The following is a 72,089-nucleotide window of genomic DNA, read 5'->3' on the forward strand; positions in this document are numbered from 1 at the left end:
TCTCTACATACGTCACAAGTCACATGGTGTGGAGGACCCTTAAAAAAATCTTTGCATTTTCATTATGTAATCAGTAATCATTCGAGTCGTACCCAGGGGCACTGAAAATCACAAATCTAGAAAAAGCACCTTTCCTCATAATAACTATTTACATAGTTTATCGACTTAATACCAAGGAGCAGAGATTTTAATGAATTATTGCATTTTCACTATATAAACATTAGAGTCCCGCCCTAACACCAGAACCCCTGGCCCCAGGGGCCTTGAAATTCAAAACTTGGGAAAAAGCACCATTTCTCATCATAACTATATACATAGTTTATCGACATAATACCCAGGAGCAGAGGAGGATATTTTCAAAGAATTATAATAATTGCATTTTTATTATACATATGTATACTCATTAATTGTATTTTCTCTACATTCACATGACTCTACAGCGCAAGATGAGAATACAGTATTTCTCGTCCGTTTAACCATGTTAACTGCTGTCCATGTTTTAAACAATTGCCAAATTTCAGAGCAACTATTTGAAATCTAGCTTCAAAAGAGATCTGTTTTACTGCTAGATTAGAATTTGTAGTTTTAAACTGTAAAATTAATGTAAGAATTTTCTTGCATCAGTAACAATAAGATAAACATAGCTTGATAATAAGACCTTTTGTCATCATTTCCAATGGCAAATGCGTCGTTTTCGCAACATTTTGAAAAATCGAGACCAGTATGATAAGGAAATCAGGTACTTTTTTCAAATACCCAAAGATTTTTAGAATCATAATAGTTGTTTTACTCTGCAGGGACCTAAATAGGCCCCTGGTTTCCATTTCTAGATACATGTAATTTCCCCTTTAAAACATCTTTGAAAACTTAGATAATTTTTAATGTGCGTGTGCACTTGGCATGAGATATCAAATATATCTCAAGTTAATTTTGTCATATTTTGATGTTACTATTATTCATAGATAAACCTGACCTTAAGAAAAACCACGTATGCTGTAAAGTAACTAGGTAATGTTACATTCCCCCACCCCACCCAAGCAAAAGGGTTAGGGATTCTAGTAAGGGGGTCTTTGATTTTAAAGTGGAAATGCATTATCGAAAATATTCTTCTTTGCTCCTCGTTATTGAACAAACAAGAGGCCGAAGGGCCTTGAATCGCTCCTCTGATAATTATTGTCTGAAATATAAAGATATAGCCATGAGATTTCAAAAATAGGTTACAGTGACCTACTTTTTGGTAAACATACTCTGGGACCCCAAAATGCCTCAAATGACAAAGTTTGATTATCTAAAGACTCTTATTTGAAATCTTCAAACAATGCCTTGAAATTCCAAAAGTAGGTCACCGTGACAACCTTTTTATTTGACATATTCTGAGGACCCAAGATGCATCAACTGAACAGAGTTTCTTAACATAGTAGAAGTACCTGAAATATTTTGAAATTTCCTAAAATTTCAAAAGTAGGTCACTGTGACCTAAATTTCAGTTGACCTTCTCTGAAGATCCAATGTACATCAACTGACAAAGTTAGATGATTCTTAGCCAGTTAAGACTGAAGATATTTAAACATAGCTATAAAATACCACAAGTAGGTCACTGTGAACTACTTTTTCTTCGACATTCTCCGAGGACTTAAGATACATCAATTGACAAAGACTATAAATTCTAAGCCAAGGAGGTCCTAAAAAATAATTGAATATAGCCATTTAATTTCAAAAGTAGGTCACCGTGACCTACATTTTGGTCTACATTCTCCGAAAACCCTATATGCATAAAATGTCAAAGTTTGATGTTTCTTTACCAATAAGTACCTGAGAGATACTTAAATATAGCCATAAAATATTAAAAGTAGGTCAACGTGACCTACTTTTTGGTCGACATTCTCTGAATTTTTATGCTTCGTGGCTCTTGTTCTGACAAAGTTTGATGATTCTAAACCATTAAGTACTTTTAACATTTACATAAAGCTATAAAATATCAAAAGTAGGCCACTGTAATCTACTTTTTGATCGAAGTTCTCTGAAAACCTAAGATGCATCGACTGACAAAGTTTGATGATTCTAAGCCAAGAAGTATCTGAGATACATAAAAATAGCCATAAACTTTCAAAATTATGTCACTGTGACCTACTTTTTGATCAACATTCTCCGAAAACCCAATTAAGTTGCATCAACTGACAAAGTTTGATGATCATAGGTCTAAAAGTATTCAAAATATGCCATTTCAACAATTTGAAAATATATGCTTGCAAAATTTTAAAAGTAATTCACTGTGACCTACTTTTCAATAAAAATGTTTTAAGGCCCCAAAATGAATCAGCTTACAAGGTTTGAGAATTCTAAACCTCTCAGTATCTGAAATACTGCAAACAGGGTTATATTCGCCCTTTTACACTTTCTAACAATTTTTCCGTTTTAAATTCGCCCAGTAACAACAAGTCTGTTTAAGAAATTATATTGTGTTCTTTGTATTCGCCCCGTATTAAATTCGCTCACTTGTGAGAAGGGCGAAAGGGGCGAAAATAAATCGGGGGCAAAAATGTCCTTGTATACAGTAATTGCCTTAACTCTTTAACCCCCAGAGACGCATTTGGACGCACTTTCACCATCACAGATATTAAACTGTTGGCCTTTTGCAAATAATTGGGATACAACAAAACAATTGATATTTTCTTAAACTGGAGAAGAAACTGAACATTTTTGCTACACAAAGTTTTTCTATGTGATGTTAAGAAATTACCGTAAACTTGAAGTGAATATTGCATAACTTACCAGGGAGTTGATAAAATTACGCATAAATGACTGATTTTGTGCTATCTTCTGTTGCCTTTATCTTAATTACAACACAAAATAAAATAAAAATAAATGCCATAACCCGAAAGCAAGGAACTTTCCCTACATTTTTATGATGGACAATAAAATGTACGTGCATCCGTTACAGAGATATTCGTTGTTGAATATTGGATATTTTACGAGTAAAACACACAAAATGCACTATGACGACATGATCTGTGGTATAAACATAAACAAAAATTCCATATATAGCTTTTGGAGAAATATATACAAGTACGTGTAGAAATAGTCATTGGTTCAGCACCCCGATTGCGCGCATTGTTTCAGAAATCCTTGTCAAATTTGTGTCATTCCTACATGAACTTAGGAACAATTAATCAAATAATTAAATTAACAAATACAAGCATATTAATCTTTCCTTTCATCAACATTTTAAGTTTTTTTGTTAGTTCTAAAACATGTATTTTAAAATAACGTACATTGAAAAGAGAACTGGTTTCTATGAAGGCGACAGGGTATATACTAGTATCGCAGTTAGCCTTTATTTTTTTAATGATCACTGCTGGTAAAGTGCGAATCGAGAAATTCTTGGTTTCGGACACCAGCTACTATTGGTTTACATCAATGAGGCAGTTTATATCAACTAAACGATCAGAAATGATATGATATTGATTAAGACGTAATTATTAATGTTCAGTATGATTTTATGCAGTAGAATTGCTTTTTAGTTGAATACATGTAAGGAGCAATCCAGTAACTGCTTCAGATTACACCCGTTCAATGTATTTCACTGGATCTATTCATATTTTCTTTTTACATGTTAAACACGATTAACACTGCGTTATTTGTGTTAAAAGTGATATGAATATGTATTGTATCAATCATTTATGATTTCACATGCCTTTAATGTTTCACAAGATTAAAACTTTTGATGCAATATAAAGTTTTCTGATATACAGCGCGAGTATGGTTGCTGTATGTGCGACTTTCGGCACCTGTAATTGCTACGTTTGGCTTCTGTTCTGTTTCATAAGGCGCGACGTTTTACTGCTGTATCACTGTTTTCCTAGTAAAGCATCTAAAGACTTTATTTTCGAACGTTAGATAGTGCAACGTCCTTGAATACGTCCCAAAAATATATACCTCCAGTCCTTGACTAGTTGTTTCATAAATACATTGTAAAGCTTCTTTCAAATATTTAATGTCTATTGCATATATCCCCCCCCCCCTACATAAATTGTTCGATTATGTGATTAAAGTTAAAGGATAAAAAATGCAGAATTCACTCTGTTTAGTATATATTGGATATCATTCTTTAAAAAATAATCTTTTTCACTAAAATATGTTATATGTCCATTAAAGCTCTATCCCATAGTTCAATTTTAATAATTTCACTTTCATCTTGTAAGTAATCTTCAATTGACTACTTATGTTTTAAGGGTTACTAACTTTCAATGTAGAAGAAACGAAAAAAAAGACCTTGGACCCCCCGCCCCCCTCCGGAATAAGAGATATATATATATATAAGTATTTGAAGGAAATAGACTTTGAAACAAGAAAGTGTGTTATATCTTTTTTATTCACCTCCTGAATAATTTTTTAACCTTTCACTTGGAAACATGGCATGGACAGGCATTAAGTATATCCGATATTCAACTTGTATGGAATATTTTAATATTTCAACAAAATATTCTCATATTTGAATGATATAAATAGACCTATCTATTTATTAAACAAGCAGACCCGTGAATTTTTTTAAATGTATATGGAAGAAGAATGAGAGCCGCAGGTGATTGACAAGCCAACAAAAATAAACAGCCCAGGCTCGGAAGAACAAATCTACAGAACTGTAGTGTTATGGTTTTATGTTTTAATCCTTGACTATCAAGACCAATAAAACCATAACGCTACCTACAGTTCTGCAGCTAGGAAGAACAGTCTATTTCTTGGTGTGTGGGAGACCTTTCCTCAAATATTCCATTTTCCCCAACGGCTGGATTTGCCAGAGTTCAACCTTACGGTTAGCTGCAGAACTGTAGCTCTCTCCAAAAAATATATTGACAGACGGGCGAGCTGCAGTGCCACCAACTGGAATAAAAGTGTATGTTTATTGTGCATAAAAATACACTGTTTCTCGGTTTCAAACTGTCATATTCTCAACCTATTTCTAATTGGATGTTCCAAATACAAGTAAATTCCTTTACAATATCCACTTACTATTTCCACAACTGTTGTAAATAGCCCTGCTTGACATAAAATTGAGACCATCGAATTTCGCATTTTTACTTCCATTTTTAAAGAAAAATTTCAATAGCAGTTTGCGATTCGTGAACAAGTCAACTACAAGAGTTGTTGCTAGAGGTCTTAGGATTATGTTTTTTAGCTTTTGTGAAGTTGAGATAAGAATCTGGAGGAATTAATTTAGCACCAAGCACAGCTTTTGTGCGTAATAATTTTTTTAAACAGATTTTTGTATGAGTGGCATTTTGGTCGTCTATCTCATTTTTTTCAGACCAGCGAGCTACAGGAAGGCAGCTACTTTACGATTACTAAAAAGGCGGGGGGGGGGGGGGGGGCAAGCATATCTGCATAAAAAAATCATGAACATGAATTAAAAGAAAATCAAAAGACTATTTTCAGAAAAAAGTACATCTCAGCTTGCATACTACGGACCTGAGATGTTACTGGAAAAATTTAGACTATATGCAACTCAACTCTAAAGATACTCAAATCTTGTTTTAAATAAACATATACTGCAAGGAAAATATTTCCATTATGCATTCGTATGTTGCTTTAAAAAGCCTGTTCGCTTTATCACAACATTCGTATATGTATACCTGGTGCAGTTTTGGATTATTTGGTGTCATCGTCTTACTCATTCACACCATATCACTCTATTTAAAAGTAACAAAATAATTGAACCAAAAACACAATATCCGTAAAAAGAATTGATGGAACACTATGTATTGATTCAATCAATAGTCAAAAATTACTATAAACTATAAAAGCAATTATTCTTTTTATGTAAATTTGAATAATTTCATATTATTCACGTTAAGTAACGAACCAACAGTCTCAGAGACGTAAACCAGTTGTCGCATTTACACAAATCAAAAGTCGTCTGTGTCAAAATTTAACAGAAACCAGTTGTAGCACCTATAAAATGAATTTGCTAGTTATTGGCAAATCCCATGGAAATATATCATTTAAAGCACATTGTTTGTGTCCATGGCATAGAAAAACGTTGGATTAAAGTTAAATTTATCAAGTTAACTGTCCAATTAGTCCTGTAGTACTTTATGTACTTTGCAAATGCGAGTGCGTGAAAAACACGATGTAAACAGTCATTTACAAGTAATATTTCGATATGAGCCCTTTTCGGGTATAAAAGCAATCCAATCGCTTAACTATTTCATGAATTTGCTTTCTAGAAAGTGATTTTTATTGTGTTTTATGAAAAAATATGTATTAAACTAGATAATTCACAGGTGCCAATAGTAGCTGGTGTCCGAAACCAAGATTTTCTCGATTCGCACTTTACCAGCAGTGATGATCGTATGTCGCAATGAAAATATATCACAAACATCCATAATTATAAAGAAATCACGGGAATAATAGCAGGTTTTATTTTTTTCTTGTTGATGAAGAATATATTTTTATTTACCCATACAAATTACATGGAATTGAGGCGATAATAAATATCGGGAAACTTTCGTTTGAATCATTTCTCTTTCTGTTACCAAAGTTGTTATGTACACAGAGATGAACAAAGCTTGAACGTCCAGACACATGTAAGATCATTCAGACATTTCCACTGCGACTTTGAATAAAACAAATAAGAAAAAAATGCATTTTCAACCACACACACACCCAGAGAGAGAGAGAGAGAGAGAGAGAGAGAGAGAGAGAGAGAGAGAGAGAGAGAGAGAGAGAGAGAGAGAGAGAGATATCACTGAAACTCGTCTGTGTAAACCATAATGAGATGGATAAGGTACCAACTCTAATAATTAAATGTATTCCCATTATATTTCAGGTTCTATTTCACAGTAAAATGTAAAGCGTTCTTATGGAACGCCGTCACTGCCTTATAGCAAAACACTACTATTGCATTGTGTCAACCTTCCATTACATTATGTCAACTCTTTATGACATTAACCTACACTACTATTGCATTGTGTCAACCTTCCATTACATTATTTCAACTCTTTATGACATTAACCCACACTACTATTGCATTGTGTTAACTTTTCTTTACATTATGTCAACTCTTAATGACATTTACCCACACTACTGTTGCATTGTGTTAACTTTCCTTTAAATTATGTCAATCTTTATGACATTTACACATACTACAATTATATTTTGTCAACTTGCATTTCGTTATGTTTACTTTTCATGACATCTTATGAATGTGAAAAGCTCATGTCATACTGTGCGCACTCTTCTACATTATGTCGATTCACTTATTACGTTATGCGAACACGGGTATCCTCGGCCTTTATAAGAGCACAACGTATTTTCCGCGTTCCGCAAGCACTAAATTAAAATGGGGGAGAGAAAACTGTCGTAGAAGAAATTCTCAGCGATTTGGGAATTCCATCTTTAAATGAAAACTTTAAGCGACAAATGGTTGACAATCTTGAAACGTGCAAGGTCTTAACACTGCGACTGTGAATTAAAGTCACGTCGAAATTCAATGGTGTTTACTTTAATCTGATAATTAAATAAATCAAATATTATGAGTCGTGCAGCAATTTTTTTGTCTTTATTTTGAATTGGTTATTTTTTTTTATAAAAGTCTTAAACTTTGTAGGACATTGCATTAGTTTCACATTAAGTTTAGCTGAATTAAGTTGAAAACTTTATTCTATAAAACTATAAAGCCTGAGAGCTTCTCCGCTTTTCGCCCTTTGTCTCCAACCATATACCGTCCCCCTTCCTTGTTCAAGATTACCATATCCGCCACTGATATGTGCCCATGCATGCTTACTAAGGCATTTCAATTGATTTAGATGTGCGACTGGTAGATTTTTTGTAATAGAATTCTGGCCCTGGAATGGTTAAAAAAAAATACTGATTCCAGTGACGTAGCATCTTTTTTTGAAAGAGGGGGTCAGCCAGAAAAAAAATATTTACCCGAAAAAACTTGACAAGCCAAGAAATAAATTGTCCAAGCCCGAAAATCCTATTTCAGGGAGAGTGATTCAACTTCGACCAGTCCTATATTTTTCCAGATATTCTACATTACCCTTAGTGGACTATACTTCAGCAAAAAGTGGGGGTGGGGGCTGTACAGTTTCAATGAGCATTAGATTTTCTATAGTAAAGTTATGTCTGGGAAAAGAGGGGGTTTGATATTATTTGCCTGTAATTCGTCCTAATCAATCAGCTCCCCCCTTCTTACCAGTCATTAAAACACGGTCGCCAACATTCATTATATACTATATATACTATCTATACAGCTTTGAGATAATGTAAATGTATTTTAACATCAGGTAATGAACTTTGGGAATCAACATGATAAAGAGTTAACACAATATAAAGATATTTTTAAATCACATAAGAAAGAGTTGACATAACGTAATTATATATCCACATCACGGAATGGAGTTTTGACATAATGTAATAAAGTGTTGATATAATATATATAGGATCTCACATGATTTGTAGTTGGATATGATTTTTATCCAATGAGTTGTGTGATTTTTATCCCCGAGCCTTGGCGAGGGGATAAAAACACACAACGAGTTGGATAAAAATCATATCTTACTACAAATCATGTGAGATTCTTTTTATCCTATGTTTTTTACACCACAAATAATGTTTAACACTGTTTTTATATAGGACTCCACTTCATTTTGCTTCATCACTCTAACGCAAAACACATTGTGACGTCACAACTGTGTGATACGAAAACGATATCACATGAGCTATATCCACGGGATAAAGGGTTAAACATGGGATAAAAAGATATGTTCACATTATGTTATACACTTTTTACACCACGTAATAAAGCACTGACATAAAGGTAAGATGTGTTCACCTAACATCATGATGCTCTCGCCGTAAAATAAAGATAAATCCATATCACGTTATATGCTTTGATATAATAGAAATATACACTCTCAAAAAGGAATAGGCTTTTGACTTCATGTAATAATAAGTTTAATTATAAAACACAACTTACTTCACATAATGCAGTTTTTACCTCGCATATTAAAGAAATGAAATGATGTCAAGAAACATTCATTTCACGTGATAAAGTTTAAATACAATGTAAACACATTATCACTCCACATAATGAATTTTTTACTTCAAGTTATGAAGTGCTGACATAATGAAAGGATGTATTTACTTCATGTAATGCAGCATTGACATGTTGTTAAGATATATTTACATCATCTCATAAAAAATGGACATAACGTAAAGATATGTTCACATCTCGTAATGATAAATTGACATAATAAATGCATAGTTGTATGCTATAAGGCAGTGATGGCGTTCCATACGTTCTTGTAATCTTTGCTTCTCTATCTATTATAAATATATTTATTCACGTACATAATGTACTTGCATGCAAGTGTGTTTTATATGTCACATATGCGTTTGTCGTGAAAGTTTAAGTACTGTAATTTATACGTAATTATCTCAAGTCCCTAGTCCACCTTTTGCCTCTAGAGTGGAAGTTGATCTTATTCTTACATTTAGGCCATGGTTAGATAGTTTTACACTAGAAAAAGCGAAGTGTGTGTCAACTGAGCAATACTTTTGAAGTGCATGTATTTTACCGTATAGGTAAGCATAAATACGTGCGTCCCTAAAAAAATCAGTGAAATAAGCCTGCGTTGATCTTATTCCTACCTCCTGAATAAAAGATAATAGCAGTTTAACAGATAAATGTACCCTTGGGCAGAAATTTTCCATGATCAAGAGCATGACCCTAAAGAACTAAAACAGATGCAAACACGTATTGGGGGGGGGGGGGAGAAAACTCTTTTAGTGTTTATGAAACTCTTTTAGTGTTTATTTGGTAAGTTTAGACTTGTGGTCCAAATTTAAAATCATGCGTACAATACTAAGATTTAATTTCTTTTAAAAAATAACTTTCAGATATTTACCACAGAATTAATGTTTTGATAATTTCCTTTTATTTACTGCACACAGTTGGGGTTTTTTTTTGGCTAGTGTAGTATTTAGATCCAGTTATTCAAGCGTTTGATTTAGTACAAAATTTGACTAAGGGGTGTTCCGTCGATACATGATCAATACAACGGCCTCACGGTGTGACCAGTCCTAAGGAAATGCTTACTCCTCCTATAAGCACCCGATCCCATCTCTGGATTTCCGAGGGTTCTGTGGGTTTTTTTTCCTGGTCACAAATTTGTTTTGTATACTTGTAATTTGTATTGCATTTTAGATTTTTTTAGGTCAATAACTGCTCGTTGTCTTCACCTCTTTCGTTTCACTTGACAAGTAGAAAGTTCATAAGTCGTAAACACTCGTGATAATGAATGTGCTGTAAGTCGTTACAATTAATCACGATGCAAAAAAATTACACTTTGCTATACCTACGCATATTCGTTTCCAAGTGCAACATTTTTTGGTAAATTTCACATTATGGTATAGTCATTTTTTCAAATTCCCTGGGGATGGGGGGTGGGGGGTGTAAGTTTACAGTCTAAATGACATTACATCTTTGTCTATAACATACTTCTAGAAACTATTATTTATCTAAATAATTTTTTTAGTCCACGCAGAGTTAAAAACAAGTCTTTATCAAACTTTATCAAATCCAAAAAAAAAAAAATCCCTCATAGAATAGTCTTTTACAGATTAGTCAGGATTACAGTATGCACATTGAGGATGCTTAGAAAGTTGATTATACTGTTACAAAAAATAAATGAAACCGAGCGGGTATGTAGATTATTTGCCAAGATGATCGCGGGAAAATAGTAAAATGTGCTATTGAATATCAAAGTCGCCTTTTTGTTTTTTTTTTAAACGCTGTGTAAATAAGTTGATGAAAGTTTAATCAGTGGTATCCGGAAAATATGACTAACAAGATGTGTTTGTGAAACACTATGCGCCCAGCGGCAACAAAATTCGAAAAAAAAATTATTTTTAGCATATAGGTACATGTAACAGTCAAGGTCATAAGGTCATTGAACTTGGCGTCATTTGAATGAACTTGATTAGTGAGGTATGCATACCAAATATTAAGTCTCTATATCTCATTGTATAAAAGTTATGGTGATGGTTCAAAAAAAGCTAAATTGAGCATATACGTCACAGTAAAGGTCACCAGTTCATTGACCTTTGTGTCATTTGAAAGAGCTTTATTAGTGGAGTACGCATACCAAATATAAAGTCTCTATTACCATGGTTCAAAAGTTATGGCGAAGGTTAAAGTTTGCAGAGATATTTTTAGCATATAGGTCACAGTCAAGGTCACCAGGTCATTCACCGTAGTGTCATTTGAAAGTTTCATTACTGGAGTATGCATACCAGATATGAAATCTCTATATTTCATGGTTCAAAGTTATGGTTAAAGTTTGAAGACAAAAAGCTATTTTTAGCATATAGGTCACAGTCAAGGTCAGAAGGTCATTCCCCATAGTGTCATTTGAAAGAGCTTAATTAGTAGAGCATGCAAATCATTTATGAAGAATCTATCTTTCATAGTTCCAAAGTTATGGCGAACATGCGCGGAGCTCGGGGGGGGGGGGGGAGGGTCGGGGGGGTCAGGACCCCCCCCGGAATTTACAATGGTTAAGAAATGTATATACTAAAACAAGAACAAAGTTACTATGGACCCCCAGGTAAACACGAATATTTGTGAAATGGGTATGAAAAGTGAAAGATTTGAGGTAATAGAAGACACCACTACCCCCCACCCCCCACCCCCAACACACACACACGAAATAGGTTTTTGACGTTAGGGCGAGTTTAGGTTTTTTTTTTTTTTTTTTTTTGCTTGTGAAGAAATTTCTGGGATTGGATTTTTTTTATGATAGTTTTCCTCGTTTTGTTGAAATCGTAACAATCCTTAAGATGTTCCCTTCTCAAAATTCCAATTTTTGTTACCATGGCAACACTTTTCATTGAAATAAAAGTACTAAAATAAAGAATTGTATATGTAAGTGTTCTCTCTATGTGTACCAAATTTTCAAATTTAATTGAAATCGATCAAAATCTGTAAGAGGGAAAGTGCAATTAGGCAGCTGTACCACAAGGCCTTACCATGCTTACGGATGACGGACATTATGTAATTGTCAAACCCTCTCTTTCAAATAAAATTGACCAGTATAACTTAAAACTAATTGATGATATGCTTTGTTATAATAGTATCACTAAATCTTCTGTTATGGAAGTGTTATTTGTAAATTTGTTTGTAATTCTGGGAAGTAAAAAGGAGAAATACACATATTTTGGCAAATATGGGTCTTATTCGTTGCCATGGCAACCGCGATGTCATTTTACTCTACATAATTAAATACTTTAGGATCTTACCTTTCAGAAAATATATAGGCTGCTTTCTGTAAAAGTGTCTAGAAAATGTTTAAATTTCTAATCGAAATTTTTTAGTTAATTTTGCAGTTAAAACGCAAAATCTCTGGTAGTTAAAGGGTTAAATGTTTTATAAGAGACAAGTCATCAAATTTAACAAGAGGTCCATGGGTCACCTGAGCACATGGGCTAACTAACACAAATCAGATCAGTATTGAAAAGTTTACTTGTTAGGGGAGAGGGGATTTGAATTTTTTATTACTTGAGAATGTCACTATATCAATAAAGCATACACGTATAATTTCACCATACTTGAGAAGAAGAGTTTTAAAGATTTTTCCGGTATATTTCTACGTAAAGATTTGATTGCCCATTATGGCCCTACCTCACCCCAGGGGTCATGATATGAACAAACTTGAATTAAGTCTAACTGAGGATGATTCCAAATTTTTATCCCCAATCATAGCTTTGCTGATCTTGAGAGGACAATTTTTCCAAAATATTCGTATGTAAAACATTGATCAGCCATTATGGCCCCGCCCTACCCCAGGGGTCATGATTTGAACAAACTTGATTCTACACTACCTGAGGAAGCTTGTACATGAGTATTCCTATGTAAACTTTTGATCAGCGATTGTGGCCCCGCTCTACTCCTAGGGGTCTAGGGGATTTGAAAAAACACTACCTGAGGATGCTTCCACACGAGTTTCATTTTTCCTGGCCCAGTGGTTCTGGAGAAAAAGATGTTTAGATTTTTCCCATGTAATCCTATGTTAAACTTTGGTCAGCCATTGTGGCCCCGCCCTACCTCCAGGGGTCATGATTTGAACAAATTTGAATCTACACTACCTGAGGGTGCTTCCACATGAATTTCATCTTTCCTGGTTTAATGGTTCTGGAGAATTTTCCTATATATTCCCATGTAAACTTTTGATCAGCCATTGTGGCCCCGTCCTACCCCCAGGGGTAAAATATAAATGTTTTTATTAAGTGTAAATTTAGGTCAACTTTGAAGTAAGCTTGAGACCACGCCCTTTGCCCGAGGGTAATTCCCCGTGCAAATATTTATCTTCAACATATACTGATCCTTGTGTGTAGGTTTGGTGAAAATCTGCCCGGTGGTTCTGGAGGAGATTTTTTAGCAACCAGTACTTTTGGTTTCATTTTCCTGATTATCTCCCCTTGTTTAAGAGTCCCAACCCTAGTTTTAGTACAAATAGTAGCCCTTGGGCCAAGGATACTCAAATGAGTACATACAAATACAATACAATGATTGGCCAAGGGGTTCTTGAGTTATGGCCCATTTTCTAAAAAGTTAACGCACACAGCACAAATGGCCATAGCATTAGCTCTTTGAGCCTTTGGCTCAGAAGAGCTAAAAATATTAACTTCAAATCTGTGTCCATGCACCTTTAAAGATCAAGAGCGGCCATTGTGAGAGACAAACAAGTCGGTTTAAAAATAGTATTGACTTGCTTTGTTTTTATTCTGCAATGTGATTGTGATAATGAGTGCAAGTAAACGGCCAGGAACCCATCGTGTCCGTAGACAGTATTGCTGACAGAAACCTTCAAGTTCAGCATTGAAATAGATTTGTTCTCATTGATATACAGGTGTGTTCTTGGCAGTGTAGAACTAACTTTAAGGAATGTTACTGGGTACTTATCATTTCACTGATATTGATCAATTTTTTTTTTCTTGCTTTTAGGTTTTAAGTCTATTCTATACTTCAATTTTATACGTCATTAAGTCCTCTAAATTGCATGTATGTATTATATATACTTGGGTGACTGTTAAGGCCCTCTTTTATCTCACCTGGTGGAAAGACTCAAACGTGGATCAAAGACTTGGGAGGAGTAAGCATTCACTGTTGACCTGGCAAATTCAGAAAGTCAGTGTATTCTGTAGTTAAACTTAGCTTCAAAACAAGCAAATTCAAAGAATTGTGACCCCCCGCTTTCGATGTCTTTATGGGTGAGATACCATTTTTATGGCATATTTTGTCAAATATGAACGCCCTAGCATATGTCATTTAGAAATTATTACCGGTGTTAATTTCTTGGAAAAATAAGGTCAATCGTGAAGGTCAAGGGGCCAAAAGTCAAAGCATAGCAACTATCTTGACACATTTAATGCACATGTCAAAAAATATGAAAACTCTAGCTCTTCTCAACCAAAACTTATAAAAAACAAGATGTGTTTGTGAAACACTGATGCCTCCATATGGCACATAGTGAAGATTATTTATATTTGTGCAGTATGAAAGCCCTAGCACCACCAGTTCAAAAATTATGGCCAGGAATAAGTTTTTAAAAGGTAAGTCAAACTCCAATGTCAAAATTGTTAGTTTCTTGAGAAAGGTATTGTTAAAAGTATTACATATGTGAGGTATGAGTGTCCCAGCCCTAACCGTTCAAGAGTTCTGGCCAAGGTTTTTAAAAAGTAGGTAAAACTCCAAGGCCAAAGTTCTTGAAATCCAATGAAAAGTCTTTTCACAAGGATAATATTTGTGAAGTATGAAAGCCCTAGCCCTTACCATTCAAAACTTAAGGTCAAGGTTAATTTTTTCATATGTACGAAAATCTCCAAGGTCAAAAGGTCAATGTTGTTGGTATCTTATAAAAGGTCTTGCCTTAAGTTTTGGGGGTATATAGTTTTTGTCACGTCCGTCCGTTCGTCTGTCTGTTTGTTTGTCTTTTTGTCCGTCAAAAATAATAGCCTTGCCCATAACTTTTGATTGAGTGGAGCTATGACTTTCATATTTCACATGTGTATTCCTTGTGACAAGCCCTTACTTTGGATACCAACATAATTTAATTTGCATGTAAGAAAAGTTTAATCTCCACTTTGTTGCCATACGTGGGTATCAGTGTTTCACAAACACATTAAGTTTATATATAACATACACCAGTCACTTGTTAAATACTTGTATTCATTTGTCTTCTCTCCAAATCCACAATGTACAGGTGTCAAGACAATTAAACAAGAGGCATCAGGGCCTTGTTTAGGTCTTCTGATAAATTGTAAAATCTATCACCTCTTTTTGAACCCTCTCAGCATTCTGTAAATTTAGATAATGCTTTGAGATTCCAAAAGTTATCATGACCTACAATTTGGTTGAAACACGAAGAACCACGGATAATCTACTGACATATATGATTATTCATATAGCCATGAGATTCCAAATACTAGTGAAGATTACAGTGACCTACTTTTTTGGTATACAAACTTTAAGACCCCAAAATGCCTCAAATGTCAAAGTTTGATGATTTTAAGACTCTGAATATTTGAAATATTTAAATATTGCCTTGAAATTCCAAAAGGACATGTAGGCCAATGTGACCTACATGCACTTTTAAGTTGACACATACTGAGGACCCAAGATGCATCAATTGACAAAGCTCGATGATTCTCAATCAATTAGTACACGATATACATGTATTTCAATATTGCCCAAAATTTTTAAAAGTACGTCACAGTGAATTTCTTTTCAGTTGACCTTCACTGAGGTCCCAAGATGAACAACTGACAAAGTTTGATTATTCCAAGCCAATTAGGACCGGGGATATTTATAAACAGCCATAAAACTTCAAAAGTACTTCACCGTGACCTAATTTTTGGTTGCCATTCTTCAAGGTCCTAAGATGCATCATTTACAAATATTATAGATTTTTAAAAGCTAAATAAGTCCTGATATATTCAAATATAGCCATGAAATTTCCAAAGAAGGCTTATATAGGCTACATGTACGCCTGCTGCTCAATCCATTCCTGTACATGTATTTATAACATAATAAAATATGTTCAAATCATATTTCAAAAGAATGTCACCATGACCCAATTTTATGGTTGACATTCTCTGAGGACCTGAGATGCATTAATTGACAAAGTTTGATGATTCTAAGCCAATAAATATCTGGGAATTTTTAAAATAGCCTTAAAATTTCAAAAGTAGTATGCATCCTTAGGTGTATCATCCATGCAGGTTTGATCATTACATGGCTCTTAGTAAACTTGGAAATTAAACCTGCACCAAAAACATTAACCTGTTAACTCATCCGGAAAATGCAGGTCAGATTCGGGATCCGAAGCAAACATGGAAGTGTGCATCCTTAGATGCATCATCCATGTAAGTTTGGTCAACATAGGGCTTATAGTTACTTGGAAATGAGACCTACACTAAAAACTGCACAAAAAAATGTTAACATGCTCCAAAAAAATTAACCTGGTCATTCCTTTGCTGAAATTGCAGCATCTGAAACCTTGACTGGTACATTGAAACACACTAGAAGCAACTTCCATGAATGTCTAATCAATATAGGGCATAGATGTACTTAAAAAGAAAACTGCTCCAAAAACCTTAACCTTAACCTGGGACACCGACAATATCACATAAGCTCTCCTAACTTCGTTGAGGTGAGCTAAAAATGAATAGCCTTTACCCAAGAATACTTTGCTGCAAGTTTAGTTGAATCTGGCCCAGTGGTTCTTGAGAAAAGACGAAAATGTGACAAGTTTACATCGACAACAACAACATGGACAGACAACAGACAAATTTGGATCAGAAAAGCTCACTTGATCCTTTGGCTCAGGTGAATTAACAAGAGGCCCATGGGCCACATCGCTCATCTGAGAAGCTTTGACCATTCCGTTCTTTACCAGATTTCCCTCTTGTAATACATATTGTGACCCCACCCTATCCCATCATAGTTTAGACAATTTGAAATCTACACTACCATAGGATGCTTTGATTCCCCATTGCAAAACTTTGATTCCCCATTGTGGCCCCGCCCTACCTCAGGGGTCATGATTTGAACAATTTAGAATCTACACTACCCCAGGATGCTTCCACATAAGTTTGAGCTTTTCTGGCCCTGTTGTTCTTGAGAAGAAGATTTTCAAAGATTTTTCCTTTATATTTCTATGTAAAACTTTGATTCCCCATTGTGGCCACACCCAACACCAGGGGGGTCATGATTTGAACAATTTACAATCTACACTACCCCACGATGCTTCTGCATAAGTTTCAGCTTTTCTGGCTGGTGGTTCTTGAGGAGATTTTTTAATGACCCCACACTATTTTTGGTTTTTCTTGATTATCTCCCCTTATGAGGGGACTTGGCCCTCCATTTTTAAAAAGCTAATTCCCCTTCACCCAAGGATGCTTTGTACCAAGTTTGTAAAAATTGGCCCAGTGGTTCTTGACAAGAAGTCAAAAATGTTAAAAGTTAACAGACGTACAGACAGCTAGACGGACGGATGGACGACAGACAAAATGTGATCAGAAAAGCTCGAGCCTTCCGCTCAGGTGAGCTAACAAGAGGCCCATGGGCCTTATAGGTCACCTGAGCATTATGCAACAACATTCCAGTGATTGAATTTGATTCATAATTTAAGCCAGATGCTATGGCATTCACAATTTTGAAAGAGGCACCATTAATCCTCATAATTATACACTTCGCAGTTGCTTAGTTTGGATACTTAATACACATAAGCAGGGTTGAGGAACAAAAAATACATTTCAACTAATCAGTAATATTCAGCTATAATCAGTAGTGCCCCTACCGCACATGAACCCCTGACCCTTAGGCCTAGATCCACACATTGCACAATTTTTGAAAAGGCATCCTTGCTTTTCAAAAATATTTGATTAATACCAAGGAGCAGATTTCAAACCATTCTTTTTTAGTATATAAGTACAGCCCTCCCCCCTATGGTTCCCCTGACCCTGGGGCCTTGAAATTCACAATTCTTCAGGACCTTGCTCATCATAACTATATAGGTAGTTCATCTGCTAAATACCCAGAAGCAGAGAAGAAAATTTTCAAAGATTTAATGTATTTTCACTATACAATCAATAGAGCCCCGTCTTAACACCAGAACCCCTGACCCTGGGGCCGTAATTCACAATTTTGGTAAAGGCACTCTTGCTCATCATAAATTTGCACTTTGTTAGTTTATTTAATACCTAGGGGCAGAGAAGAAGATTTTCAAAGAATTCATATATTTTCACTATATAATCAATAGAGCCCCACCCTAACTCCAGAACCCCTGACCCTGGGGCCATAAAATTCACAATTTTGGTAGAGGCACACTTGCTTATCAAAACTATGCACTAAGTTAGTTTATTTAATGCCCAGGAGCAAAGAAGATTTTCAAAGAAATAATGCATTTTCACTATATACTTTTTTAGCCCCGCCCTAGCACTAGAACCCCTGAGCCCAGGGCCATGAATTTCACAATTTTGGTAGAGGACTCAATGTTGATTACAATCATGCAAACAGTTTGACTGCTTGATGTCCAGGAGTAAAGATGAAGATTTTTAAAGATTGCATTAATTTTAGTGGTTTTGGCCCCACTCCTAAGGCCCCAGGGGGGCGGGGACCATAAAATTCAAATTTTTGTTCCCCTTCACCCATAGATGCTGTATACCAAATTTGGTTGAAATTGGTTCTGGGATTTTAGAGAAGAAGCTGAAAACGTTCAAATGTTAACACACGACGGACAAAATTGGAGAGCAATAGGTCACCTGAGTTTACTCTGGTGACCTAAAAATCTATCTGGTGAAAAAATAGTTCTTGATTGTTTTTCTCTTTTTAATGATGAAATGTATCTTTCCTCCACAGTTTTTATTGATATTCACAGTATTTACAATAAAAATCACAAATTTTTGTGGGATCAAATTTTCGAAGCTTGAGAAAGAAATATTGGCTTGAGGGTATTTTCTTTCATGGTTTGAGAAGTGTTAAGTAGTAATGAAAATGGAATTTGACATTTCCTGGTGGTCTTGAATTCAAGGGCCTTTCCATGCTTTGAAAACGATAAAAATAAAACCCCCATGAAAATAAGTGATTTCACAGGTATTTTATTATTTTAAAAAATAACTTTCTCTTGGTCAAACATTTTCTACTCTAAAATGCTTTGAAGTAATGTCAGAGTGTTTTTTATATGACTGATATATAAGGTTAGAAAATAATGCCCTAAATATGGGTTGGATACCTTAAGGCCCCAAAATGCATCAACTTACAAGTTTTAATGATTCTTAACCTCTCAGTATCTGTATTTTTTATTTATTTTAATCTGTATCAGTATTTCTTTTTTAAAAAAGATAAGCCATAAATTCAAAAAGTAGGTCAAGGTGACCAACTTTAATGTTGAGGTTGTCTGAGGACCTAAGATGCATCAAATGACAAAGTTTGATGATCATGTCTTAAAGTGTTTAAGATGTGCTTCCAAATAAATTTGAAAATGAGTGTCTGCAAAATTCAAAATGTAGGTCACCATGACCTACTTTTGAGTCAACATGATGGGATGTCCTTAGATGCATCAATTTACAAGATTTGATGATTCTTGTTCTTACAGTAATCAAAATATCAACATTTTGATAAAGTGTATTTTTTTGTGAACTCTAGTGACCTTGAAACCACAACCTTTGACCAAGGGTGATGCCTTGAACACTTTTTAATCTTCAACATATCCCCATACTTGTATGTATTGGTTTGGTGATAATCTGCCCAGTGGTTCCTGAGAAGGTTTTTTAACAACCAGTACCTTTGGTATTTTCTACCTGCAAAACAGGAGCACTTTGACAAAGGATACCCTGTGACAAATTTGACAATGATTAGCCAAGGGGTTCTTGAGTTATGGCCCATATTCTAAAAAGTTTATGCCCACTGCACAAATGGCCATAATAAGCATTAGCTCTTTCAACCTTTGGCTTAGAAGAGCTAATGAACCTACATTTATTTCAAAATCAAATTGCAATAAAATTTCATTTTCTAATAAGTTACATTGTTTGCAGTAAAATTTGATATAAAATAACCTGATTATTTGATCATATATCTATATACACCGTACAATCCCTTTTAACCCCCTCTAACTTTATAAGCCCCCTCCCCTCACCCTAGAATCATATTGAAAATCCGCCATAATTTGAACAAGAGGCCCATGGGCCACATCACTCATTTGAGCATTTTTGCTGAACAAAGGCACAAATAAGTTAAGTATTAAAAAACCAGAAGTCTCTGTCGAGACTGAAGCTCTACTGGTTTGTACTTATAGCAAAGGAAGAGAAAACTACTTAAAGCTGAACACTTCTCATAAATAGGCACTGTCAGGCGGGTATATATACCGTTTGATTTCGTTACACCCGACTGCACACTCGAAACTTGTGGCCGACATGTAGTACTCCTTTCATGGTCTTATATTTTTTGCGTTTATTCCTTGTTTTTATGTGCATTTTCTGTTTGTAAATAATATGTAATGACCAATATTTTTCTTGATACTTTTGTAATGTTTTGGAAAAAATACGTTCAATTTGATAATTTCATCGTGACCGAGTAGCACGGCTGTGTAATATGTACGTCTACACTCGTCGGATCTCTACAGCAAAATACATGAACTGAATAGCAATCTGCTCCTTATATATGGGTTGTAGGGAGAGCGTTGAAGAACGGGAAATATGGCGGACTATGCCTTTTTACGAGTAGTGTTCAGCTTTAAGCAGTTGGGAATTGAAACTTTACAACAGCAAAATAGAATAATGATTCTTGATAAAGTCTCTTTATGTTCTTAGTGTAGTCTACTTGTGTGCCAAGTTTTATTGAAATCAGACCAAAACTGTAGGAGGAGTAGCATTTTGAAACAATTTTATAGACATTTTTATTTTTACTAACCACGGCAACACCATTCATGAAAATCAAAAACCAATAAACACAATTATGGATCTTAGTGTAGTCTACTTGTGTGCCAAGTTATATTGAAATCAGACGAAAACTGTAGGAGGAGTAGCATTTTGAAACAATTTTACAGAAATTTCTATTTTAAGTAACCAAGACAACACCGTTCAAGGAAATCAAAAACCGATAAAACTAATTATGTATCTTAATGCAGTCTACTTGTGTGCCAAGTTATTTTGAAATCAGACCAAAACTGTAGGAGGAGTAGCATTTTGAAACCATTTTAATGAAGTTTCTATTTTTAGTAACCACGACAACACCGTTCAAGGAAATCAAAAACCAATATATAGAATTATGTATCTTGTTGTAGTCTACTTGTGTGCCAAGTTATATTGAAATCAGACCAAAACTGTAGGAGGAGTAGCATTTTGAAATAATTTCACAGAAATTTCTATTTTTAGTAACCACGACGATACCGTTCATAAAAATCAAAAACCGATACACAGAATTATGTATCTTGGTGTAGTCTACTTGTGTGCCAAGTTGTATTGAAATCAGACCAAAACTGTAGGATGAGTAGCATTTTGAAATAATTTCACAGATATTTATATTTTTAGTAACCACGGCAACACCGTTTATCGAAATCAAAACCATAAATAGAATTATGTATCTTAGTGTAGTCTACTTGTGTGCCAAGTTATATTGAAATTAGACCAAAACTGTAGGAGAAGTAGCATTTTGAAAAATTGTTTACAGACAGACAGACAGCTAGACGGATGGATGCCGGACGAATTACTACCGCATAAGCTCTTCTGGTCTCTGACCAGTAGAGCTAATAAGGCTTGAATTTTAAATCAATTGTGAATACTTCCATATCAATAACTATGGCTTCACTGTTCTTGAAGTTTTTCCTATATTCCTTTGTAAAAATTTCCTTCACATTGTGGCCCCTCCCTATCCCTGGAATCATGATTTGAACAGATGTGAATCTACACAATCTAGTGATGCTGCCATATCAATATAACTTAACTATGGCCTTCCATTTTACAGAAGAGGATTTTTCTGATAGATTCCTATAAAAAAAACCTTGTTTATGTATTTCTATGTTCAACTTTGATCCCCCATTAGGACCCCACCCTACCCCGGGGGTTACGATTTGAACAAACTTAATTTTACACTACCTGAGGATGCTTCCAAATAAAGTTTTATTTTTCCTTGCCCAGTGGTTCTTGAGAAGATTTTTTAAAGATTTTTTCTTTAAAACTTTGATTTTCCGTTGTGGCCCCTTCCTATCCTCGGGGGGTCATGATTTTTAATAAACTTGATTCTACACTACCCGAAGTTGCTTCCACACAAGTTTGATCTTTTTCCTGGCCCAGTGGTTCTTGAGGAGAAGATTTTTTAAAAAAAACTTTTCCTGTGTATTTCTACATTAAACTTTGATCCCCCATTGTGACCCCAACCTATCCCAAGGGGTCACGATTCGAACAAACTTAAATCTACACTACCTGAGGATGCTTCCACATGAGTTTCATCTTTCCTGGCAGTGACTTGAGAAGATTTTTAAAAGACTTTTCCTATGTATTTCTATGTTCAACTTTGATCCCCCATTGTGGGTCTACCCCGAGTGGTTCTTGAGAAGATTTTTAGTTTTTTCCCTATATGTTTCTATGTAAAAATTGGATTCCCTATTGTGGCCCCGCCCAACCCCCAGGGGTCATGATTTGAACAATTTAGAATCTACACTACCCCAGGATGCTTCCACATAAATTTCAGATTTTCTGGCCCACTGGTTTTTGAGAAAAAGATTTTAAAAAGATTTTTCCTATGTTTTTCTATGTTCAACTTTGATCCCCAATTGTGGCTCCACCCTACCCCAGGGGTCATGCTTTGAACAATTTAAAATCTACACTACCCCACTGGCCCAGGATGCTTCCACATGAATTTCATCTTTCCTGGCCCAGTGGTTCTTGAGAAGAAAATTTTTGAAAGATGCCATTACTTTTTCACTAATTCATAACTATCTCCCCTTGGAAGAGGGTGTGGCCTTTCATTTGATCCCCTTCACCTAAGGATACTTTGTGGCAAGTTTGGTTGAAATTGGCCCAGTGGTTCTTGAGAAGAAAATGAAAATGTAAAACGTTTATGACAATGACAACTACAACAACAATGACGATGACAGACAAATTTTGATCAGAAAAGCTCACTTGAGCCTTTGGCTCAGATGAGCTAAAAAAGTGAAATTGAAACTTAAATTGGTAATTGGGTAACTCTTACATTATATATTCCTGAAAGTGAAAGATTTTTTGCACTACCTAATCATTATGTATACACTGTATCTGAAAGTAAAAGTTACCTACAAATTTGTTCTCCTTGTGGCTTGTCTTATTTCTCAGTGAAAAACTAAATAATTTAGCATTAATTTTATTAGATTATCTTAACTGAAAGGAAAATTATACAATCTTTTAGTGGTTCTCTGAATTTGTTATTTTTTCAATTTTCTAAGTGCCAGAGGCAGTTCAAAGGGATTATACGATATATATACACAGGGAAATTTTCACCCCCTTTGTTTTTCTCTCAATTTGTTGAATTTAAATCTTGGCAAATTCAAAGAACACAGTATACTTTCTTAAAAAGTACAGTGAATCGGCAAACTCAAATCTGACAAAATGATTTGCAAGTGTGAAAGGGCAAAAATAACATGTGGTGAAAATTACCCTGTTTACAGTATATATAATTACTAAGAGATAATTCATAACAATGTATCAATTTTGCTGAAAGATAGTGGGATCATTAAGATTCGGTTCCAAACTAACAGTAGTGTGTTTTGGTATAATATTTAATGTCTACTGGACATCAGTAATTAAGTGACATACAGAGTTTATAGTGACAGCCATTGGATATATTTCTTTTGCACAAGAGATCCTTCTTGCTAAATTTTATAAAAGTCACACTGGTGACCTCCTCAGCTTGTTTCAAAAAATGTCTTGACATTTGGCCCAGTCTCTCTTCCAGTATTCTTCTTTATATAACCAGTCCTCCTTTCCAGTGCATGGACTCACTCCATATGAAAACCACCTACAATGTGAAGAGGCAGTTCTATTAATGCCAGTCTGTTTGTCTGCAAAAACTTTAACCTTGCCCATAACTTTTGATTTAGTGGAGCTACTACTTTCATATTTCACGTGTATTCCTTGTGACAAGACCTTTCTTTGGGTTTCACCAAATTTGACCTTTTGATCTTCATCTTTGAGTTTGACCCACTTTTACACAAAAATTCCAAACTTTTACTTTGGCCATAACTTTTAAATGGTAAAAACTAGGACTTTCAAACTTCACATATTTATTCTTTGTGGCAAGACCTTATTTTTTGGATACACTCAACTTTGACCTGAAAGACCTTGACCTTGGAGATTTATGTATTATTGAAAAATTTTTAACCTTGGCCATAACTTTTGATACAGTAAGGAAAATTACACAATTATATTTCACATATGTAGTTCTTGTTAGAAGTCCCTTCATTAGATACCAAGATTTCCTTTTTCCTTGGATTAAAAACCTACTTTCAACAAAACAAACATTGACTATAACTTTTGAAGGGTTAATTATAACAAATATTAGATAACTATTAAATCCATGTGACAAGAACTTTTGTGTTAATATCAAGAATTTTGACCCTTTGAACTTAAACAATATTGACCTACTCTTTAAAAACATTAACCTTGGCCAAATTAATTTTGAACGGTAAAGGCTGGCCATCAAATCACATATGCTAATCCTTGTGACATTAGACCAACAACCTTGATGCTTTAAGGAGCACTTGACCTGCCTTTCAAAAACTTATAATTAATCTTTGACAAGATCCCTCAGGCCCCTTAAATATTAATGGACCACTTTTTATCCTAAAACACTTTTAAAACATATAAAATACCCATGATTTCTTTTTGTAATGCCAGACAGGTTTTATATTTAATTCATATGGACAAGTAGGCATGCTTTCACGACCCCACCCCATAAAATTAGTTTTTAATTAATTAATATTATATAATATCAGATTATTGGTTTACTATGCATTATCAAATAAGTTTTAATTACTTTTCATCAAATTCATTTTAAAACTTACCAGTCCTGAAAATGCTATGGAAAAAAATTAACAGCTAGGCTGGCTGTCCCTTTGCCCAATACCCAAGGGATATTGATAATACCAATGCTCTACTAGTTACCTCCTCACACTAAACTCATTAATTTCTCTCTAATTTCACATGCAACTTTCTGCTATCAAAATTCTTCTTGACCAGTGCTTGATAATTATGCCCATGGGACAAACTGAATTCCTCTCATTAACATTGAAATTTGTTTAAGATTCCTGTAAAGTATATTGAAAAAAATAAGTTTTTATTGATTTAATTTTTTAATAAGGATACAACTTTTTTTATATTTTAGGGTTATGAAATTTAAAATTTTAAAAAATTTCACTAAAATTAAAGGTCACAGTGACCAAAGGTAGAATACACCTTCTACCTAAGATGTATACTTTTGCCAAGTTTGATAGCTGTAGGTCTAATAGTTTTCTAGTTATAGCCGTACAATTTTTCCATATTTGGCCATAGCATCTTTATTAAAGGTCAGAGCAACCTACTTTTTGTGCGCGACACACCGTCTACCCAAGAAGGAAGTATCAGTCGACAAAGTTTGATAATCCTAGGCCTAATAGTATTGAAGTTATGAGCCGGACACGAATGGACAGACGGACAGACGGACGGACAGACAGCTAGACGGACGGACGGACATGAAGCCTATAACATAATACGTCCCATCTTAAGACGGGCGTATAAAAATATGAAAGTGCTAGTTTATACCGTTCAAAGTTTTTGAAAAGTAGTTAAAAGTCCAAGGTCAAGGTCAAAGGGTCAAAGTTCTGGGTATGCAATGAAAGGTCTTCTCACAAGGATTACATACATGAAGTACAAAAGCCCTTACCCTTACCATTTAAAAGTTATGGTCGAGGTTAAAGTTTTTTCAGAAGTACGTTTCTCCAAGGTCAAGGTCAAAAGGTCAATGTTGTTGATATCCAATGAAATGACTTGTCACAAAGAATACATATGTGAAATATAAAAGTCCTTGTATCTACCGTTCAAAAGTTGTGACTAAGGTTATAATTTTCAAAAAATAATAAAAACTCCAAGGTCAAGGTCAAAAGGTCAAAGTTCTTGGTATCCAATGAAAGGTCTTCTTACAACAATAACATATGTATTAAGTATTAAAGCCATAGCCCTTGCCGTTAAAAATTATGGTCAAGGTTATAGTTTTCTCATAAGTACGTAAATTTCCAAGGTCAAGGTCAAAAGGTCAAAGTTGTTGGTATCCAATGAAAGATTTGTCACAAAAAATAAATATGTGAAACACGAAAGTACTAGTATCTACCATTCAAAAGTTATGGCCAAAGTAAAAGTTTGAAATTTTGAGTAAAAGTTGGTCAAACTCCAAGGTCAAGGTCAAAAGGTCAAATTTTGTGGTACCCAAAGAAAGGTCTTATCACAAGGAATACACATATGAATTATGAAAATCATAGCTCCACTAAATCAAAAGTTATGGGCAAGGTTAAAGTTTTTGTGATACGGACAGACTGGACTTTCACCGTATCACAGATGGACGGACAGACGAATGAGATTTAATGTCCCCTCGCTTTCGCATTCAGGGCCATTGAGCAGTAAGGGTTCTTTATCGTGCAAGTGCCTACTGTGACACAGGATCTCCGTTTTTAAAGTCATATCCGAAAGACCCATGACTTTCACTTCTAATGCCGAGTGCCTGGCGAAGGAACAGTCACTACCTATTTCTACATCTTGGGTTTGAAGCGTCGCCGCGAACGAGAAGGCTCTACCACTAGGCTACCGTGATCAGTACCTCCATCTAGATCCCTGCATGGATGAATACCGGATATACAGACAAAGGAGTTAATATAATTAAATGTTCATATAATACACCAATTCCACAAATTCATATCAAATCGCAATCATCTCAGAGGAGAGAAAAAATGTGAAAACATTACAATGTGTGAAAATAATCTATGTACAGTATCACTCTTATTGAGTAAACATAACTTGCATGTAGCATATTTACACATCTTAAATACCAAGCTAGCATATCAATTATGATCTATAAAGGCAACGGAATTAGATATACGAGATAATTCTGACTTCTGGGGCACCCCATGTACTAAATAATTTCTGTCATTTTAATAGTTTGATACCCCCTTTTGATCTGAAACTGAATGTTGGTTCAAGTGTAAATAAAGGGCAGTTGTATGTTATGAAGTTTAAGATCTACAGTCCCTGAAACGTTCTACTTTCCCATTTTTCCTTTCACTCACCGTTCGTTCAGCGTTCGTTCACCGTTCGCTCTTCGTTCACAGTATTGCATTCACTGTTCACCGTGCGCTTGCTTTCACCGTTCCGTGTTATTTTGCATTCACCGTTCACTCATCATTCAGTCTTCATTGTCATTCGGAACTTCGAAGTGAAAGGACTTATCTTTTTGATGGTAAGGATTTACACGTTTTTTAATTAAATAACTTAGATATCGTGTTTGAAGATTAATTATTTCATTGCAAAAATTATCTATGATATTTATATTTCTATTATTAAAACCCAGCTGTAACTTATTTCATGAAATTTTACCTGGAAAATAATACATCAAGTACCTACATGTATGTAGAATGATGCTAAAATATTAACTTTAAAAAAGAGCAATGTACAAATGCTTCATGCACGGCATCAATTTGTTGTAATTTTAAAGACGACAAATCATTAAAGGATGTATAATAATTAATCCAAGTCTTTTACAAGAAAAGAATACACAAAAAATTATTTCTACAGTAACACATATTTTAAACTACACGTAGGTCTGAGAATTATGAACAGACGTACTGCAAATATTCAATTAATTAAATATCTTTAGAGCTAATTAAATTGATAGTGTAATTTTAAATTCTAGAAAAGACCAACTGTTTAAAATAGTCTATTATTAGAGAAAGAAAATTCCTTCCTTCACCGTACCTAAACATATGTTTAAATATATGTTTGCCATTCAGTATAATTCAGAATTTTATTTCGGGAGAAAAGACACCGGGAGGGGGAGTGGGTGTTTTTTCTCCCGAAATAAAATTCTTAGTATTTTCAGTACATTTTAAATAATATTTAATGTGTATTGTAGCACAAGAAAATCAGTCTTAAAACCAACAGTCATTAAACAATAGTATTTTAGAATAAACTTGTGCCGACAGTAGTATTTTAAATTGGCAGGGAATATGTTTCAAATTCAATTTAAAACTTAATCCTTCCAAGTATATAATCCCACTATTTATTTATTTTTTCTGAAGGATTGCAAAAATCAGATCTAGAAATGATAGGGAAAAATATTAAAACTTCTTGGAAATGCTAAGTAGCTCTTTGCCTTCGACATGTTCGGTGAAACGAACGATTTCCACACCTCCACTGTGTGGAATGATTTTGATTGACAGGACAAGCACACTACTAGCTTGTGGACTTCCTGTGAACCGTGTGAATTTGATGTAGGAAAATAAAAGCCAATGATTATTGTCAAATGGATTTGTTAATCTAAAAAAAATTGATTACCTTTACTGCTTGGAATATTTAGAAAAAATAATAAGAATTTTTATATGATGCAACAGATATCTGAAAATTGAGGGGGTATCTCTCTCTCTCTCTCTCTCTCTCACACATTTCTCTGTTCAATAAAAACTATGACAGCACATTTTTTATTTAGTTTTGAAAATTTAATCTATTACTAATAATTTGAATGCCTCTTTCCATCATCTTGTCCGAGTATAATTACTGCCGGGAAATGTCTACAGATACATGTAGAAGTTAGCTAAAATAATCATCAAAAAAGACACATAAATATAGAATATTTTGCATTAGAATTTAAAAAAAACGAGAGTTTTTATGCAATACGTGTACAGACAATTGTGAATTTAAAAAAAAATCTGTTATTTTACTCAGAATCGAATCGCCTTGGCACGGAAATACATGTATGGTTGTTTCAACCACGTACAATGTAATTAATTCATTCTATAAGTAGCAGTTTTATCTTCAGAAGTCCACATTATTTTATTAGTGAAAAAAATAAGCATATTTACTACATAAATAGATTAATTTCATATTTAATCTACATGCGTTCGGTAACAAATACACATTTTTTACGGCAATTAAAATCGTGTTATAAAAATATCAATCTAAAACATAGGTAAATATATGTACAGAAAAAATGTTTTTATTATTTATCTATTTATTTATTGTTTATTTATATTAAAGCACTTGAAATTAGAATTATAGAATAACAGAATAATCTTAATGCAAGGAAAAGATCGGAGGCATTCGGAATAAATCGTTCATCTTGCGTTCACCGTTCATTCACCGTTCACTTTGCGCTCGCATTCGCGCTCTGTTCGCGTTCTCTGTTCACTCACCATTCACCAAGTTGCATTCAGCGTTCGCATATTGTTCACTCACCGTTTGCTCTGCGTTTGTTCAGCGTTCGTTCACCGTTCAAGTTGGAAAGTAGAACGTTTCAGGGACTGTATATATTTTAACAATAAAGAAGATTAAAGATCATCCCCACTGTGGAAAGCTGACGACCATGCAACAAATTATAAATTAAAGAAGCTGATCAGCCGGGGATATCTGCCCCTCCATATTGATCATAATAATTATATGCAAGTATTTATGAATGAACACCCCCCCCCTCCCCCCAAATCTAAATCTATCTAAAATAGATTTATTGCTCTTGGTCAGTTTTTTTAACTGTAAAAAAATGAGGTGTTTTTGGATTGGGTATGTCGGTATAACTTTTCATGATATGCCCTCGCACTTACCTCTAAAACTTACTGAAGACCTGAAGCATAGATTACTTATGAAATATTTGTAAAACCTACAGATAAATATGCTGACATATTTCTGTATTATATATTTTTGCCAAAGGAAATATTTTTGTTTCAAAAATGATGAAAATATCAGTATACAGTATACGTATGTACATACATCGATATCTTCAGTGCGAGTTACGCTCAGCATCAATAAAACATTTTTGCTTTTGAAGCAGGATGAAAATTTACTTTTGTATACCTGCATGAAATTATCTCAGAAGATTTCGTAAAATAGATCAACGGCTGATGTACGTACGTAAATTGCGGCTATATATGATATGTAACAGTACCAACTCTCCCTCTGGTACTAAGAAACTGGCTTACCCTCATCCAAGTTCTAGACTTTGTTTAGTGGAATTGCAAACAATTAATATCCAAATCCTTCAATTTCGTACATTGTGTTTTTTTATTATTGATATTTTTGCACAAGCTAGTCCAGTATTATGCAAGGGTTAATGTACGAGTAGCGCTCCATTCCTTAAAAGTAATGGAGCAGAGGCCCATTACTCTTAAGGAATGGAGCGCTACGAGTATATTAACCCGCGTAAAATCCGCCTTTCTGAATGCTTGTTTTTATTGTTTGTTAATACATAATAAAAAATATTTATATGATACATTGTAAATACTTTTTACATATTAGTAGTAGTATTTTTATGTATAATATAGAAAGAAAAACTAAAAAAAGTGTACTGAATTTAATCTAAATAAAAGTCTTTCAACTGCCTCGTTAGCTCAGTGAAATGAGCATCGGACTGCTATGGTGAGGGTATCGGGTTCGATTCTCATCATAAGTGATCTAATTTTCTTAATGTGAAACTAACCTTTAAAATTTTCCAAAACTCTACTCTAAAATTTTCTAAGTTCTTTCCTTGGTAGAGGCACAGAAAGGAGAATAAGACCATAACAAATTTCGTTTCAATGTAATTTGCAACTCTCCATTCCTTAAAAGTAATGGAGCGCTCAAACAAAAGAATGACGTCACAGGTGGATTTTACTTTGCTTGTATTACAAAGGGCAGACGTGGTTATGATATTCCATTTTTTTCACAGTGGTGGATTCAGAAGGGTTGGACACCTTTGAATTTGCTAAAGAGAGAGGGATCGAGAGAGAGTTCCATTATTTTTTTTTAATTTCAGTGAAAGGTTCATGAAGTAATAAATGTAGAAATTCAGTTGTGAAAACAACATGGACCCAACCCCCGATAAAAGTGATACTACATCCCTGTATCTGTTTATCTAAATGTAAGCGTACGTTAGAACAACTCTTTCCCACTTCAACCCCCCTCTTCACCCCCTTTTTGATTTTTTTTTTTTTTTAGATCCAAGTCTGTTTCACTTAAACATTTACAAGCTACATGTAGTAATCTAGTAATCACGTAAAGCAGTATTAAGATTAGTCTTTAAAATAACAATAGTATCCTACTACATGTATTTAAAGAAAATTTAAACAAAAATAGTATTTTATACAGCTTTAGAAAGAAACAAGCAATTGAAGAGGGGTGAACCTGGAGATGATAGAAATAGAGCTCTGTTAATAATTTAATGGTATCATCATGCAAGTAAAGTTTAAGTGATTCATCTTGAAAAAAAAAATTCAATCATTTGAAAGAGCACAAACTTAATTAATTACAGTCTTTATGACGTCACAACTGATGTATATGTATTACTCTTAACATCATGTTTGAAGAGAAATGTAAAATCAACTAATTTATGATTTTTTTGTTTGAGTTTTGAATTCAAATAATATAAATTGCAGATCAAGCCTCTCCACAAATATCCATTTCAAACGAACTACTGACTATTTTTTTTAACATATTGTGTGTAAATTTAATTGTACTTATATAAACCAAATATTACTGAATGATTAACAAAACTTGCGAATCTTTGAGGCATCAAAATTAAAAAGTAAAGTAATATTTCATATTGGCCATACGTACGAACAACAATTATAGCGTGTAGATTTGTATGAGCAATATCTATATATATGGCAAGTATTAAAATTGTTCTTGACTGTGGCCACATTTAATTTTGGGAAATTATGCCGAAAAATCGGCATTTTTGAACGTTTTTATGAAACCGTCGTCTTCAATCCATCGCACGTGCCTAACTGAGCATTATTTGACAAAATGAGTTACGCAAGGAAAAGAAGTATGTTGTCCTCTAATAATTTACGTTATAATACCTGCCATAAATAGAAACTCTATTTTTGTGAAAAACATAGGGCCAAATATAACGGTTCGTGGCTTTAGCTCTTTTGATCAGAAAAGCTTACTTGAGCCTTCGGCTCAGGTGAGCTAAAACATATGAAATATATGTATGACTAGCGGTATATTTGATAAAGAAATTTGGGAATTATTGGCAACAATTTATTTCACACATTTCACATTAAAAAATATCAGAAGACAATGAAAAAATACAGAGGTGAACTATTTCAATTCATCGTTTCATATAATTTAAACGTATTACATTTGGCTGTGTATTCTTTTTAGCGTTTTTGGTGGAAAGAAATATCCGCAAATTCAAGTACAACGTTAATTGTCTGGCACATTTATCTATCAAGAAGACATTAAGATATGTGCTAAATCAAATCAATGCCAACTTGTTCAAAATCCAATTTCCCCCAAATATTGTACGCACTAAATATAATACATTTATAGTAAATGTTTAAAAAACAAAAGATGATAAATTTTTCAATTGTGAAACTCAGTATTTAAAATTTTGATACGGTTGCAGTTCAAGTGCAACTTCCTACTTCACAAGATGGCGACAGATACCTACTTCACATGATGGCGAAAGATAGCATGTTGTAAAATGAACTTTGATGAAACACTTTTTTCGAGATGAATAAAAAAATTTTTGTTTTGGCATATTGATGGATATTTAATGGATTAAAGAAATCAATAAAATGTATATTCAATTCTTAATTGTGATTTATTTTTCTCAATAAAATTATTTCAAAAGTTATGAAAATTGTATAGATTTATTTTAAAATTGACCTACATTTTACAGATTTGGGGTCATTTTTCGTAAATTTAAGCCGTAGAAAGGTCGATCCTTTAAATAGGGTGACCCCAACGGTTCTGAGAAAAAAAAGTATCGACCTATACCCTGTAAATTACGGTATATGTATAGCATAGTTTCTATGGTTTCAGATGGACTAAAAATCAATCACATACAATGGGGACCATTCCTCCTTTTTCTTTTTTCTTTCTTTTCTGGCTGCCCTCTGTTTTTCCTCAATCCTGTTCTTCTCAGCTGATGCTAAATCTGTATAATAAAGAATTTAAAAGCATTTTAACAAAGTGAGAGATCCAAGGGTCTCAACAATCACTTGAATGTACTTGTAATATGATCTTGTAAATGAGCCATACTAGTGACCTTGAACTTGCTAAATTGGCCTTAGATTAACAAAAGGCCCATGGGCCACATCGCTCACCCGAGTAATTTTGACCATGCTGTTCTTTATCAGATTTTCCCCTTGTAATAACCCACTGTGATTCCAAATTATGGCCCCAATCATGATTTGAACAATTGAGAATCTACACTGCCCCAGGTAGTTAGAATGATCTAACTGTGTCTCGGTACAAGCCCTCACCACAGTTAGAATACGTCCCATATACTAGCAATGTAGCAAATCGGAGCAAATCCTCTCCGAAACGATTTTGAAGAATATAAAAGGATTTGCACTGGAAATAACTACCAAATTAATCAAAACAAACCTTTTTGAGATTGCTTATGCCTTTTATCCCAGAAAATAATCCATCTAAAGACGAAAATCCAATTAATTTTCTCAACGTTTTTCTCTCGCTTCAAATTTACCTGCCATGTTTACATTCGGAACTCTCTAGATTGTTCTTAGTAAATTCACTGAGTTATAGTGAGTACGAGTTATCGCCCATGTTTCTTTTGCTACATTACGAATACACGGAACGAATTCTATTGTTAAACCGGGTCCATAGGACAATATCATTTTAACGACAGAACATTCTATCTATGCCCCAGGATGCTTCCACATAAGTTTCAGCTTTTCCATACATGCCAACTTTTGAAAATTCCCATGGGGGATTTTGCGCACAACGACATTTTTCAAAGCTTTAAATTCGCAACATTTTGTCATGAAATTAAATGATTATGACATGATCCTTTTTTTTAAAAATTTATAATATAATTAATATCACTTATTAATACTACTAAAGGATAAAAATAACACAAAAATAAGGTTTTTCTTTTCAAAATTGAAATATTTTTGCTCAAATAGGTGCCCCTCTCACTAAAGATGGGGTATTTAGTTACAAATTTAAACTTTTTTTTTACCAGCTAGGACACATAATTTAGTGAACAAGAGGCCCAAGGGCCTTGAATCGCTCTTCTGATAAATTGTACAATCTATCACTTCTATTAGAAGCCTCCAACTCTATTAGTATCATAAGACCCAAAATGCATCAACTTACAAAGTTTGATAATATTTAGCCAGTTAAGACTGAAGATATCATAATATAATTATAAAATACCATAAGTAGGTCACAGTAACCTACCTTTTGATTGAAATTTTCTGATGACTCAAGATACCGTATTTGGCCGAGTATAATACGCATTGATGTAAAATACGCACCCCCCTTTTTGTGTCTGGAACTGGGGGAAAAAACACAGTTCGGATGTATTATACGCAACAGAAAATTTTACCAAACGATGTTCTGAACTTTGAAAATCGCGGTAGTTTGTAACGAAAATCGGCGCGAAGATTAAGTGTCAAAAATTTACAGAACACACATTTATTTTCAAATACATTTATATTTTTTTCTTAATCTGCAATTTCCATATCGCGGCAATCTGGAGAAAATTATTTATTCATGAATTTCAACTAAGCACAAGATAATGTTGTGTAAAGGTGTTAACAGAATTTATTTTTAAAGCATACGGTGATTTTGAAATAATAAGTGGCCATATAATTCTTTGGTGAAATAATTTTATATCAACAAAGCATGAGATATTGTTGCAAGTTTAAACAGTTGTCATATTTAATTTTGGTTCGAGGTAATCATGTTGAAAAAAGAAATTGAAACATCAAAGTATTTTAAAAATTAAGTTGACTACGATTTTCCTCTTCTGAATCGTCGCGGATATTTTATTTTCTACAGAGCACGAATAAATGATAACACTTAAGTTTTAGCTTACTTCATATTTAATCTGTTAAATCTCAATTATTTAAACAAGGGTTCGATAAGTATAAGATAAGGTAAAATTACATTAAACAAGTGTTTAATGTGTGGTAATCAACACACGCTCACACATACGAAAGGTTACAAACCGTCCCCCGCTTTTTAACAAAGAAAATAACCAAAGCAATTAAGGACAGTGAAAATAATCATCGCTATAACTGTAGAAACATTGCTTTGGAGTCGGTAGACAATTAATTGCCCGGAGGGGTGTTGAGAGGTAATTATCAAGTGACCAGCGCACGTGTGTCATGACATTGGCTTCCTTTCATTGGGACGTATAGAGGGGTGTTTGTGTTGCAGTGAATTTTAGCTGTCTTATTTAAAACCTAAAAAAAATCTGTTTTATTGTATTTCATTAAAAAAATGACTTATTACTTTGTCTGGCAGATGTGTTTACTACGATTACGGAAGCACGTGGCAAAGGAATGTGTGAACGTCTTAAAATAGCATCGGTAATGGCGACCTACACGGAGACGATAAACATGGAGCTCTAATTATTTTAACTTGCTTTTTCATGTCATTTTAGTATCAAAATATTATGAAAGTGTTATTTTTAACAAGCATACCTTCCAACAATAACTTTCCGAAGTTTAAAAATGACAATAAACAAAAGAAGTTGTATATGTCTATTGGTAATACTACAGTATGTACGTATGATAGCCGTGTTTCACCTGAAAGAAAAACTTATCAAAGTCCCATTGTGATGTAAAATACGCATCCCTTTCTCACAGAAATTTATTTTAGGAAAAAAGTGCGTATTGTATTCCCCCAAATACGGTACATTAATTGACAAAGACTGATAATTCTAATTAAATAAGTACCTGAGATATTCAAAAGTAGGTCATCATGACCTACTTTTGGTCAACATTCTCTGAAAAGCCAAGATGCATCATCTGACAAAGTTTGACGATTCTAAGCCAATTAGTAGCAGAGATAATTAAATATAGCCATCAAATGTCAAAAGTAGGTCACGGTGACCTACTTTTTGGTCGACGTTATCCAATAACCCAAGATGCCTAAACTGACAAAATTTTATGATTCTAAGCCATTAGTACCTGAGATATTCAAAAGTTGGTCACCATGACCTACTTCTTGTTGGACATTCAATGAAACCGTAAGATGCCTCAACTGACAAAGTTTAATGATTCCGAGCCAATAAGTACCAGATATAATTAACCCTAGTCCTGCAGGTCGTCGCTTTATCGACAACCCAGATAACACCATCACAGTGCCAGTCGTCGATAAAGTGAGAGCCGCCATGTTTTCCGTTCTGTGCCGGTCATCAGTATATCGACTTTGCACACATGACTTTTTCTTTGGTATTTTAACCAACGAAATAAAGGTAATCCATTCATTTCAATGTTGTTTACTAAAAATAGATAGATTTTCCAGTAGTCTAATGATATGATTGGCTCCTGATGGGAAATTCCTTTATGTATTCTTAGAGAATGAAACTTGTTGATCGCGTGCTTTGGGGAAAGTTTGAAAACAAGATAGAGGTCGCAGAGAAGATGCTCGATGGAAATACGCTTTTACAGTAATAGCAGGCAGAAATAAATGTTTTATTTGGTAAAATATATCTAAATTGAGCTTCCGATGAAGAATTCTGATGATTTGATTCCATGGACATGAATATTACGTGGGAGCAATAACTTTTCAGAGGACACATGGATTTAAAAACATTGATGCACGTCACCAGTTTCAAAGGTGAAAAAAATCGATACAACTGTGTCAAATGATCGCACACTGATTGACAATCAAAGTTTATTATTTCTAATACCTGTTTTGAAGACGTTTTGGTTAAAAAAATACTTTACGGCAGATATATTCAATATTTCACAAGAAAGAAACGGAGCCACAAAATCGGATTTCCATGTCCATTAAACAGTTGTCAAAAAAGGACTTGTAGCAATCATAATTTTATGTTTAAAAATCTGAAAGTATAGCCAGTAGTAACATGAAGGACTCTTACAATATAGTAGTTGCAAAAAGCTATTATGAAATAAATAATGACATTAAAATACCAATAATTTCTCATTTTAAATATTTTAAATGTAAAATTTTAGTTTAAAGCTTTTGTAGTTTTTTACTGAGTTGAAATATTAAAAAAAATTCTTCACAATTTTCTTCTTTTCTTTTCTTTTTTCTGAAATAAAGTTGTGCAGATTGTTATCAGAAAAGTCAATTATAAAATGGTGATAATTAAGATAATCTACAGCATATGCAATTTGAGAGAAATTTATAAATCAGCCTGGCACAGTCAGCGGCTGGAGCTCCTTATCAGCTCGGCACTCAGAGATGCTGTTATCTATAGAATCCCTGGCAGGACAAGGGTTAAATATAGCCATAAAATGTCGAAAGTAGGTCACAGTGACCTACTTTTTGGTCGATGTTCTCATAAAACCCAAGGTGCCTAAACTGACAAAGTTTGATGATTCTAAGCTTATATGTACCTGAGATATTCAAAAGTAGGTCACCATGACCAAAAGTAGGTCACCATGACCTACTCTTTGGTCAACATTCTCCGAAAACTCAAGATGCCTCAACTGACAAAGTTTGATAATTCTTAGCCAATATGTGCCTGAGATACTTAGATATAGTCATAAAATGTCAAAAGTAGGTCACCATGACCTACTTTTTGGTCATCACGCTTTGAAAACCCAAGATGCATCAACTCACAAACTTTGATGATTTTAGGTCAATAAGTACCAGAGATACTTAATTATAGCCACAAAATGTCAAAAGTAGGTCACCATGACCTACTTTTTGGTCGTCACTCTCCAAAAACCCAAGATGCATCAACTCACAAAGATTGATGAATCTAAGCCAATAAGTACCGGAGATACATAAGTAAAGCCATAAAATGTCAAAAGTAGGTCACCGTGACCTACTTTTTGGTTGTCACTCTCCGAAAACCAAATATGCATCCACTCACAAAGTTTGATGATTCTAAGCCAATAAATGCCTAAGATACTTAAATATAGCCATAAAATGTCGAAAGTAGGTCATTGTGACCTACATTTTGGTCGATATTTTTCAAAGACCCAAGATGCATCTACTGACCAAGTTTGATGATCGTAGGTCTGAAGGTAATCAAAATATGCGTTTTAAACAATTTGAAAACAAATGTCAGCAAAATTCAAAAAGTAGGTCACAGTTACCTACTTTTTCATAAATATGTTTTAAGGTCCCAAGATACATCAAAGTACAAGATTTGATGCTTCTAAACCTCCCAGTGTCTGCAATAATGTTTAATGTTTAATGTTTTTAAAAGGATAAGTCATAAAGTTCAAAAAGTAGGTCATGGTGACCTACTTTTAAGTTGACATTGTTCGAGGACCCAAGATGCATCAACTGACGAAGTTTGATGATCATAGGCCTTAAAGTGTCCAAAATAGGCTTTAAATCAATTTGAAAACAAATCCCCGCAAAATTTAAAAAGTAGGTCACGGTGACCTACTTTTGAGTTAACATGATGTGAAGTCGTAAGATGCATCAACTTACACGATTTGATGATCCTAGTCCTTATAGTAAGCAAAATATACACGTTTTTATTAATTGTAAATTTAGGTCAACTTTGAAGTGACCTTGAGACCACGCCCTTTGCCCCAGGGTAATTCCCCATGCAAATTTTAATCTTCGACATATCCTGATCTTTGTTTGTAAGTTTGGTGAAAATCTGCCTGGTGGTTATTAAGAAGAAGATTTTTTAGCAACCAGTACTTTTGGTTTTGTTTTCCTGATTATCTCCCCTTGTTTAAGAATCCCAACCCTTATTTTAGTATAAATAGTAGCCCTTGGGCCAAGGATACCCTGTGACAAATTTGGTACTGATTGGCCGAGGGGTTCTTGAGTTATGGCCCATATTCTAACAAGAGGCCCAGGGGCCACAGTGCTCACCTGAGCACATCGGGCTTGAATTTAATCCCCCCCCCCCCTCCAGGCGTTCATCATTTTAACAAACTAGAATCAACACTACCTGAGGATGATTCCATATAAATATCACTAATCATAGCTTTGAAGTACTTGAAAAGAAGATTTTAAAAGGTTTCTCTATACATGTATATCCCTATGTAAAACTTTGGTCGGCCATTTTGGCCCCACCCAAACCCCGGAGGGTTATCATTTGAACAAACTTGAATCTACACTACCTGGGGATGATTCAACATGAGTTTCATCTTTCCTAGCCCAGTGGTTCTTGAGTAGAAGATTTTTAAAGATTTTTCCTATATATTCCAATGTAAAACTTGGGTCGGCCATTTTGGCCCCACCCTTGCCCCGGGGGTCATGATTTGAACAAACTTGAATCTACACTATCCGAGGTTGATTCCACATGGGTTTCATCTTTCCTGGCTCAGTGGTTTTGGAGAAGAAGATTTTTTAAAGATTTTCCCTATATATTCCTATGTAAAACTAGGGTCGGCCATTTTGGCGCCACCCTTGCCCCGGGGGTCATGATTTGAACAAACTTGAATCTACACTACCTGAGGATGATTCCACATGAGTTTCATTTTTCCTGGCCCAGTGGTTCTTGAGAAGAAGATTTTTAAAGATTTTTCCTATATATATTCCTATGTAAAACTTGGGTCTGCCATTTTGGCCCCACCCTTGCCCCGGGGGTCATGATTTGAACAAACTTGAATCTACACTACCTGAGGATGCTTCCACATGAGTTTCATCTTTCCTGGCCCAGCGGTTCTGGAGAAGAAGATTTTTTAAAAATGCCATTAATTTTTAATAAATTCATGATTATCTCCCCTTGGAAAAGGGCGTGGCCCTTCATTTGAACAAACTTGAATCCCCTTCACCCAAGGATACTTTGTGCCAAGTTTGGTTGAAATTGGCCCAGTGGTTCTTGAGAAGAAGATGAAAATGTGAAAAGTTTACGACGACAACGACGACAACAACGCCAACAACGACAACGACAGACAACGGACAAATTTTGATCAGAAAAGCTCACTTGAGCCTTCGGCTCAGGTGAGCTAAAAAGTTTACACACACCGCACAAATGGCCATAGCATTAGCTCTTTCAGCCTTTGGCTCAGAAGAGCTAAAAATTGAAAATTGTACAACTTTTGATACTGTAAAGTACTGTTTCTGAGAACATTTTTGAGATTTTTATATTCTAATTAATTAGAAAATCTGATCAGCTACTAAATTTAAAGAAATTTTGAGAAATTGCAATGCATTTATTTTTTGTGTGGGAGATGAGAAAGTTTGTTCCTCATGGTATGTACATTTACAATGCAAGCTTAATCATTAAAACACTTAATTTTACGTCGCACACAAAACAATTCAACGAAATAAACCATAGGTTTTGAAGAATTAAATAATCATTTTTCTAACACAAAGATACCACCTATCCCAAACAAAATTATTTTTTTACTGTCTTGTACTTTGGCAGGCTTGATGGTGCTATGTGGGTATTTCCTAGTCACATACGCATACAATATTAAATTACTTTTGGGAGAAGGGAAGGAAAAGAAATTCTAATTGACATAGACTTTATTGTTTCATCTGGATTTTTTTCTCATTATTTTAACTGGCAAACTTTACAACATTTTTTCATTATAGGTATAGATAAAGTCAGCAGCTATGCTTTGTAGTTTTCTACTTTCGTTTTCATATAACGATCTCTTTGGATTCGGATTTTATGGTTTGGTTATTATTTAGTTGTCTTTAATTTATGTTTTCAATAAAATGACTAACAATATCCTTAATCTATGTGTTTCACCTTGCGTACCCCTTAAAACTGAAAAGATAATCCCCTAATTCATTGCCCCAAGCTATAAGCTACCTGCACCTGGACGACTGCATGCGTTGAAGCGTGACGTGATTTCCTGTGGCTAATTAACACCTAAATAAACAATGAAACTTATCTGTGTGCATTGAATAAACAAGTCTGATATTGTTATCCCAATTGACAAAATTCAGCAGTATAGGGAAACTCATAAAATTGGAAATTTTGGGTGAATTTTTACAAATTGGGAAATTAGGGCAATTTTTATCTCCCGATCGGGAAGGCGGGGTGAAAGGCTAAAATCGGGAGGATCCCGCCTAAATCAGGAAAGTTGGCATGTATGCTTTTCTTACCCAGCAGTTCTTGAGAAGATTTTTAAAAAATATATATATCTATGTAAATGTTTGATTCCCTATTGTGGCCCTGCCCAACCCCCCGGGGTCATGATTTGTACAATTTAGAATCTACACTACTCCAGGATGCTTTCACATAAGTTTCAGCTTTTCTTACCCAGCAGTTCTCGAGAAGAAGATTTTTAAAGAATTTTTCTGTATATTTCTATGTAAAACTTTGATTCCCTATTGTGGCCCCGCCACACACCCAGGGGTCATGATTTGAAAAATTTAGAATCTACACTACCCTAGGATGCTTCCACATAAGTTGCAACTTTTCTGGCCCAGGGGTTCATGAAAAGAAGATTTAAAAAAAAAATTTCTATATATTTCTATGTAAAACTTTGTTTCTCTATTGTGGCCCAGCCCAACCCCCATGGGGGTCATAATTGAACAATTTAGAATCTACACTATCCCAGAATGTTTCCACATAAGTTTCAGCTTTTCTGGCCCTGTGGTTTTTGAGAAGAAGATTTTTACAAGACCCCACCCTATTTTTAAGTTTTCTTGATCATCTCCCCTTGGGAGGGGATTTGGCCCTTTATTTTAACAATTTAAACTCCCCTTCACCCAATGATGCTTTGTACCAAGTTTAGTTAAAATTGGCCCAGTAGTTCTTGAGAAGAAGTTGATAATGTGAAAAGTTTAAAGATAGACGGACAGACGGACGACGGACAAAATTTGATCAGAAAAGCTCACTTGAGCCTTCGGCTCAGGTGAGTTAATAAAATGTCTTGTACTCAGGTCAAACAATCTTTCTACTTCCAATAAATCTCTGTTAAAAAGTCATAGCCTGGACAAGATTGCATGGACAGATCAGATGGACACACATACATGGATATTCGTATATATACCCATATTATGTTTGCAGGGGATATAAATAATTATAAGAGGCATATGGGCCACATGGAGCACTTTTGTGAGAGAGAAGCAAGCCTGGTAGTATGCATTCTTAGATGTATCACCAATGCAAATTTGTTTGACATAGGGTTTATAGTTACTTGGAAATAAAATCTGCACCAAAAACTTTAACCTGTTTACTCATCTGGAAAATGTGGGTCAGATCCAAAGACTGAAGCAAGTCCCTTTGTGTGCATCCTTAGGTGTATCATCCATGCAAGTTTGGTCATCAAAGGGCTCGTAGTTATTTAGAAATGAAACCTGCACCAATATCAATAACCTGTTCACTCATCTTGAAAATGTATGTCAGATTCAGCATCCAAATCTAGCCTGGTTGTATGCATCGTTACTTGGAAATAAGACCTACACAAAAACTGCACCAAAATGTTAATTTTAACCTGCTCCAAAAACATTAACCAACACCGACACTGAGGAGGTCTGAGGGTATCACATACAAGCTCCCCCAACTTCATTGAGGTGAGCTTAAAATGTTCAAATAATATGATTTGCAATCCCGACAACATGCTTGTTCCTATTCTTCAATCTAGTCTGATCATTACAAAGAATTGTAAACCATTTGACTGTTATAATTGGTGTATTGATGTCTTTGGTGTGGTTTTTATTTAAAGAATGTTTTTAAGTTTTTTGCAAGTTATTTGTGTGTGAATCAGACTTGTCACGTAGGCATATTTCATGAAGCGTGCTAGCGCTTGATGAAAAATATGCCTACGTGCAACTCTGTGTGATTTAAACACCAATAATTCACACTAAACTTAAAAACATTCCTTATATTTACAATTTACATGTTTGGAAGCACCAAAAATAAGAAGTACTTTTTTTCCGCGTGTTTTTAATTTATTGTATGTACGCGGTCACAAATTTTCAGCGGAAATTTGTCCAAGCGCACTTAATTTAAATGTAAGGCATATAGTGACAGTCAAAGAAATTCGCGTAATTTTCTACATGCGGATTCGAAAGAAATTGAGATTCTGCGGAATTATATGACCCTGTGGAAAAAAGTATGTCTATAGTATTTGAATTTCTCGCTGCCCTATATCGTTATACTTTTACTACCATTGTTGTAGCCTTCTTGTGATGTCACGTCAATGTACGTTTCTCCCTGTATATTTTTATGCATGAGTACACACAAAAATGGTATTCATGTCAATTTCACAGTTGGCTTAGTAGAAAAAGACAGTGAATGTAAATATTTTTGTTTACAGAAGCAAATTTAAACAAGAGGCCCATGGACCACATCGCTCATTGAGCCTATTGGCTATAAAAAAGTACAAATCAGTATTGAAAGGTTTACAGGATGTTGGGGGGGGGGGGGGGGGGGGGGGGGGGGCTCCCTGCCCCAAGGAGTCAAAATTTGAACAAATTTAAACCTTCACTACATGAGAATGCTTACATGTCATTACGATTAAACATAGGTGAGAAGATTTTTTTTCCTCCATTTTCTTATGTAGAGCTTTGTTGATCCACCTTCTTGGCCCCACCCCAACCTTGGGGGTTACGATTTGAACAAATCTGAAGCTACACAACCAAAGGATGCTTCCATATAAATATCACCAATCATGGATTTGATGTTCTTGAGAAGATTTTTAATAAATATTCCTTTGTAAAACTTTGATGGGCCATTGTGGCCCCATCCTATCCCAGGCGGTCACAATTTGAACAAACTTGAATCTACACTACCTGAGGATGCTTCCACCAGAGTTTCATCTTTCCTGGCCCAGTGGTCTTTGAGAAGATCTTTAAAAAATGCCATTAATTTTTCACTAATTCATAATTATCTCCCCTTGGAAGAAAGCGTTGCTCTTCATTTGAAGAAAATTGAATCCCCTTCACCCAAGGATACTTTGTGGCAAGTTTGGTTGAAAAAGGCCCAATGGTTCTTGAGAAGAAGATGAAAATGTGAAAAGTTTATGACAACAACAACAATTAACGATGACGACGACAGAAAACAGACAACTTTTGATCAGAAAAGCTCACTTGAGCAAAAGACTCATGTGAAGTAAAAAGTGGTGTAATGATATAGCCTCCTTATATAACAATCTTTTTTTTAAAATCTTTTTTATAAGTAGAAAAATTTTACCTTTAAAACTACAGGGTTTGGTAATAATTACAATGTTTTACAGCAATATAAAAATTGTGTGATTAAAAAGTTGAATTAAACATCATACATATGTGCAGAAAATATTGTAAGAGATTTTTTGCACCTGATAATAGAATACAATCAAATAGATATAATGCAAAGAAAAGATGAGTGGCATTCTAACTAAACTGTTCATCTTGCATTCACCATTCACTTTGCACTCGCATTTGCACTCCACTCACATTCTGCTTTCATTCAACATTCACGATGTTGTGTTCAGCATTCACACATCGTTCACTCAGCATTCACTCTGTGTTAGTTCAGTGTTCATTCACCGTTCACTCAGTGTTCATTTAAGAAATAAACAACAATGTTAAAAAGTTCACTGGGAAATGAGCTTTTAGTTGGTCATGTGATCAAATCCTGTAAAGCCCAAAGGGCTTCTCAGTAGATTAGATCACGTACCAGCTAAAAGTTCATTTCCCAGTGAACTTTTTAACATTGTTGTTTATTACTTATATTTACATTTGAGATGAATAAATTCCAAATAAAACTGCATTTATTACATGAACGGGCAGCCGTATTGCTATGTTTTGACGCACAATGACCTAGGGGGCGTAGAAGTTGTTTGGTTTGAAAGTTCGTGTCGCTCCAACATTGAATATTTACAATGATGATCAGCAGTCCAGTTCAGGAATTCTGTGTTTATAATCTAAGAACAATGATCCCCACTGAGAATAATCTTTCTATTTTAATGTTTGAAATCAAAAGCAGGGATATCCCCCGTTTTAGTTAACATAACTTCAAAGGAATTTTGGGTTAAAAAGGTAAGTTCGATTTTTGGCTGTAATTATAGTATTTAAAACGTTCTTCACACTAAAGGAAGATCTACTGAACATCTGTTGAATGAAAATATCTGTATGTGTCCTCTACGAGGGTTGTCCCAAAAAGTCGTAGACAGGGAAAACAGTTTTGTTTGTCTTTGCTTAATTAAATTTCTTTCCTTATCATAGCCAAAAGTAACATTTTATGATCATGCATTTCAAGTTTCGTGAAGATATCACATTTAATAAGAAAATTATGAAAAAATAAAGAAAGCCTGTAAGTGTACATCGGCACACGAAAGTAAACGTAATTTACGTCCCTTATAACGTCATGATATCTTTTTCTGCGTCGCATGCCTCTGTTAACATTCAATTTTCTTTTTTAAGTGAAAAACCACTTTTGACTTAGGGACACTTAAATTCACTACTGTCCATACTTTTTGGTTTGTTGTTTCTTTTTTTAAAGCAGATTCAAATTTCAGTCAAACTTGAGTCGAAAGATCGCCTTACGTTGTAGGCAGCAGAGAATACACGTTGTTTGATGCCGTTTGAGGCCCAGATTGTACCCCACTGTCTGTGTTTAACAAACAGTACTCTACTTCTTAAACGCTGCAACTATTTTCGATATAACTCTCATTGAATATCATGTCATTCAAAACTTCTCTATAAAAATCTAGTGTGTATTGTCACATCTGCACTCTTTTTTCTTGTCTTTGATGTATATAAACCATATCCTAAGCAATTTATTACATCTCCTTGTGCCGGTTATCGTGTTGACGACGTTATTTTCATCAAACTCAATTCAAGCAACACTTTGAAAGTCATGACACCAATAGTCTGTTTATAATGCTATTTATATGAAATTTTGACATATTATTAAGATTTTAATTTGGATTTCACTGATCAATGATCGAGTTCAATGCTTTACGTAGTACTAGAGAAATAAAAGCAAATGTTATAGTTATATGCTTAAATTATTCCGAATTTTGTTCGTGCGCCGACAGACCTTATCAGCCTTCATATAAATCGTCCTGATTTTAATAATATCGAAACATATATATTTAAGAATTCACAATTTTAAAGAACATTGAATATGATATGCCTATGCAAAATTTGGTTTGTATTGGTTGCATGTTTAAAAAGTTATAAACTTTGTCTTCGACTTTTCGGGACAACCCTTGTATTTTACTTTTTTCATCGCTTTTAACTAATTAGCAGTTCCAAAAACAGACAGAAATATATGTAAACAAAATATCACCTCGCCGAGCGATTCGGTTGCACTTTGACCTCTGACCCCCAAATAAAGTTCACACAGAATTGAACATTTCTCTTCAATAGGTTCATCTAAGAAAGATATAATGCAAATGTAAATATTCACCATTTAATCAGCATTCATTCACAGTTCTCTCAGCATTCATTAAGCGTTCACTCATCGTTCCCTCACCGTTCAAGTGGGAAAGTAGAATCTTTCAGGGACTGTACTGTGAAATCACAAATTTTCGTTGGAGTTTAATTTTCGTTGTTTTCGAGGTATGAAGAGACCCAAGAACTCACGACCACCACGAAATGTAAAATATTGAATACTACACAATTCTTCATCCACAAATTCAAATTCCCACGAATAAATAGTTTTAACTCAAACCACAAAAATTTGATACCATGAAAAATATGTGATTTTACAGTATTTGATGATTTTTAAATAACTAATGCCTAAATATTTAGTGTATTCTAACAATGTTAGTGAATTATCACTATTATAGTGTAATTTATATTTACTCTCAACTTTTCATCATATGTTCTTGTAATACCTATTTGTCCTTGCTCCAGCAGACGTATGTCTGGTCTCAGTCGACAGTCAGTGGGGGGAATCTTATTGGCGTTCTCTTCTGTTATCTCATTCAAAGCCATAGTAAATAGAGTAAAACTGAAATACTGTAATAAAATCATTGTGATAATAGCAATTAAACAACACATTGCAATTTTAAAATGTACAGTATGTATATACAGATATTAAGTACTTTATAAGGATTGAGGCAGGATATATCCCATTTCCAAACAATTATAGAGTGATTTTTTTAGGATATTACAGGATTTTTTTTTTTTCATCAAAATACAAGAAAACCAATGGACCACAATGCTCATCTCAGAAACTTTGGCCATGTTGTTCTTTTTATTAAGATTATTAAATCATAATATTATTTTAATCATATATTCCAAGCTCTTTAATTGGCTTAAACTTGATCACATGATTTAGTATATAACAGCATATAGACTTGAGTTACTATTTATAGAATCTGAAATGCATATCGACTTGATGTTTCTTAAAATAGCGGTAATTTTCTGTAAAACAAAAAATTAATAAGAAAGATTTCACAATTATAGCTAATACAGTATATGACTTGATGTTTTTGAAAAAAAAAATATATACTTCAACTTGTTGGAGAGAACGATCATAAGCATTTATGCCTGCTGTTCAATCCAATTCTTAATGAATAAAATATATTTTAAACTAAACTTGTATTCAAATTTGTAATGTTCTGTAACAATGGCCTGAATTACAATCTACTTAATATTAGAACATATTGAACATCTTTGTCAAAATTGATACAAAACAAGCAAAAAGATGTACATTTGTAGTACTTTCAATTAGTAAATCCTCTAAATTATGTAAAACTCTCAAGTCAAGGAAAGTTTAACACAGTTATATAAAACAACTTAATTTATTTTGATTTCTAGTCTCTAAGTGTTTAAGAGAGAAAACTTGTGGTTTGTTCCCAATTTTTCAAATTGTTTTCTTATCAACCTCTGTACAAAATAATATAACAAATGTAGCCCTTTAATTCTGTCAATCCATAGATATATATCGACTTCACAGAAAAGCATATCGACCTCGCACTTCGTGCTCGGTCAATATGCTTTTCTGTGAAGTCGATATATCTATGGATCAACCTCATCAAAGGGCTATATTTATATAGTATATATATTTATGATGAAGAAAGGTGCATCTAACAAAATGGTTATTTTTTTATGCCACACTGGGTCGGATGGGGGGGGGGGTGTTACATAGTCTGAAAATAAATTAATGCTTTGAAATCTACTCTTTGGTATTAATCAACCATTTTATGATCAAATTTACAAAATTCTGAAATATGTGGCCCCATCAATCCAAAGTTATGGGCAAGGTTAAAGTTTTTGTGACGGACGGACAGACAAACAGACAGACAAATGAACGATATTTTGTGTTTTTGAAGTAGATAAAGTATCTCTTAATGTAAATCAGGACAGAAATTGCACTGTTAACCAATATATGCGGGCTTGGTATTTTCAGCAGGACTGACAGACTTTATGAACAGTCAGCCCTGCTGGTCCACCTGAATTTTTTCCGAGTTTTGGACACTGTTATGATAGATCAGAATCGTTCATCGGAATTATTGAAGAAAAAATTTAATAATCGTAGAGAAAATGATTTTCATAGATGTAATGTATTTTCACTATATAATCATTATAGAGCAGTGCCCTAACACCATAACCCCTGACCATGGGGCCATAAAATTCACAACTTTGGTACAAGCATTCTTGCTCATCATAACTAAGTCACTTAGTTAGTTTATTTAATACATAAGAGCAGAGAAGAAGATTTTCAAAGAAATAATGCATTTTCACTATATAATCAATAGAGCCCCTCCCGAACCCTGGGGCCATAAAATTCAAAATTTTGGAAAAGACACTCTTTTTCATCATAGCTTTTTACTTAGTTGGTTTATTTAATACACAGAAGCAGAGAAGAAGATTTTCAAAGAAGTAATGCATTTTCACTATATACATGTAATCAATAGAGCCCCGCCCTAACCCCTGACCCTGGGGCCATAAAATTCACAATTTTGGAAGATGCACTCTTGCTCATCATAACTTTTTACTTAGTTGGTTTATTTAATACCCAGGAGCAGAGAAGACTTTCAAAGAATTAATGCATTTTCACTATATAATCTATTTAGCCCCGCCCTAGTAATAGAACCCCCGACCCTGGGGCCATGAATTTCACAATTTCGGTAGAGGCACTCTTTCTCATTATAACTATATACTTAATTAGTTTATTTTATACCTAGGAGTAGAAAAGATTTTCAAAGATTTAATGCATTTTCACCATATAATCAATAGAGCACTGCCTTAACACCAGAACCCCTGACCCTGGGGCAATAAAATTCACAATTTTGGTAGAAGCACTCTTGCTCATCATAACTATTTACTTAATTAGTTTATTTCATACTCCGGAACAGATAAGAAGATTTTCAAAGAAATAATGCATTTTCACTATATAATCAATAGAGCCCCGCCCTAACACCAGAACCCCTGACCCTGGCGCCATAAAATTCACAATTTTGGTAGAGGCACTCTAGCTCTTCACAAATATGTACTTAGTTAGTTTATTTAATACCCAGGAGCAGAGAAGAAGATTTTCAAAGAATTAATGCATTTTCACTCAATAATCAATAGAGCTCTGCCCTAACACCAAAACCCCTGACCCTGGGGCCATGAATTCAATAATTTTGGTAGAGGACTCAATGCTGATTACAATCATACCAACAGTTTGACTGCTTGAAGTCCAGGAGTAAAGAAGAAGATTTTTAAAGACTGCACTAATTTTAGTGGTTTTGGCCCCACCTATCAGGCCCCTTGGGGGGCAGGGACCATGAAATTCACAATTTTTGTTCCCCTTCACCCACATATGCTATATGCCAAAATTGGTTGAAATTGGATCAGTGGTTTCAGGGAAGAAGCTAAAAATGTTTAAATGTTAACGCACAAAGAATGACGACGGACGTATAGCAATAGGTCACCTGAGTTTATTCAGGTGACCTAATAAATGCAATTAATTATATATATTATTTTAGCGATCTCAGCACCCACGCTAATAATGCCAAAATTAAATCCTCGCTAAAAATTCTACTTAGACGGAATCTTAATAAACAAGAGGCCCAGGGGCCACAGCGCTCACCTGAGCACATCAGCTAGGAAAAAGCACATATCAGATCAGAACTGAAAGTTTACTGAGGTTGGGGGGGGCTTGAATTTTAACACCCAAGGGGATCATGATTTGAACAATTTAACTAGAATCTACACTACCTGTGGATGATTCCATATAAATATTACTAATCATGGCTTTGAAGTACTTGAAAACAAGATCTTAAAAGGTTTCCCTATATATTTCTAGTTAAAACTTTGGTCAGCCATACTGGCCCACCCCTACCCCCAGGGTCATGATTTGAACAAACTTGAATCTATACTACCTGAGGATGATTCCACATGAGTTTCATCTTTCCTGGCCCAGTGGTTCTCGAGAAGAAGATTTTTAAAAATTTTTCCTATATATTCCTATGAAAAACTTTGATCAACCATTTTGGCCCCACCCTACCCCTGGGGGTCATGATTTGAACAAACTTGAATCTATACTACCTGAGGATGATTCCACATGAGTTTCATCTTTCCTGGCCCAGTGGTTCTTGAGATGAAAATTTTTTAAAGATTTTTCCTATATATACTCCTATGTAAAACTTTGATCGACCATTTTGGCCCCACCCTACCCCCGTGGGTCATGATTTGAACAAACTTGAATCTACACTACCTGAGGATGATACCACATGAGTTTCATCTTTCCTAGCCTAGTGGTTCTTGAGAAGATTTTTTTTACAATGCCATTAATTTTTCTCTGATTCATAATTATCTCCCCTTGGAAAAGGGCCTGGCCCTTTATTTGAACAAACTTGAATCCCTTTTACCCAAGGATACTTTGTAGCAAGTCTGGTTGAAATTGGTCCAGTGGTTCTTGAGAAGAAGATGAAAATGTGAAAAGTTTACAACGACAACAACAACAACGACGACAACAACAACAACGACAAAAGACAACGGACAAATTTTGATCAGAAAAGCTAACAAGAGGCCCAGGGGCCACATCGCTCACCTGAGCTAATCGGAATCAGATCAGAACTGAAAAGTTTACTGAAGGGACGGGGGGGGGGGGGGGGGGGGGGGGCTTGAATTTTAATACTACTTGAGAATGCCATCATATTAATACAGCATATGACTTTGAAGATTTTTTTTTTTAAAAACATTTTCTTTCTATATATTTTATGTACTTCATAATAATTTAAATTTGTTTCCCAATTGTTTCCCTCCCTACCCCAATGGGCCATGATTTGGAACAAATTTAAATCCTCCATACATGAGGATGCTTCAGTATGACTACACATAGCTTTTCTGTTCTTGGGATTTCCCCCTATATTTTACTATGTAAATCTTTGATCCAACCTTGTGGCCCCATCCTACCCTTGGGGGTTATGATTTGAACAAATTCTATACTACCTGAAAATGCTTCCATATAAATACTAGTATCACTACTCATGGCTTTGCTATTGTTGAGAGGAAGATTTTTTAAAAATATATTTTATACATGTAAACCTTGAATCCCCCATTGTGTGGCCCTACCGTATCCCTGGGGGTTATGATTTGAACAAACTAGAATCTACACTACCTGAGGATGATTTCATATAAATATCACTAATCATGGCTTTGAAATACTTGAGAAGAAGATTTTAAAAGATGTTTCCTATATATTCCTATGTAAAACTTTGATTAGCCATTGTGGCCCCACCCTACCCCCCCCCCACCCCCCAGGTCATAATTTGACCAAACTTGAATCTACACTACCTGAGGATGCTTCCACATGAGTTTCATCTTTCCTGGCCCAGTGGTTCTTGAGAAGATTTTTTAAAAAAAATTTCCTATATATTCCTATGTAAAACTTTGATCGGCTATTGTGGCCCCACCCTAACCCCGGGGGTCATGATTTGAACAAACTTGAATCTACACTACCTGAGGATGCTTCCAAATGAGTTTCATCTTTCCTGGTCCAGTGGTTCTTGAGAAGATTTTCAAAGATTTTTCCTATATATTCCTGTGTAAAACTTTGATCGGCCATTGTGGTCCCACCCTACCCGGGGGTCATGATTTGAACAAACTTGATTCTACACTACCTGAGGATGCTTCCACATAGTTTCATCTTTCCTGGCCCAGTGATTCTTGAGAAGAAGATTTTTTAAAAATGCATTAATTTTTCACTTTTCATAATTATCTCCCATTGGAAGAGGGCGTGGCCCTTCATTTGAACAAACTTGAATCCCCTTCACCTAAGGATACTTTGTGGCAAGTTTGGTTGAAATTGGCCCAGTGGTTCTTGAGAAGAAGATGAAAATGTGAAAAGTTTATGCCGCCGCCGCCGCCGCCGCCACCGACAGACAACGGACAAATTTTGATCAGAAAAGCTCACTTGAGCCTTCGGCTCACGTGAGCTAAAAACTTTAACCTTTGCCGTAAACTTTGAATGGTAAGGGCTAGGGCTTTCATAGAAAATAGTGTACACAGCTGTCGCCCTGTTTAATTTTTGGATAATATGTTTTGCAAAATACAATGAAAAATCACATATCTTAAAATCTTTGCGGGCGATGCCTGTGGACAATATTTTCTGAAAATTTTTTTTTATTGAAAATTGGTGTCTTCTGCAACATTTTAACCCTTATCATGCTTATTGTGGTAAACAAATTTTCCCCAGAATTTATTCTATACTCAATGAATATTTGCTCATTTGCATTCAAGCTTGACAAGGTTTTCTTTAATTTGATCATATGATCTTACTAAGTCACCAACAACATTTTAGCAGTCTAATTGTTTTCAAAATCAAAAGGTATATTATACATTCTGGGAAAAATTTGTTCAACCATAGCTTCTCTTACATTCATAATCAACATGGCGGTGCAGTTGTTGATGTACACATTTTCAAATTAATTTTTCGCAAAATGAATAATTACGGACTAAACCTTACATTCTTGATTAAGAAATCAACTTTAAAATGCTGAAAGATTTCGCAAATACTATGCAAGTCATCGCTGCACTTCAAACACCATCTCTTTACATATGAATGACCAGTTGCCCAAGCTAATTTTGAGTTTAAAAAAAGTAGGTCATTTTTTAAATTGATTTCAGAATATCTCGAGAAGTATATGGAATTTCGGAATGAGCTTTGGTAGAAATAAAGATGTTTATCTATAAACAGATTTAAATAGAAAGTAGAATTTTAGAGCATTTGATTAAAAAATATTTTATTAGCGAAATTGGGTACCCAGTTCCATACATTTATCTTTTTTTACACACAATTTTTTTAAGCAATCTAAAGGCCCGTGTGTGGAACATACTAATGAAATTAAAAATATACAACATGTGAAAAAAATTGAATGACAAGACAGTACTTTTTCAGCTAAAGGTCCTTCTACTCCTTAAAAGTGACAATTTAATTTAAGAACCATATCTGGAAAAAGGGCAATTTTCAGGCAGTTCTGCAAAATCGGGAGAAAGCATGACCTGCAGTGTCATAAAATATAATCGGATTTAGGGTCGAAAAATTGGGTGTAACCTGATGAAAATGGGTGAGTTTCTCACAATTTCAGGGAAAATTATTGGTTTATGGGGAATTTAATTTTGTAAACTGACCAGTGAGAGACCCAAGGGACTTAACTCTTAACCCCTAAATGCCACGATTTGATGCACTGGCCCTATCCTTAAGGTGTTTGCCTGGCTGCCCCTTAGACCATTTCAGATGAACTAGAGTGCATTTTTAAAATGAACTAATAGGGGATCAAATTATTTCATTAATGCAATGTATTATATATTGTATGATTTGTAATAAATTATATTTTTCAAATCTATTAATAATCATAATAATCATAATTTTGATCGAAATTTTCTGTAAATAAATAATTCAGGTGAAAGTAGGTATAAATCGCAAAACAAATATTTTCAAAATGTAAAATGGCTTTAATAAGCCGAAATTGTCTGTATAAATAATAAAAACAAGAGGCCCATGGGCCACATCGCTCAACTGAGAAGCTTTGACCATTCCATTCTTTACCAGATTTCCCCTTGTAATACATATTGTGACCCCACCCTACCCAACTGATCATAATTTAAACAATTTGAAATCTACACTACCATAGGATGCTTTGATTCAACATTGTAAAACTTTGATTCCCCATTGTGGCCCCGCCCTACCCCAGGGGTCATGATTAGAACAATTTAGAATCTACACTACCCCAGGATGTTTCCACATAGGTTTCAACTTTTCTGGCCCAGTGGTTCTTGAGTAGAAGATTTTCAAAGATTTTTTTCCTATATAATACTATGTAAAACTTTGATTCTCCATTATGGCCCCGCCCAACCCCCTCGCTGTCATGATTTGAATAATTTAGAATATACACTACCCCAGGATGTTTCCACATAGGTTTCAACTTTTCTGGCCCAGTGGTTCTTGAGTAGAAGATTTTCAAAGATTTTTCCCATATATTTCTATATAAAACTTTGATTCCCCATTGTGGCCCCACCCACCCCCAGGGGGTAATGACTTTTAACAATTTAGAATCTAGACTACCCCAGGATGCTTCCACATTAGTTTCAGCTTTTCTGCCCCAGTGGTTCTTGAGAAGAAGATTTTTAAAGATTTTTCTCATATATTTCCATGTAAAAATTTTGATTCTCCATTGTGGTGCCACCCTAACCCCGGGGGTCATGATTTGAATAATTTAGAATATACACTACCCCAGGATGTTTCCACATAGGTTTCAGCTTTTCTGACCCATTGGTTCTTGAGAAGAAGATTTTTAAAGATTTTTCCTATATATTTCTATGTAAAACTTTGATTCCCCATTGTGGCCCACCCTACCCCTGGCAGGGGTTCAAAATTTTTTTTGTCATGGTCAAGTCCAGGACTTAAAGAGTAAATTTTAGGCAAGTCCGAGGAAGAAATTTCAGAGTCCATATTTACCTATACATCATTAAATTTATGTTACTTATAATTTATTTTCATTTGTTGCATTGAATGAATAAAGACTATATGTATTAATATGTTTTATTTTTCCTCCATAAACTGTCTTATAGTCATGAGTATTTCAACACAATACCAGACTGATAGATTATTGGTACAATACAATAACTTTTACAAATACTCACTACTGATTAACCATCTGTTACAATAAATAGAAATTAGAATGTGCATTACTGCTGGTAAAACCAAAATTTAACAAACTCATTGCCGTTTGTCATATAGGAGGAAACATGAAGAATTGCGCAAAAGCAAGAGTCTAACCGCAACGGAAATTAAAAAGACGGATTGTATTTTCGAAACGTTCGTTATGTTTTATGGGTATTTTAACGCCCACAAACCCACATTTTTACTTAATACATTTGAGAATTTGCTTTATTTTTAGCTTTACAATCATTTTTTTAACTTAAAAAAAAAGATAAACAAGAAACATAGCCAAGTCCCGGGACTTTGGCGAATTCTAAATGCCGAGTCCGGATCCGGAATTTGTTAGTCCGGGACGTCGGGCTTGAGGAATTTTGAACCCCTGCCCTGGGGGTCATGATTTTAACAATTTAGAATCTACACTACCCCAGGATGCTTCCACATAAGTTTCAGCTTTTCTGGCCCAGTGGTTCTTGAGAAGAAGATTTTTAAAGATTTTTCTCATATATTTCTATGTAAAACTTTGATTCCCCAATGTGGCCCCGCCCTATCCCCGGGGGTCATGATTTCAACAATTTAGAATCTACACTACCCAAGGATTCTTCCACATAAGTTTCAGCTTTTCTGGCCCAGTGGTTCTTGAGAAGAAGATTTTTAAAGATTTTTCCTATATATTTCTATGTAAAACTTTGATTCCCCATTGTGGCCCTGCCCTATCCCCGGGGGTCATAATTTTAACAATTTAGAATATACACTACCCCAGGATGCTTCCACATAAGTTTCAGCTTTTCTGGCCCAGTGGTTCTTGAGAAGAGGATTTTTTAATGACCCCACCCTTTTTTTGTCTTTTCTTGATTATCTCCCCTTGTGAGGGGACTTGGCCCTTCATTTTAACAATTTAAATTTCCTTTCACTCAAGGATGCTTTGTACCAAGTGTGGTCAAAGTTGGCCCAGTGGTTCTTGAGAAGAAGTCAAAAATGTGAAAAGTTTACAGACGGACAGACAGATGGACGGACGGACGACGGACAAAATGTGATCAGAAAAGCTCACTTGAGCCTTCGGCTCAGGTAAGCTAATTATGTGTGATGATGAAATTATTATCAATCTTTATAAGTTTGATTCCTCAGAAATCAATAAATTGTAGTGCAACTTCAATGTCAATCTTGCCCACTAATTTTCAGATTTGTCTGAAAAAATTGATTTCTGAACGTTTTTGTGTACTTGAAATATCAAATTCTATTAAAATAATTATTTTCTACACCTTCACATTAACAAATATTTGTAAAATGGAAGGTACCTTCTGGATTTCTGAGAAACAGGGAACAAAATCGGTACTGCGCGGTCCCAAACTTTACAAAATTTTCGTATCTTATTTTAAAGTTTATCTAACATATAGATCATTAAAATTTTCTAAACTTTTAAGAAATGGTTAGTTTATAGATTGAATTTACTGTATAAGGAAATATAATTGCGTATCGAATGAGTTTTATGCTAAAAAAAAAACATTGTATGTACTAGTCCGCCATTTTGAATTTTGGTGGGACTTTCTGAGATTCTTTTGTTTGTTTACACAGGTAAATCACATGATTTCTAATTGTAGTACAAGTATTAGCTTTCCTAAAAAGCTCGTCTGACGTGATTTGCTTAAATTTAAAAAGCGGAAAGAAATACATGTAATATTAAGTTATATAATTTCTTTCGTTCGATAATATATCTTCAAGAGACCATGCGAAATCAATATTGTATACAATAATGTACAAAGAACTTTAAATTGAAGCTCCTGGCTCCAGGATCATGAAACAAACTATAAGACTTAAGTGACATTTTTAATCGCCGATAAAATATTTACTAATTATGGAATTTATTTCTTCATTTGCACATAATAACATCTCTGTGAAACAATATTAAAAATATCCCTAACCCTAACCCTTCTGATCTGCTTGACTTTTACAACATTTTATTAAACCAGAAGTCTCTGTCGAGACTGTAGCTCTACTGGTTTATACTTAAAACAAAGGAAGAGAAAAGTAGCAGTTGTGACTTGAGACTTCAAAACAGGAATCAATAGAAAAATGATCCTTGACACTCAACAAAATAAAAACTGATGCACAGAATTATGTATCTTAGTGTAGTCTACTTGTGTGCCAAGTTATATTAAAATCGGACCAAAACTAAGGAGGAGTAGCATTTGAAAGAATTTCACAGAAATTTCTATTTTTATCAACCATGGCAACACTGTTCAACAAAATCAAAAACCGATGCACAGAATTATGTATCTTAGTGTAGTCTACTTGTGTGCAACATTATATTGAAATCAGAACAAAACTGGTGGACGAGTAGTATTTAAAATAAAATTTCACAGAAATATCTATTTTTATCAACCATGGCAACACCGCTCATCGAAATCAAAAACCGATGCATAGAATTATGTATCTTAGTGTAGTCTACTTGTGTGCCAAGTTATATTGAAATCGAACCAAAACTGTAAGAATAGTAGCATTTTGAAAGAAGTTCACAGAAATTTCTATTTTTAGTAACCATGGCAACACCATACATCGAAATCAAAAACCGATGCACAGAATTATGTATCTTAGTGTAGTCTACTTGTGTGCCAAGTTATATTGAAATCGGACCAAACCTCTAATAGGAGTAGCATTTTGAAAAATTGTTCACAGACAGACAGATAGACAGACGGACGGACGACGGACGCATTACTATCGCATAAGCTCTTCTGGTCTCTGACCAGTAGAGCTTAAAAAAATAAAGATTTTGATCGACTTAGGCTTAAGATGTTTCAAGATCCTGGGTCAGCATTTTTCAAGTAATGTTTTAATGTTAAATGACCTGACTGACTTTTTATTCAACAAACAGAATAAAATGAAGGTTATAAATGATGAATCTTTGATCACTTAATGGGCGCCTATAACCCTAACCCTAACCCTAACCCTGGCGATAACAATCTTGGCAGAGCATTACACATGCTGACCATTCCCCTGCTGTTCTTGAAAGTTTTCATTAAAGCGAACTTGAATAAGACATTCTTCTGTTTTCACTGCATTTTTCTCAGGCACTGTATTATCAGTTTTTACAATACTTGGAGCAGGGCAACTAAGAGAAAATATTTGACCACGTGCCTGATTTTTAGGTTCTAGTAATTCAATGTCAAGGTATAATTTTACTGAAAATAAGCAATCAATTATTTAACCATAGCATGTAAAATGATTAATCTTTGATACACAACACAAAACAGTGAGATTTATATAATAAGTAATTTTTTATAAAGAACTGAAGCGGACATGAAAGATGAAAGCCCGGATTATACTAAAGACAAGATCATTCAGTAATGTAAATAAAAGCTCATTTATTCCTGGGACGAACTACATGCGTCTTTGGAGATTATGCATGTATCGAAATTTCCACCATCGATCTATCTAATCAATTTCATGGAACGACTGCATAAATACGCCCTGGTTAAATCTAGTTCTGTCTGACGTCGTGACGTCAGACAATGATGCAGTCATCTATTGTCAACCTGCAGGTGGCCATCTGTGCTCTGATAACTTGTAAACAAGCGGTAATTTCAAGTCAAATAAACAATGAAATACATGTGCATCAAAAGTCGCCATTACGGGTTGGGGACTAGGCATCAAAAGTCATCATTAAAGGGTAAAGGATGGAAAGGTCTAAGGGGAATAGAGTTAAAGGTCATTTCAGTAAAAATTAATACAACACTGTAATGGATCCACTGAAGTTTAAAATAAAACAAGACCCCCATGGGTAACATCCCTCATCTGAGTAACTTTGGCCATTCTCTTCTTTACCAGATTTCCCCTCTTGTAATACCTAATGTGACCCAACCTTATCCCGAAGGGTCATGATTTGAACAATTTAAAATCTACATTGCCCCAGAATACTTCCACTTAAGTTTCACTTTTCTTAGCCTGTGATTTTCATGAGAAGAAGATTTTGTAAGTTTTTCCTATATATTTCTATGCAAAACTTGGGTTCCCTATCGTGGTCCCGCCCTACCCCCGGGGGTCATGATTTGAACAAACTTGAGTCTACACTACCTGAGGATACTTCCATACTTTCCTGGCCCAATGGTTCTTAAGAAGAAGATTTTTAAATGATGCCAATAATTTTTCATAATTATCTCCCCTTGGAAGAAGTCTTGGCCCTTTATTTGAACAAACTTGAATCCCTTTCACCAAAGGATACTTTGTTGCAAGTTTGGTTGAAATTAGCCCAGTGGTTCTTGAGAAGACGATAAAAATGTGGAAAGTTAACAACGGCAATGACAGAGAACGGACAAATTTTGATCAAAAAGCTCACTTGAGCCTTCGGCTCAGGTGAGCTAAAAATTAATTCCCCATTTTGCCATTTCAAATTTTTTTTTTAATATTATTGACTATGAAACCATAACAAAATAGGGATATCTCGAAGGCACATGAAAGAAGATTTTGATGTGGCATTCCTCCTTACTTCATACAAAATTCTGCATGTGCTTACTTCTTGAGAGTATTCTGGTCTAGAGATTCCTTTCCATATAACCTCCTGTCCTGGGATTTCAAGGTCATATGTGGAGGGAGATTTACCTGAAATATTGTGGTCTGAAGTTTGCGTACTTGTACTGGCACCATTTAAGTGCTAAAAAAGAGAAGAAAAATATATGTATTCATATTATAATGGCTCCATTTATATGCACTAGGAAATGACTCTGATCAAAAAGCCCCAATACATCTGACATAGGAAAGTGAAAGATTTAAATGTACCAAATAAGGAAGGTGACCTGCAAAGTTCACTCTTATACTGTATATCAGTTTTTTTTCACACATATTCAATTTCTGCTAAGTTAATAATTGAAAAGATAGATTTGTAAAGGAAAAAATTCATAAGGGTATAACAAATTTCATAGAGTTGCTCAATGTCCAAATCACGTCTGTTCTTTATATAATTATAATTCATTCTTCAGCTATTATAATCATAAAATTATAAATTAAATTTTGTTATACCTTCAAGCATCTGTTCCTACACAATTCTACACAAAAAAGTGTTTTACTTAGTGGTTATTAAAAAATCAATGTTTAAGGAAAGGATTGCAAGGGTCCGCGAAAAAATTTCGCCCAATGAATTTTTCTCATTTTTACATATAATGTGCCTTATGTCAATGATACCATTATATCAAACTATCAACCATGGTCATTGGGGTTATAAGGAAATTATGGTTGCCATGGTAACCACCATTTTTTAATTTTTTGATATTTATGAGGTGAATGTTTTATTATCCCATACATGCAACAAAATAATGAATTAAATAATTTCCTGCAGAAATTTAATAATAAGCTTTATATTTATTGAAAATAAAAATTGTTTCGGAAACTATTGATAGATGTAGTAATGCCATTGTTTTTTGGGGAAGTACTGTATACAGGGAAATTTTCGCCCCCGTTTTATTTTCGCCCCTTTCGCCCTCTTCTTGATTGGGTGAATTTAAAACGGTGCGAATTCAAATTACACATCATAATTTCTTAAACAAAACTATGATTGGGCGAATTTAAAACGGGGCAAAATAGTTACTAAGTGCAAAAGGGCGAAAATAACACGGGGCGAAAATAACCCTGTATACAGTATTAATTGTAAATTTGCAGTAATATTTTAACCCCAAAAGCAGTTTCTAACATCTTAGACAAAAAATTACCCAATTAATTTTCCCAAAATTAATATGTGCTGTACAAGTCATTATAAGTGACTTATAGTTAAAATATGAAGTAGGGTAATCAGATTCATTTTGAAGTTACACGCATTTCAGTACACCCCCCCTTCCTAGAATTAAAAGATTTCACAGATTTTCGTATGATGGTTTGTTGTTGGACCTTATATATACATAATCTGTTTAAAGACAATGAAGGCCACATGTATAGATAAATAAATACTTTTTCTCTGAAAATCTTGCAGCTGGTGCTCATTTTATATGTGAAGCATAATGATTTACTTATCACCAACAGCGGTCACAAAAATAACTTTCATTTTTTACAAACTCAGTTTCTCATCTCCAAAACATTCATTTTGTTACTATAATATCAGTATAAATACATAATATTTTCTAAACCAGTGCACAGTCCTCAAAGGCTGAATCCCTCATGCTTTGAACATTCAGCGATGCATCCTCTTAGTGACCTGAATCGGGGGGGGGGGGGGGGGGGTTAAGGGGGAGTCAGACATTTGAACACATTGAATGAAAAGAAGTTATTTCACAGAACTTGTATCTGCATTATATTTTTTGAAATAAATATCTTTATCCATGAATAATCTTATTTGGCATATTATAGTAATTAATTTTAAATATTAACATTTACAAATATCAAATATTTTCCTTCCGATTCTTTGCAAGTGAAAGAATACTTCATTTTCTCCTGTACACAGATGAGCACTTTCTCCATTGTGAGGTCATAATGACACACTTGACGTCAAAACTACAGATTTATAAACTCTCTAATTTGACATGCAATTTTCTGTTATCGAAATTCTCCTTGACCAGTGCTTGATAATTATACCCTTGGGAGAGGTAGATTATCTCTTATAAAATAACATTTGTTATGGATTACTGTAAGTATATAATGAAAAAAATATTATTTTCTTAAGTAAACATTTTTTTTTAAATAGGGATACAGCAACACTCTTACAGTTTTGGGGATTGTGTAATTCAATAGTAAAAGACATCTTTTTAAAAAAATTAACTTAAATTAAGGGGGGACCTATGTCGTTCTACATCAAAGCAGCCTTATGTGACGTCACAATAGCGACATTTGTTTTTACCTGTTGACTTTTAACTGTGATATAGGCATAATATTACTAATAATGAGTAACATACACAATTTACAAAAAGAAAATTTATTCATCATTTTAATTTGATTTATGGAGTTTGTTAATATTAGAATTCTCTTCAATGGTTGATTATCCATAGCAATTTCAGTTGTGAAGAAATACCTCGATAATATTCTGATATATAAGTGCAAAAAGATATTATAAAATTCAGCAAAGAAATCGGCTTAAATCAGGGAAATATGTTTAATTTTATGTTTACCATTATGTTTACCATTAATTGTATTTTCTGGATAAAACTAAGAAAAAAATTAAGAAATCTACTTGTACCTATATTTGCTTATTGATCCATAGTACATGTAGATTTAATTGTACAAAGTCATTCCTAGGTTCTTGGTTGTTGACGTGGAAATGGGGGGGGGGGGAGCAGAATGATTGGAATGAAGAAGAAAAGAATTAACATGTTTATATTGTTTCTAATCAAAACAAAATACTCGTTTTTCGCAAAATAGTTTTATATTCAGATGTTTGTCAGTGCTTACTTACCTTTTTTTAGTGCTGAAAGGTCAATATTTATGACACAACAGTACGAAAATAAAAGAAAACGTCATATTTCTCGTTTATTTGACCATAAAGGTATACTTTTTTTTTGTTAAAATAAAGAGATGGATCATTTCTTTCAAAAAATATGAATAACAACATTTTCACACAAACTTTTTGATATATTACCTGTTTTTCATGTCAGATTGTAAAAAATACGACAAGAAAAACGGGGTGATACTTACATTACACTCTATTATAATTTTTCCTGTGAGATGAATTATAATGAATTTGCCTTTATTTTAAAAATACAAGTCATATAAATTCAATACCTGTTAATTTTGAATGTGTTTTGTCATTTTTGGTTCTTTCTTAGTGCATATTTGGGGTAAAACAATAGTGTCTGAAAATGATCTATTTTTAGCATTTCACCCTGTTTTTGCACGCGCTCCTGTGTAAAAATAAGCATATAAAGGTATTGTTTTTAATACCTAAAAATTAAAAGCAAGTGGTCAGGAAAGAAATGTCAAAATTTTGAAAATTTCACACAAAGACTTTTTGGACATAGGTCCCCCCTTAAACGTCACAGTGACCTTGAAATAGGTTGTGACATGTGTACACCTTCTACCCAAGATGCATAAATTGGCCAAGTTTGATGATTGTAAGTCTAATAGTTTTCTAGTTATGAGCCAAACAAAACCACAAAATAAAAAAGAAAAATGCCTGTAAAATGCATAAAAATCATCCAATCATGCTGAAAATACCAGGTGCATACCTTCATATGGTGAATAATAGGTGTACAAATTTTCAGACAAATCCTTCCAATAGTTTCTGAGAAACGGTCCGGACAAAGTCTTGTCTACAGACGGACGGACAGACAGTAGGACATGCTGATTCCAATATACCTCCCTAAACTTTGTTTGCGGGGGTATAATGAATTTCTAATTTTAAAATGAGGACATAAACCTCAATATATAAAATTTATTTTTAATGAAATAGATTTCAATGTTCAAAGATACACAATAGCTAGACATGTCAAATCATAAAACACATTAACGTAGATAAAAATATGGTCAACGCTTAACACTCTCAGTTTATCGTAACAACCTTTAATATTTTATTCTTTCTCTACTTTAGAAAAACAAAACGCTTTAAAATTGTCATGAGTGCACACATATCACGCTTCTTATTCCAGAAATAGTTACAGCAAACATTCTTTTTTTATTTACCAAATGACGTGATCGTGTGACGCCATGCAATCGCGTACTTAACTGCTGATGGAGTGAGATGTTAGACCTGTCGATAAGATGTTAAACCATTTACATCACACAATGGATGGGGTATTTGAAGCTAAATCTCATTTGCATTTGTTGGTGTGGAATTTAACTGTGCTGATTAAGAAATTAATGGGGGAAAGCACAAACTGCATGCAAGTCAAAAAATTTTTAATTAAAAAAATATTTAACATTCATATAAGGCCATAATAAATAAATTGCAAGATTCTCATCAGAATTTTTTTTTTAATTTGAGGCGGGCGGGCGGGTTTTATTTTATATTTTTTATTTTTTCAATTTTGCAGATTTTTTATTCACCTGGTCAATCGGTGTAATTTTATCTACAATACCCAAATAAAGGAGGCTGAGGAGCTTCACTCATTGTTCATTCACCATAGAAAAGAATCAAATATATAACACTTAATATCTTTAAATATACAGACTTTTACAAGATAAGCTTCGTTTTTGTTTCTAGAAATATTTTTATCTACAAAAATAATATATTTTCGTGTTGTTAAACTAGTAAATCGATGACCTAGCATCGTTTTAGATAACTCAAGCCCCTCTAGGCCTTGATTAAAAATCAAGGCGGGGGTATAAAATCGGAGCGGGCGGGGATGAGAATCTAGGAATAATTTTATTATGGCCTTATAGTATATTAAAAAGAAGCATCTTAATGTGGATCAAAAACACACAATAAACATAAACTTAAAAGAACAAGGTTCACTTTTGCTTTATTTGGCCTTGTGAATTTCTGAAAAACTGAAACTGCATAGTTTTAGTTACAATGCATTAGATATCACTTAGATCTTTGGTGACTGCGTATCTATCAAAAATGACGTCATTTTCTGGCTAGTCAATCCATTATGACGTCACGAAATGCGTCAATTTCCTCATATTCTGATAAAGTCTACAAAAACAGCCAATTTTTAAAGCTATTTCTTGATAATTGACATAGAGCGCAACCTCTGATCTAAAATATACAACTAATAAATGATAGAACTGTTTCTGAGGATTAATGGCCATGTTTTATTTTTTAGATCAGAGAGTGCGCTCATATTATTTTTCTTCACTGAAAGTACTCAATTATACGTGTTTACCTAAAAATTCAAGAACATCGCAATTTCATAAAGCCAGTTCTCCTAGACCTGGACTTTTAGAAGAATTTTTAGACGGTGGCTATATATAGCCACAGGCTATTGCTGCTGGTCTGTGTAAACACACGGGGACCCTAGCGGCGATTTTTGCCGAGTCAAAATAATGAAAGTAGACTTATTTCGATGTTTGAAAATAAAATGTACACATTTAACAAATACTTTCAAGTTATTTCAAAGACATTTCGTTGAAGGATACAAAGCCTAATTCCTGATATTTGCCGTTATCAATATTTCTCGCCTCATGAATATTCATTGCGGTACGCCGAACTAAACTAACTCGTACACCAACCGACTCGTATATTCGTATGCAAACTACAGATGTCAATTTGTACATTTTTTTTCGTTTTTTCTCACATGTTCGAAAAATCCGTTTCGTACGCACATTGTGTTTCTTTAAAATAACCAATTAATTGTTGAAAAATATTTGAAGATTTCATTGTATGTTTGTTTCACTATCTAACTCCGAAATCAAATACTTGTAATTGCTAAACAACACACGGCTGTTTCTTGAATACTGCATGCTTTGTGAATTTTTTTATACAATAAAACTTAAAAATAGTTTATTGAAATTTAACAAACTTTGTCTTTTTGTTTGAATTTTTTATATCTGTTTACAATGCTATATTAGTAAAACGAATATATGTATTTTAGGTAAGAAGAAAAAAGATCACTACATCTTAATCAGTTAATAAAATGGTTGTTGGAGGTATATGATGCCATAAAATTTGCTAAGTTTATTACCATTCTAGTTTTTAAAAATAAGACTTTGTCTGATTATCTCGGACACAAAAACGACTCAACGGATAAAAATTTGTCAAAACTATAATTACAAAGACTATAACAGACAATTTACCCATATATTTAATTCCTATTTAGAAACTCTAAGTTACGTGCCTCTAGTAAATTACCCTTTAAAGGGTGTACAAAAAAGGTACTCAAATACATGTGCATGAAATAATACTATTATTAGGATTTTATGCGATTTTAGTGGGCTAAATTTAGGTCAGTCTTCTGGTGTGTTCACAAAGCAGTAAATATGCATTGTGCAATGATTAGCAGGGTTATTGCATAATTATTAGAATATTACGTATGAGAAATACCATCGTCGCAAACCATAGCCAAAATGTACGATCCTCTCCAATTCTGGAGAAAACTCCATGTGCATATATACAGACTCCGATCGTGACTTGAGACGACGGAAAATAGAGACAGAAAAATATTTTGTTATTCTTTTTTTCTATCTTTTTTTCCAGCAGTATACGAGGGTTGTCGTGTACAAAGTGTTTTTCTCGAAAAATAGTAGGCGCTGCATGATGAAATTTTTCGCAAGTATTTATTTATCATATTTTAGTGTATCTGAATTCTTTTGATAAAATATAGACAAAAAATTAATACTTCCTTAACATGCTTCAATGTACTTACGCACGAAAAAAAGGTCTTAAAAATAATACAAGAGTAATGTTTCGAAATAAAAGTATTAAATAGTAATTATAGGAAAACTTTATCCTTTTTTTATTCACTATCTATTGTGTCGTCTTTTGGAAAATTTAAGGACATTTGCTTAATTATTTTATCTTTTTATCAAACATCCAAAATGGGAAAGTGGTAAATCCAACACACGAAAAACGGCGGCGTTCGATGATGATACTACGCACTGGAAAGCAGTTCAGTTTTTTCCTCTTTAGTGTACTAGAGAAATGGGAGTTTTCTAAGCGAAATCGTTTCAATCAAATCGAAGGGTAGAACAAACAGCTACAGGAATAGCGGAAGGCGCTGTCAATGTTGACAGCCAATATATATAAGATTCTTTAGTTGAATGATAGTAAAAATAATGTCCTTAACTTTAGTACTAATAATTCTTCACAAGGTCCTATTTGTGCGCGAGATTGGTTTCTGGCTGTTATTTGAAGAATTAAGGGAAAGTCAACTATGTGCATCAATGAAATTCCTTAATTTAAATTATCCAACTTGTTTTTAGCAAAGGGGAAACTTGACGCTGCTTTAGACATTTTGACATCATTAAATGAAATCTGATAATTTGCAATTGTTTATTTATGCATATACCTATTTGAAGTATGCTATGTTTTTTAAAATGAAAATTGTAATAGGATAGTAACAATTTTAGAAAACAGTGACAATTCATAACACTTTATACTTTTTAGTACAAAAAATATAAATTTATTTATTAAAATACAAGTAGATATATAGTGAAAAATTGAAATAAACTTTTATTATTTCCATATCATTTTACAAAATCTTAAAACATTTTTTCTTATATACTGCCAGTCGCCATTTGACGTAGCTGGTTTGCTTTGGACTCACGGACCTGAAGAAGTCCATCCTTACCGGCGTCGCGGATTCGACTCCCACTGCGTGACATGGATATTGGCCCTTAATTCAGATTGAGATCCAGTGTCGCAGTAATTGCTAGCCAGAAAAATATCCTTCGCTGCTAAAAATTTTATTCTCGAAAGGGGTGTTAAACAAAATAATTCATGCCACCGTCTTTCAGTACTCACAGTACTTTGATTTTAATAGGATATGAAAGCACCAAGTCTCTACTTTATTTAAATGCTTCTAATAGAAAATCGAGTGTTGATCAATTTATTGGTATATCTACAGGGCCATTTTACGCATAAAGTGAACCGACTTCTTTTATAAACCATGGGGTAAATACCGTAAATCTGGAAATTTTTACTGTAGATAAATTTTTAGCAAATTTGCGCGTGCATTGCATTCGCAAAAATATTTTTCTTAAAAATAAATCAACATGTGAAGAATTTTTTTCTGAGAACTCGTGTCTTTTTTTTAACTCAGTGTATAGGCGTCGGTAAGCACTGGTCATTTTTAAAAGACACTTGTTTACACTGGTCTACTATATAACTACAAGTTAATATTAACCGTGCGTGTAAATTGCCCTCATTATATTCAATATCGTCCGATGATTTGACAAGCACTGAGGCGGTATGTCCCTTTTTAATTATTTTCATCACTTAATTTGCCAATAAAGAGAGAACTGTCATTTTGTCACTGATCTAACCGTGTATCAACACGGGCGATAACTCAAACTCGGTGCATTTACTAGAAAGTTCCAAATGTAAACGCGGCGTGTAAATTTTAGGTGAGAAAAAAACCAAACGTTGAGAAAATTAGTTATATTTTTTCTTCATTTGGATTATACTTTAGGTTAAAAGGCATATACAACCTCTAAAATGTTTTTTATAATGATTTAGAAATTATTTTCAGTGCAAATCCTTTTGTCTTTTTAATATCAAAATTGTTTTGGAGCGATTTTGCAATTTCTTGCCACGTTGTGAGTATATTGGTGGTATTCTAACTGGGCATATTATTGAAAAATAACCTGATATGAAAATCTTCAGTGATTTTTATTTTTAGCATTAGTGACAATTCGCAAAAATTTGAAGCGTAAAAATTAATCAACAGCTTTTTGACCCAAATTCGCAAATATAAATCGATGTAAAAATTTCCAGATTTACGGTATTTTATCCAATCGTAGTGTTTTTTATTAAATTAAAACAACACTGTATATCTAGTTGAATATAACATTAAACTTAAGTTTTAAACTTTTAATGTAAATACCTCTTCAGTTTCAGCCAGGGTTTGTTTGTACATGTGGAGACGCAGAGGACCATGGGTACTTTAATTGCTTATACATGTATTATATATTAAGAAAATCATGCTATGTCGTACACAAGCGTTTAATGTCACGAGGTAATATATTAACAGATAAATATAAGATATTTTAAAAACAGATCACACAGTCTTTATATACAGTTGCTTCATGAAAGGAACAATTAAATGGTTTGGGGCCGATTTTTGACGCTTGTGTCAATATATGTTTCTTGTATGTAAATTCAAATATAGTATGTTACAAGTCCCTGTGATTTTAAGAAAGAAGCCTTGGTGTCAGGAAAACAACTAAGAATTATTTATTTGCATCAGTGTATCAAATATTAAACAAGAGGCCCAAGGGCCTTGAATCGCTCTTCTGATAAATTGTACAATCTATCCTAAGACCTAAGATACAACAACTGACAAAGTTTGATGATTCTTAGCCAGTTAGGGCTGAAGATATTCAAATGTACATGTTACTACAAAATACTATAAGAAGGTCATGGTGACCTACTTTTTGATTGAAATTTTCTTAGAACACAAGATGCATTAATTGACAAAGATTGATGATTCTAAGCCAATAAGTACTTGAGATATTCAAAAGTGGGTCACTGTGACCTAGTTATTGGTCAACATTCTCCGAAAACCCAAGGTGCATCAACTGACAAAGTTTGACAATGCTAAGCCAATAAGTACCCTAGAATACTTAAATATAGCCATAAAATGTCAAAAGTAGGTCACAGTGACCTAATTTTTGGTCGACATTTTCCGAAAACCCAAGATGCATCTACTGACAAAGTTTGATGATTCTAAGTCAATCAGTACCTCAGAGATTCAAAAGTAGGTCACAGTGACCTACTTTTTGGTCAACATGCTCCGAAAACCTAAGATGCATCAAATGACAAAGTTTGATGATTCTAAACCAAATAGTAACTGAGATACATAAAAATTTCCATAAAATGTCAAAAGTAGGTCACCGTGACCTACTTTTTGGTTGACATTCTCCGAAAACCCAAGTTGCATCTACCCCTGCAAGGTGAAATTCATAATTTCAGGAACTGTTATGAATTGTTCATGAATATATTCATAAAATGTAGTTCATGAACAAATGATGAATATATATGAATATTGGTAATTTTCATTTTAAAGACAGAAAAAATGTAGAGTTCAAGGTATTATGAATGTTCATGAATTTTCATGAAGACTAAAATAATTGACAAAAATGATTGACAGAAAACACTCAATACTCTCATAATACAACTTTTGCATGCAGATGCAATTGTTGAACAAGCCCCTGGTATAATTTATAGTTAATAACATTCTTTCACCATCTGAAAAAATAAATCATGAAATCTCTAAACATTTCGTGTTTTTATTTGATTTTAATTAAACAAATACTGCATCACCATTGACTGCATTTTTTTTTCAAATTCATTACTTGTGTTTCTTCATAATTTAAATTAAACAGTTATATTCATCATAATGTGCTTTAATTAATGTCGTTTTTCATCACACAACTTTGTTCCACCAAATTTTCTCTAACATCAAACTTTAAACAAGTTGTTGGAAAATGAAACATTCTGGAAAATGAACTTTGTGAGCTTCGTAAAAAACGTTTTATATATTTATTAACAACTCAAAAATTATATCACTTGTGTGTACTGTACCATATTATTCCTGGATCGAAACGCTATATACATTTCAATTTTGGTGCAGTTAAAATGTCAAAAGTTTCCCTTGCTTCGTGCGTAAATGATAGAGCACAGACTGCATGGTTGTAAAGTATCTATGACATAATCTACATTCATATTTTGTAGTTTTAATTCTCCTAAGCGTCTTCACAGCTCAGAATATTCCGTCTAAGGGCGAGAGATTGTTATTATCATGTCATAGGGGGCCGCCATACTTGCTATACGAAACTAAAAGTCAATACATGTATAATTTATGACGTAAAAAATTCGAATTCTTCATTGATAAAACTTATTTTGATATAAAAAATTGTATTTTCAGTGAAAAATTATTCAGATAGTGTTTGTAATTTTTTTTAAACAGAAATCTTGGAAATTCGAAACTAACGTATTTCTTAGCTCTACCGTACATTTTTGAATAGGCGCAAACTTGAAAACGCGCGAGACGTTGGAAGTGGGAATTTGTAGAGTGGAAGAATCAGTATTTGTGTTCTATTATTTGCATAGTCACTGTGCCGTTTTCGTATTGCATAATTTTATTTCGATCGGGTTCAATATTCTGTTTATACTAATTATGGTAGCCATGCGGTTTGCCTGGAGTTTTGGCTGTTAAGTTTGGTGATGTTGGCCTCCCTAAGGAGTAAGTTTTATATTGTTTTACTTGAATTTATATCTAACTTGATCATCTGTATCTAACAGTATTATGCAATATATTTTATCATGTTAAAATTCTGCAACTACAATGTTTTGTAAAACTGCGCATTTCCAGCATGCGATAGGCATAGGCCTGTTCAGCTCACATGTTAAAGTTACGCATTTAATTTTGTATGATTGCTTATGATTTTGATATTTTGTCAAATTCTTATTATGCTTTTGTTATTTGTAGTTTTTCACCCTCTCACGAGGTGTGTCCAATAAACAGTACAGTCACTGATCTTTGTCAACTTTTTAAGAAAATAACAGAATATAAAGAAGGAAGACTACATACAGGATCGATCTATTTCATAACTGGTGAGTGACAAAAAATGGAGGCAATCACTGAGTCAGAAATCTGTCTGTAAATGTTACTTTCTATTTGTAAAATAACAACTAATTAAAGCACATTATGATAAATTAATATGTCTCTTTTTTAAATGCAATTTTTGTCTAACTTTGCTTTGAGTTTGGATCCAACCATATAACATACATTAATTATAGACTGAGACTCAAAACATTCATAGGCCTGATTGATCTACAAAATGGCGGTCCAAGAAAATAGGCTTAAATTCCACTCAGAATGTTTTAATTTGGAAGTATCTCTGATGCAAAATTAAATGAAACTAAAATGCAAGAAAATACAAAATAGTCTTATGTTTTACAATCATGGGTACTCTCAGAAAATCTTTCTTTTTGAAGGAAAAAGAGAAGCAGTTCACAAATGTTGATGAGCAGAAGATAAAAAACTCTGGCTGCACAAAAATCTGAGCTCTTGAAAAAGAAAGAAAAAAAGAAATGAAAATATGAATGATATTCAATCAAAGGATCCAAATGATGAAATTCTGGAAATTCCACATGGAGAGACAATAAGGATTTTTGAATTGACCATCTTTGCTCGAACTGCTTGAAAGCACTAAAAACTGTTTTATGTTGGAAAGAAACTAATAGAAGTCTGAATAAATGTACAAAGTTTATTAATCTATACTACAACATTCCAGAACACATCTATTAAACATATACAATACAATGTAACACAAAAATACACGTTACTTTGGCATCAGTAGGGGCAGACTCAGCCATTAATTCCAATAGCTAACAACCAGTTCAAGACAG

General features: G+C 34.1%; 1 protein-coding gene across 1 annotated transcript; it reads right to left on the reverse strand.

Annotated features, from left to right (window-relative positions):
- Window positions 1-23,798: 23,798 nt before the first annotated feature.
- On the reverse strand, window positions 23,799-59,807 carry LOC134255550 (oxysterol-binding protein-related protein 2-like). The gene is made up of 4 exons (XM_062738077.1): window positions 59,676-59,807; window positions 46,905-47,028; window positions 33,100-33,190; window positions 23,799-24,055 (listed from the first exon to the last, which is right to left on the reverse strand). The coding sequence occupies exons 2-4, from the start codon at window positions 47,002-47,004 to the stop codon at window positions 23,953-23,955; spliced, it is 294 nt and encodes a 97-aa protein (XP_062594061.1). The 5' UTR covers window positions 47,005-47,028; window positions 59,676-59,807; the 3' UTR covers window positions 23,799-23,952.
- Window positions 59,808-72,089: the final 12,282 nt, after the last annotated feature.

This window comes from Saccostrea cucullata, unplaced genomic scaffold, assembly GCF_032062105.1.
Source record: "Saccostrea cucullata isolate Sc308-1 unplaced genomic scaffold, CSIRO_AGI_Scuc_v1 ctg2567, whole genome shotgun sequence".
NCBI classification, from domain to species: Eukaryota; Metazoa; Mollusca; class Bivalvia; order Ostreida; family Ostreidae; genus Saccostrea; species Saccostrea cuccullata.

Coding starts and splice junctions, on each gene's coding strand:
- LOC134255550 (XM_062738077.1), bottom strand. CDS start 47,004: ATGGCTTTGAATGAGATAACAGAAGAGAACGCCAATAAGATTCCCCCC. Junction 33,191..46,904: donor GCTGGAGCAAGGACAAATAG/GTATTACAAGAA, acceptor TTTATTATACAG/ATTTAGCATCAGCTGAGAAG. Junction 24,056..33,099: donor AAGGAGGAATGGTCCCCATT/GTATGTGATTGA, acceptor TTCACATTGTAG/GTGGTTTTCATATGGAGTGA.